This window comes from Coloeus monedula (genome assembly GCF_965178545.1).
Source record: "Coloeus monedula genome assembly, chromosome: 17".
Taxonomy (NCBI): domain Eukaryota; kingdom Metazoa; phylum Chordata; class Aves; order Passeriformes; family Corvidae; genus Coloeus; species Coloeus monedula.
In genome coordinates this window covers 15757978-15818925 of record NC_138797.1, presented here as the reverse complement: position 1 = coordinate 15818925, position 60948 = coordinate 15757978, and the positions used below count along the sequence as shown (strand labels likewise).

General features: G+C 50.2%; 3 protein-coding genes across 3 annotated transcripts; 1 reads left to right on the top strand and 2 right to left on the bottom strand.

Annotated features, from left to right (window-relative positions):
* Positions 1–17751: 17751 nt before the first annotated feature.
* LOC309579346 (ubiquitin-conjugating enzyme E2 variant 1) lies at positions 17752–30448 on the bottom strand. The gene is made up of 4 exons (XM_082292612.1): positions 30412–30448; positions 20915–21063; positions 18719–18844; positions 17752–18428 (listed from the first exon to the last, which is right to left on the bottom strand). The coding sequence occupies exons 1-4, from the start codon at positions 30431–30433 to the stop codon at positions 18282–18284; spliced, it is 444 nt and encodes a 147-aa protein (XP_082148738.1). The 5' UTR covers positions 30434–30448; the 3' UTR covers positions 17752–18281.
* Positions 30449–33165: 2717 nt separating this feature from the next.
* Positions 33166–48141, bottom strand: LOC309579345 (plasmanylethanolamine desaturase 1-like). Its single transcript, XM_082292611.1, has 6 exons — positions 47942–48141; positions 44649–44768; positions 37604–37695; positions 35981–36125; positions 35115–35327; positions 33166–34329 (listed from the first exon to the last, which is right to left on the bottom strand). The coding sequence occupies exons 1-6, from the start codon at positions 48066–48068 to the stop codon at positions 34208–34210; spliced, it is 819 nt and encodes a 272-aa protein (XP_082148737.1). The 5' UTR covers positions 48069–48141; the 3' UTR covers positions 33166–34207.
* Positions 48142–55093: 6952 nt separating this feature from the next.
* Positions 55094–57403, top strand: CEBPB (CCAAT enhancer binding protein beta). The gene has a single exon (XM_082292749.1). It carries the CDS (start codon positions 55363–55365, stop codon positions 56335–56337), a length of 975 nt encoding a protein of 324 aa, XP_082148875.1. The 5' UTR covers positions 55094–55362; the 3' UTR covers positions 56338–57403.
* Positions 57404–60948: the final 3545 nt, after the last annotated feature.

Below are 60948 nucleotides of genomic sequence, written 5' to 3'. Positions count from 1 at the left end.
CCCCTTTTTCTTCCGAGTTTTACAGCAAGATGAATTTTTTTATCTTTTCCATAAACTCCCAAGGAAATTTAGTGCCAAATGGGCATTGTGGGAGCGTGCTGCCTGCACCCCTCACTTTCAGGGCCAAGAGGGAGCCCTGCATCCCAAGGTGCTCTGTGGGTGGCCAGGGTCCATCTGAGGCTGCTGGACCTGGTGCTTTCCTGACACTGCCAATCCACCAGGACTGCTCAGAGCAGGGCCAGCTCCATTCCGTCCAGATGAAAACTGTGGGTGCTCAGAGCCCCAGGGCTGAAAAACCAAATAGCACAGATCCCAGCTTTGGCTTTGCACAGGAGCACGGCCGTGGCAGCTCCAATGGCCCCTGTCCCTCCCTCACCATCACCCCTGCAGCAATGGGACCAGCACTGGCTCACTGGGCACTGCTGCCCAGCCACAGGCAGTGCTCGGGGCAGCCCAGGCAGAGCTCGTGGCATGGAGATGTCTCCGAGCCCAAACGATGGAAAAACCACGGCTGTGCACTGGCAACGAAGGGAGCTGCTTGCACACAGAGAGCTCTTTCACATTTCCCACTCGCCTTCGTGCTAATGTCTCTCCGCAGGCCAAATCTTCCCATACAGGGGATGAAGCTTTGGCCAGAGGTTGTAAACTGGTTGTGGGCGTAAATAAAACAGTTGCATGTGCAGCCCTGCACGCCAAGCCCAGCACATGACCCTGCCTGCATCTGTGCCTCGCCCCACGCACGCCGCGGCCCTGCACGTGCATGGGGCTGAGCTGAGCACACACAGGACTGGGGGGAGGGACAGCGAGATTTCCAAGGGCTCTGCTCACAGGGAGGTTTCACACGGCCAAGGGGACATAGCCCATCATCCCATCTGTGCTCGTGGTGCAGGTCTGTCTCCACCTCCAGCATCCAAAATCCTCAGCAGCATCCCTTCCTCGCTCCATAGCACCAATCTGGCATCACGCATCTTTATTTCCTAAACTCAGGCCAAACCTTAATTGGCCCAGCCCTGTCGCTGTGTGACAGCTGGCTCTGACACCTTTCTTCAGCCTGCCCTGATTCCTTCCTATGGAAGGAATTTGCTCCCGCACACCAACTCCAAGGATTGCATGTCCCCCTCTGCTAATCGCACAATCCCAAAGTAAATCTGTATCAAAGGCCCGCCGTGCTGCAATTTAGCATTTAAGTCCAATTTATTCCATGGCTATTAATGGAGAAGAGGCTCCATCCCATGACCAGCACAAAGCACTGGCAGGCAAAGGACGCTGCTGAAATGCAGCCAGGCAGGGGAAGCAGCTTGGGCACGTGCTGGAGGCTTGGCCAGCATGGCCATCGTGACGTGCTCGAGGTGGGGGATCCCGCTGCAGGAATCAGGGCCGGGTTTGTTACTGTGGCACTGGGTGTGTGCCCAGCGGGGCGGGCGAGTCGGGCCCGGAGCAGGCAGCAGCTCTGGTAAGAAAGCAGGGGATTAGAAAGGCCTCACCCTGTTTCCACCAGCTCCTAAAATGGAAGTTTGGAGCACTGGGCAGTGGGTCTGGACAGTTTTACTCTTGCAGGCAGGTAGGCAGTGAATCTGGAAACCCTCTGCGTGGTGGGAGCGGTGGCAGCAGCGCAGGGACTCACCTCCCCCAGCCCTTTGTTTAGGAATCCCATTTCTGCCATGTCTAAATATGCCCTAATCCTACAAACACTTCCCCTCCAGGAGAAGGAACAGACCTTAGGCTGATTTTTCTCTGCAGCCCTTTGCACACACCTGAAACCTTGGGATAAAAAGGAATGACTTGGCTCTGGCACGGCACCTTTTCCCCTTGGATCTTACCCTCCTTTCCATAGCTTGAAGGTGTTATCAGCCCTGTTTACAGGTGGAAAACTGGAATTGTGTTTCAGTGATGGAGGAAGCCTTGTCTGAGCACTGTCACTGCACGATGCCAAGCACCAGGGTGTTGGGCACAATCATGTGCACTCAAAATGTTTTGACAGGTTAATTTTGTCCAGATGTTTTTTTGCCAGTGAATATATAGAGAGAGGTCCCACTGGTGTCAGCCCAGCTCTTGCCTGGCCTCCACTGCCTGCAGATGGTGGCAAAACCCCCCACAACCCCCAGCCCAGAGCCCTGGAGCCCAGGGAGGTGTGGCTCTGGCTCACCTTGGGCTGCACCTCTGCAGGGCACAGCGTGTTTGCCCCAACAATTCCTTCTCCTGTTGGCACTGACATCCTCCTGGATGCTGACACCCAGAAAGAGCTCTGGCAAATCCTGTATTTTCAGGCACAAGGAAATTTTTTGTATAAAATCATTGGGTTTCTTTGGAGGATTTGGAAGTTCAGTAACCTGACAGGCTACAGCCAGCACTAGAGGAGTTCCAGTTCCAGGAAGAGACTTGCTGTAGATCTTTATCCAGAACAGTGTTGGGTGGAAATTGCATCACTTGGGAAAAAGAAACGGGGGGGATAGGGAAGGGAAAAAAACCACTCTATTGGTAATAGGGACATTGGATAGAAAAGGACCCCAAGGCCATATGAAGCCAGGAGCAGCTCAGGCATCTTCAGCTGCCCGGCAGTGCTGCTCCCACAGTCTGGCATGGGAACAGGGACCAAGGGCCAGCGAGCACCATGGCACTGCTGTGCCCTGGCCCAGAACTGGGTACATCACGTTAATATTTCTGCCTTCAGGAACACTCCCTCCTGGGCCCTGTGCTCCCATGGATATGTCACGCTCCAGAAGAGCAAAGTCTTTAACTTGGCAGTTTCTGGACAGTCTCTCTCCCTGGCATCCACTTTTTATTATCGTCTACGCAGGCAGTTTGTTTCTAAAATTAATGCACTAAAACTGCACACATACGTACTGGGGGATGGGCCTCAAACACCAGCAGACGTGCTTGGAAGTGCCAGGATGGAAAAATGTCTCGGATGCCACGTGAAGATCCTGCTGCGGGAGCGCCAGGAGCAGGGAGGGCTCCTGCCCCTTGGCTGTGCCAGGAGGGCACAGGGGGTGTGAGCTGCCCACAGAACGTGGTCATGCACACGCTGCACACACGGAACCTGCCCCGTGCAGGCCCAGCTGTGCCCGTGACCATGCCCGTGTCCATGTCCGTGTCCATGCCCACGTCCGTGCCCCTGTCCGTGTCCATGCCCATGTCCATGCCCGTGTCTGTGTCCATGCCCGTGTCCGTGCCCGTGTCCATGCCCATGTCTGTGTCCATGCCCATGTCCATGCCCGTGTCTATGCCTGTGTCTGTGCCTGGGTCTGTGCCTGTGTCTGTGCCTGTGTCCATGTCCATGCCCGTGTCCATGCCTGTGTCGGTGTCCATGCCCGTGTCTGTGTCCATGCCCGTGTCCATGCCCGTGTCCATGCCCGTGTCCATGCCCGTGTCCATGCCTGTGTCTGTGCCCACACTCCCACACACCTGACAGCCCGAGCTCTGTTTGTGCACTCACACACACACACACACACACATAGATGCACATGTGTGCATCTCCTGAGCCAGTTCAGCGCCGAGGGAAGGAAACAAAGGCTGGGATCCCTGTGGATAAGCGGGGAGGCAGAGGAAGGGCAGGAGCAGCCCACACACCGAGCCGCCCGTGGGCTGCCCCACCGCCCGGCGTTCCCAGGCTGCTTCCAGAGGAGCAGGCGAGCATCCCGTATTGCCTGCACCTGGCTGCTATTAAGTATTCAATCAAAAAGGGATCACAAGCCAGATATAACTAATTTGGAGGAACTTTTTTGCACAACAAGCCCCTTTCAGTTTGCTTGTTTGGTTTTATATCTAAGGCTAACTCCGGCAGGTTTGAAAATGAGCAGGGCTCTTGGCTGCGGGGGACACACCACATTTCCAGCAGACAGAGGTGGGAGTTCTCCTTTGGTGTTTTAAAAATAGCACTACAAAGAGAGGCGGGCTGGGAGCCTGGCGGTGTGCAGAGGGGGTGACACAGTGGGGCCGTGCCTCAGGCCAGTGCTGGGGACAGAAGCCACAGAGCTGGAGGGTGCCTGTCCCCCAGAGCTGGTCCTCAGGTCCTCTGCACTTGTCTTTCATGGTGGTGAGGGTCTGGGGCTGCCCAGGATGCTAAAGAAGAGACATGCTGGTGCACAAAGTGCCCTCAGCAAGTTTCCCTTTGACCTGCTCTTGGACCCTTCCCAAAATTGCATCTGTGTAGGGCAGACCATGACCGGGGTCTTAGCACTGGGCGCTCCCTGAGGAAGCAGCTGGGACGCAGTCCTGGAGCACATGGCTGGCTTGAGCTACACGGGCATCACCGGAGCCTGCCAAACTTCCCGTGCTGAGCTGATGGGAGCAGGAGAAATCTTGGAGGACACCTGCAGATGAGGCTGTGACCCCCCAGCAGCTCTGTGCCAGACTCAGGCCCCAGAGAACACTGGGCAGGTGGCAGAACCGGCCCCAAATGTCTCCTACACAATGGCTTTGACCCTACTTCAACAAGGAGCTCACAACATCATTAATCCCTAGTGACACTTCTTTCTGCCATGGCAAAAGAGACTCATCTTCTTATTTTTTTCTCAACTATGAAAAATCCACATTAAGAAATTTCTTTTCTTCCACCTTCACAGAGCCCAGCGGCAAACACTGCCAGCTCCTCCACAGCCACCTCTAGATCCCCATCCTAAGGGCAACTACTTTTCTGAAATACAAAAAATGAAGGGAATGACAATAATAATCACACATGTCCTGTAGCCGTGTCCAGCAAAGCCTCTGGGGGTGCAAGCACCTTAACCCTTGCACACCCACACGGGGAGAGCACAGAGGTCCCCGCACCAGCTCCTTGCTGAGTGCCAGGGACGTGTCACTACTGGTCCGTCCTGGTCACCCACGCTAAGAGCAGAGCGCGGTCACGCTGCTCTGGCAGCTGCAGAGCCGGTCCCTCATTTCCACACCATCTCCAGCGCGTGGGTGTCCAGGGATTTACTCACACGGCGGGCAGAAGCCAAAGGCTTCCCGCAGTTTGGAGGCTTCCCATGCCGCCAGCCCCAGGAATTGTGCCCAACACGTGCTTAAAGGGACCGTACACCGGCATTCCCGAAGGCGCCCCTCCGCCCATGGCCACCCTCGGATGTCGCCCGGGACACGCTGGCTTTTAGGGGAAGGCTCCAAGGAGGTTTTCATTTAATGCTGGCGCTTACCCTGGGAAGAATTTCCCAAGTAGGTGGAAATTCATGATCTCCATCAGCCCAGGGAGAAAGGAGGAGCAGGGAAGGCATCGTCCTTGTGCACTAATATTCCTCCTTTTGGGGACGGTTCTGGATGTCTATTCCCCAGACACTGATATCACTCGTTCCCAGGAATAGTAGCTGTTTTAAAACTGTAGCCAGTATTTGCATGTTATTTACACCAGCTTTTGGCTCCCCACCCGCCTGGTTCCCGGTGGTGAGGGGACCCGAAGGACCGCAGGGGCTTTTCAGGCTCGGCTCAGGCTCGGGCTCCGCTCCGGCGGGAGCTCGCTCGCTCGCTCGCTCGCTGGCCAGATGGTTTGTTTTCGCTCAAGATCAAACTCGCTGCTTGTCTCGGTGGCTCCCGACAGCTCATCCTCCCACGGCCGCCTCCGGGAGGGCACAGGCGGTGCCTCGGCTGGGGGCGTCCCCAGGAGCCCAAGGTCGCTGTGGCCGCGGCTGAGGGACCCCGGCCCCACCACAGCCCTTGTTCCGCGGCCCCACGGGGGAACGCGGCTTCCCGGCTCCTCGGGAGGATGCCGGCAGAATCCCTCTCGCTGGCCCCAGCCCCTGATGGAGGGAATTAAGGAGCGGATTTGGCTGGGAACAGCCCCCAGGTTCTCTCACAGGGAAAGGGGGAAGGCAGATGTACAGTTTTGTCCTAGGAAGGACATTAAAGACCTTGCCCTAGAGAAGCACCGCCGTGTTGGGTTATGGCCAACGTGACTAAGTCTCCTCTTCCTCTCTGCTCACCCTTCTCTCTGCCGTGTCAGACTTTGTAAAAAGCACCTTTAGTTTTGCAACGCTCTTGCTCAGAGCCTCATTACTCAGGCTGAGCTGGCCCCGTTTCCTCGGGAGCGCTGCATCCCTGCCTGATAAGATAAGCTCCCAAAAGAAAGGTTTTGGGATCCTGACTCACTGGAGAAACTTTCTGCAGTGCATTCATACAGCCCCTAACACACTCAACTATTTGATGGGCTTATCAGTGAAATTCAAATGTTCATCTATGGTCACTGGAGGACAGCCTTGATCCAGGAGCAAGGTCATCCCAATCAGGTGCTAAGCCTGGAGACTCATCCTATCTGCACCTCCCTACATATTCACAGCCCTTTCTCTGTCCTGTCCCCAAAACCCTCTTGCCCTGGGCTCCCGCAGGGACTCAGAGACCCACTGGTGCTGGAGCCCTATTCAGCTGGGGCTCTGGATGGAGGGTGACATCCCCGCTGGCAGGAGCCCTGTGCCCCCTGCCAGCTCCCAGCCCTCCCGGGCAGTGCTGGGGGTCTGTGCTCAGTGCCCACAAGCTGCAGCCAGGGCAGCTCCAGGCCGTGGTTCCCCATTACCAGCAGGATCTGGCTCCAGGTTATCGCTCGGGCTGCTTCTGGCAGCCCATGTCTGGTTTTACAGACGGGCAATAAATCCCCAAGGAGAAGCAGCTACAAGGTCTCCATCCATGGACCCCCCAAGAGAAAGCAGACCCAGACCCCAAATGTTTGCCCTGGTCAGCCCCCTTGTGAAGGCACCCATGGCTTTCTTTTCCAGGTACAGTGAACTCTCAGCCCAAAGGATGCCACTCCTGATTGCATCAGCAGGCCTGCAGATGCAGCTGATACTGGGTGGGGGGAGAAATCCTCTTCTGGGGCAATAAACCCAGGACAACTTTGGGAGCAGTTGCTTGGTTCTCGGTGAGTCCATTCAGGGCACGCTGCTAAGATAGAAGGGGCTCCATGGATGCCTTCCACCAGCATCCATATCCAACACCCTGGGCTTCCCCTGGGCTGGCCCCAAAGCACCCCATCCCTGGGGGAGGCTGCCTTGGCACCGGCCCCACTGGGGCGATGAGTGTGTCAGGGCTCTGTGTGCCCAGCTGTGCCCAGCTGTGCCTCTGGCAGCAGGACCCAGCAGGTTATCGGGCGGCTCTGGAAGCCCCCAACAACTGCAAATGATCAACCCCGGGGGAATTTTTTTCCTCCCTTCGGCTCTGGAGTCAATTGTCAGCCCTGCTTTTAAAGACACCCTTGTCGGCAGCCCGGCTATGCTTTTCTGCTTCGGAGGAATTCCTCTAAAACAATAATAGTGACATTGTTCCTCACTTTGCTGGCGGTTTTATAGGGCTCACGTTGGAGAAAGGTGACCATGGCTGCCTTTTGGCCACATGTGTTTACACAAGGAAATGCATGTGGGTTTTGGGGTGGCGCCTGGAGTCAGCAGCCGCTCTCTGTACTCCTGACCCTTACAGAGCTGCTTTCTTGCTTCTGGGTACGTTTACTGCACTCCAGATGTGAGCTGGCTCCAGCAAGGCTGCGGAGCGCCAGGGATCTGGCATCCCCAGACTCATCAGTCCGTGGGGTAGAATGCCATGGTGGTTGTTTTAAAAGCTGTAATGCGTCTTGGTAACACATCATGATTTATTCAGCCCTTGTTTGACAGGGCGCCTTTATCAAAAGCCGATGCGAGCCTGGGCTCGGCGGCGCTGCTGAGGGTGGCTGGGAGCCGCTCCTTCCCCAGGGATGGGCTTTTGCCTGGGTCCCCACCGTGCCACCCACCCTAAGGGACTGCATTTGGGGACACCTGTGCTGTGGGTGCACCTCCACCCCCGGGGTGGATTGAGCCACAGAACAGACGAGCCCTGAGGAGTTTCGAGCAGTGGAATGTCCCTGCTGCTGGCACCAGGAGCCCCGGGGCTGCAGGACCATGGGGCAGCCCGGGGTGACACTGCCACAGTCTCTCCTGGCAGAAGCCAGGCTCACTTTGGCCTCACTCTCAGGCAAACCAGAGTTGATGGAAGGAGAGAAAAGAAGTGAAAATGGAGCTTGGGGAAAACCAGCCAAAACCAGAGCAGAGTGTGGGCAGTGAGGGAGCCCTGGGAAGGCAGAGCAGTGGCAGGGCTGGGGAGTCCCTGCCCACAGCTCCCAACGCCCCACCAAGTGCCCTTCTGCTGAAACCCCTGCTCTGTTCCACTTTTCTGCCCTCTCACCAGATAAACCACAAAACACAGTTTCAGGGAAAAGGGGAGGGTCAGGGGGTTCACAACCTGAGAACAGCTTCCTGCTGGCCTGGGCTGGAGGCAGAGAGGAGAGCAAGCCCTTCCCTGGGCCAGGGCTGACAGGCACTGGGAGAGCTTTGGGGGAGCAGCCCAGAGTAGGGGGTCGGCCCCAGCCCTGTATCCCTGCTCCAGCCTCCTCACTTGGTGCCTCTGAGGTGCCATTCCCATGGGCACAGATGGATGCAGGACACTATAGCCCTGGATTAGCAATGAGCCTCTGGTTTAGAGATATTTATTTGCTTTCTATCATAATGGGAAAAAAATGCAACAGCAGATAGAAGAGGAAGGAAAAAACCCCAATCTGGGTCAGGATCTCACACTGGCTAGTTCACTTCACAGTTTAAGTAAATAGTTCTCATCCCAAAACCCTTCAGGGTCATATAAATGTGCCTCTTCACATGGAAGAGACTATTTTGATAGTAGCTGGGTGCCTGATGAATTTGCAACTTTCCCAAACTGTCGGTGTCTAGAATGTGACTCAGTTTTTCACAGTGAGATATAAAATCCTATCAATTAATCTAACTTTTATTGCACCTCTGGGGCATGAACGTGATGTTATTTAAACAAATGGTTCCCATTACCTTCAATTATTTTATAAATGTTTTTCAGTGATTTATAGGCTTCTATTAAATGGACAATATACTTCTGTGCTCCTCGAGGGGGTAAACAGTAATGTAACGGCTTGGGTTTGCTGATCCTTTTTTCTTTCTCTCCTTCCTTTTCCACATGCATCGGACGCTGCCGTTTAATTACCGGGGAGGTGGGGAAGAGCTCGGCCAGACGCGCCCCTGACGGCGGCCCCGCTCCGGCACCCACAGCCCGCTCGCACCGCACCCGAGGGTGCTGCTGCCCTCGCTGGGGCCCCTCCACCCTCCGGGGGCATCTCCCGCCCGAAACCCCCGTGCTGTGACAGCGATGGTTATCCGGGATTCTTTCTGCAGTGTCTGTGCCCACCAGCTGTGCTCGTGCTGACTCCAGCAGCGTGTGAACGGGCTGGAGCTGGCTCCGGCAGGGCTGGGATTTGCCTGGGGGGTCAGGATTGTTCGCAAGGCAGAGGGACACAGCAAGGCACGAGGGTTACAGCAAAGCACGAGGGTTACAGCTCTGCTGCTGCTCAGGAGGGGACAGGGAATGCATCTCTTGCTCCTCTCATGTATGACTGAAGGACGGAGATATCCCTGCAGTGCTCCATGCTTTGGGGACACATGACTCTGCCACCAGCAGACACCACTCCCCTGTTCTCCTCTCAATCCGTGGAGACCAGCAGCCCTGAGCCCCAGAAAGGCTGGCACAAAGCCTGGACAACAGATCATTTTTGCCAGCCCAGGCCCTTCTCCCACTGCTTTCATTCCAGGCTGGATTTTGGGGAAGGCCAGGGAAGGGTCAGAGCAGCAGGACTCGGTGATGGGTACGGCACAGAGCCCGCTTATCTGAGCGGGGTCACGCCGGGACGTGGTTCCTGGAGCAGTGACCCCGGCTGCCACCCCGGCGCAGGACCCCATCCATCTCCCTGCCACGGCCTCCCCTGCTAACCCTCAGCGCCGCACGCTGACAGACAGGACAGCAATTAAGTCCTTGCTGAACTAATTCACTTGAGCCTGTCTACATTTCAAACAGCTCTGGAGATAGGCTCTGTTTACAGAGCTTGCCGCCGTTTATTATTTTTTGGGGGGGTGTTGCATGGAGTGGGGAGGGGAGATGACATTTGGGGAAGATAAATAGGGCAGAAGACCCCGTAAAGACAAAGGGCTGAGCACGGCCCACTCGGACAGGGCTGCAGAGGGGCAGGGAGAGCACCTCCCGGCTCTGACTGAGGACGGGCACAGCTCGGTGCACGCCCCAGGGCTGCTCCGGGCCTCGGCAGGGCCTGCTCCAGCACAGGGCTTCTTGGACGGGCTCCATCTCTGCTAATGAGGACTGTGATCATTTACAGGCAATCCCCAGCACAGCAGGGCCCCGTCCCACGGGCACCCCTTTCCTCCCCATCCCGTGGCACACCAGACACACAGGGAGGGAGCCGCAGATGCCTCACACTCCCCTCCCTGCTGGGACCTGGCATCTCTGCCAGGGAAACCTGGCAGCCCCGAGCGAGCAGGAGAGCTCTGGCTGTCCCCTGCACAGGGAGGGAAGCACAGCATGTGCCCTGTGGACATGGGAGAGGGAGACGGGACAGGCTGCTGGGGCTGGGGCTCACAGAACGGGCCTGTCCCCGCTCCCCAGGGCTCCTGGCATGACCCTCAGCCCCTCAGAGCCCTGCCAGGGTCCCCAGGGGCAGCGTTTCCATCCTGTGCTCTCCAGAATCAAGTCCTTGTCTTCCCGAAAGGCTGATCCCTGCCTCCCAGCCTGGGCAGCGTTTTTCCAGCAGCCATCCCTGACTTCTGCCGGGCACCGGAGGCACGCGCAGCCCCTCGGCCGCCGGCACACCCACCCGGGTATTTTTGTTGGCAAACAACGACTCCCTCAAAGTTGTTACACCATTGAAAATAGCTAATGAGGTTTTACTTAATTAAACAGCACGAGGCCTCACAATGCTGATCGTCACTTTTTCCCTTTGCCTTGTGCTGCTGCCACATCCCAGATGGGAATTACCCGGCCCTGCTCCGGATAGGCCGTGTGCCGAGGGGGGCTGCAGAGGCGCCGATAAATAATAACAATAAAAATATATCTGTACCTACCCCCTTGTCTTTCCTTTGCCTAAATCAGGCCATGTCTGGAAGACAAAAACACTGCTTGGGAGTCAGGGTTTGGAGCGACACAAAGGGGAGTGTTGTCTGGAAGGCCTGGCCGGGAGTCAGAGCGGCGCGGCGGTCGCTGTCCGCTGTTTGCACAGCAGCCACCCCGAAATCGGATTTCACTGCAGCAGCAGTCTTCATCAGGTTTCTCCAGATCTGGGCTCGGGTCTATTTCTCGCTGCAAGCTTATTAAAAACACTTGAACCTGAAACAGACTCATTGTGTCCACACGTTTGCTGTTTATTATTATAAACAAGGGTGTCAGGGCCATTAAAAATAAATCAAAATGGGTAAAAAATGAGCAAGAAATACAAGGAAATGGAATGATTGAAAACACCCATCCCATCATCCAGGGCTGACAATTCCTGCTCGCAGGAATGCCTCTGTGCCAGGGAGAGGGGAAAATAGCTTCTCATTTTTCTATTCAAAAAACTGCATCCCTTTCTCAGCTGGGGATGCCAAGCTGTGGGGAATGGAAAGAGGAACAGATCCAACACACAGCCTTGGGTTTGATGGCTCCTGGATCCTGACTGGGATCTGTGCTGGCACATAGTCACTCCCACCAAGGGATGTGAGTTCTTGGTTATGACTGAACTGTGGGAGCTGCAAACACGGACAGGGCCCAGCCAGGGGCACACCCAAGGGCTGAATGGCTTGGAAAAGCCACTTCACCCCACCACCCCCTTCAGAGCATCTCAACTACTTGACATTCTTAAAAATCATTGAAAGGCAATCAGAGAAGCTGCATCCTGCTCTCATTCACACCAGGACACATCAAGAACATAGGTGTTACTGTACACAACACTAAAAGCTGTCCTTGTGGAATTACAATTGTTCCCCGAAGTCAGACCTCTGGGCTCTGCCATGGGAAGACACCAGTCAAGTGCCAGTCCAGGGCCTTGCTGATGGCGGGACAGCTGAGACTCTCAGGCAAGAAATGGCACGAGCCAAGGCACATGTCAGCACAGCTGCTGTCCCAGCTGATCCCATTATCTCATTAAAAACATCCCTGGGAGATTTCCCTCTCCACACCCCTGGCAGTTCCCACAGCCAGGTCTGGCGGAACCAAGGCACTAAAATCTGATGAAAATGATGGGAAGTGTTAGAAGGGTCTTGTTCCATGGCATTGGGAGACCACAGGGGGTCATTTCTTGTCACTCTTATTTGAACACCAAAGCTCATGGGTGGTATTAGGGATATTTTAGGAGAAGAACCACACACCAAAAACCAACTGGTTTTTTTTAATGCATGTAATAATTTCAAGCATGGCTCTGCATGTTGGAGTTAATGAAATCGTCTCCTGCTAGGCTTGCACAGACCAAAACCAAGCCTAAAACAAGTGGGCAGTGACCCTGCACAAGAAGAGACATTGAAAGGGTTTTTGTGTTACTTTTGGGGCAAGGGGAGGGGAAGGGACACAGGACCCGGGACTGTGTTTCACTGGGAAGCATGACGACATCCAGGGAAGGAAGGGAACACTCTCAGCCTTCTGGCCTAAATTATCTGCTAACACAAATAATCAAATTCCAGGGACCACACTGCTCTGGCGCCACTAAAACAAGGGGGAGGCCCGGCCCCGGTGCTGCGCGAGCAGGTGGCAGCCGAGCCTGACCCGCTCGGGAGACTCAAGTGCGAGATACAAAATTCTGATGCTCTCCAAGGAAGCAGCATTGCTCACAGGATCGTGGGAAGTTTTTAATGGCTCACTCAAGGCAAGGCCTCTAAAATGTTTATATTAATACGTACATGTTGGATAGCCACTCATTTGGTCTCAGCTGGAAACCAGTCCAAACAGCTGAGAAACATCTGGCCGCTAACCTTGGACAGCATCTAATCTGGTAGCCCAGGGATTTAAGAGGTCTCTTTGGAGGGACAGAAGTTTGGCAGATCCTTGCTGAGATCTTGTCCTGCTGCGGCTGTTCCTCACTCCCACTCCCTGCTCCAGGCAGACACGTACAGACCCTACCTACAGCATCCAGAATGACTGCACACAGCTGCAATTAGGCACTACCACTCATTTTCAGTAACACTCCTGAAGCTGTGGGACTGTTTGTGCTCCCCTGTCTCAAGGGGACACACAGCAGCTCGTTGCCAGCACACCAAACCAGGCACTTCTCCCTCTCTGCCCCAGCCCATGTGCACAGGATTGGGGCAGCCTCCAGCCTCCCCTCGGCTTCTCTTCCCTCTGCCTCACTTACAGCAAATCACTCCCAGAAAGCCTCCAGCACCAGGCAAACAAAAATCCTCTTCTCTACAGATCTGCAGACCATGATCAAGGCAATTAGGAACAGGTGATTTTAAAGCAGAGCGAGCAGGAGGGAAAACAGCCCCATCATTTCTGATGAAGATGGCTCAAAAGTTTGCATCACTTTTCTTTCCAAAACTCCTGCTTGGTTGGTTTTTTCCTCCCAAAGAATCTTCAGCTTTGGCTATCCTGAAACATCCTTTGGCAAGTGGAAATAAAAAAGTAAGACAACATAAAAGAATAGATGCTGAGCAGTAGAGAGGGGAAGAGACTTTTAGACCATTTGGCATTTACTCTCCCCTCCTATCACCCATCAAGGTTCTGCAGGGCTTTCTAGACGTGTCAGGGCAAAGCCACCAACAACCTGGCTCAAGAGGCAGAAAATTAGGACAGGACCCACATTTCTGAAAATCCTTTTTAGGCTTTATTTAAAAGGAGATAAGGATGAAAAAAGGTGACAAGATGCTTGACAGATAAAAATGATGAGCATCCAGCTTATCTCCCTATCCTCCACATCATCTTCTGCTCTTTACTTTTTTGTGACAGCAAATATGGGAGACATCAGGGAAAATGTAAAGGCACAAGCACCAGGGATGTAGCACCAAGAAGGGAGGACAAGGAAGAAGATGCTCAACAAAGGCTAAAAAAGCCTCTTTCCTGGCAGAGGCTGAACATGCTGGCTCTGGTCCAACAAAGCACTTAAGCATGTGCCTAAATTAAATTTGCCTTTACTGGGGCTCTTCGCAGGCTTCAGCACACTCTCCAGCAATCTGCTACAGCACAACCAGGGAAAATGAGGAGCTATTAAGGGACCCGAATTTCAGTCAGCAGCCAGGTTAGCGAGCATTGGGAGAGCAGGTTAGGCAAGATTAATGCAACATGGCAATTCCACCGACAGGAAAACCCTTAGCCGTCAGAAAAACCTTCTTAAATATAAAATAGTAAGTAAAAATAGTAAGCAAAAAAGTTTAGATATTAAGATTATCAGTATCAATTTCTCTTCAGCTTCTTTCAGCTCAGGGTAGGTAAAGCTTGATGCACACATATTTACAGGTACCTGCAGAACTGGAACTCCCCTGTTGCAGGGCATGTTGGTGCCAGCTTGAAAAAAACACATTGAACCCCCCGTGCCGTTCCTTGGTGTAGCAAAGACTGTCCTGTAGGCAAAGCACTGACCTCAGATGCTGAACGGCCAATTCCCACAAACACCAAGGTAAGCACAAACAGCTCCCACAGCCCTGGCAATGCTCTGCAAAGCACCTGGCAAAGGAGCACATCCCCTGCACATCCCTGCGGGGTTTGGTTCCACAGCTCAGCGCTGTTCCTCTGCTTGCACCCACCCCGCAGGGATATAGGGTCAGGGCTCTGGGACAGAGCCCCCGGAGCAGCCCTCGGTCAGGGTCTGCCCAGGGCTGAGGGGCACGGCTGCTCCTCCTGCTCCATCCTTGTCCCACGCCGGGATGAGCCACAGACAACACCATGTCTCACAGAACGGCTGATGACATGCTCTGGCTTCAGAATTGTTACTATGATAGTGGGAGAAAAATTTTAAACACAAAGCACTGCATGGGGTTGTAAGAGAGCAGAGAGGGCACATTTAAGCACATACGCCCTACGTACACACACAGAGCTTAATTCCAACACACCAAGAAGCAAACAACCATTAGTCTTTATTAACAATTAAGGTCTCACTGCGGGGCTGGTGTTCCCCCAGCAAGTTAATGCCTGTACAGTGGGACAGTCACGATACACAGGCTTTTCAAATTGAAACCGATTCCGGATAAATACGAAAAGTGGTTCCCACACGAGGACGGACCATTTAACTCGAGCAGCAGCTGAGGCCCGGCCGGCACAGCCTTGGGAAGCTTTCTGGCTCCCTCTGCCGTCCCCGTGGCCGAGGCGAGGCAGATGCTGCTCCACATCCCCGGGAAGCACGGGCAGGTGGGGCTTTGCTGGGAGAGTCCAGCACATGGGGCACAGGGATGGCTCAGGGACCCTCTGCGGGCACAGCGCAGGGTGAGGTCCGGCTCAGAGCAACCTCCTCCGAGTGCTGCTCAGCCACCTCCAGCAGCACCTGCTCCAAGCACACCATTTATTTAATGGCCAATCCCCTTATTTTATTTATTATCCCTTCACAGCTTTCTCTAGAGATACTAGTTCGGGACACAGACAGAAGGCTGGCAGGCATCACCTGAGCTGCCAGAGTTTGGATAAGCACAGGTGTGACACAGCTTCGTTTCCACACCTCATTTCCGAAGCATCAAGCACCAGCCTGGGGGTGAATTGTCCCTTCCCCTGCACAGGTGACACACACTGATAGAGCCACCATGCAGCTCCACCGGCAGCTGACTCCCAAGGTGTTATTTTTCCACACCGCTCTTACTCGGTTGTGGGAACAGCAATGGAGCACTGAGGTGTCCAGAGAGTGCAGCTCCTGGGGGAGAACAGTCACAGTGAACCCTTTTGTTCAAAGCAGCATCCAACTTTGGCAGATGCTGTGAACAGGTGGCTCCTGCCAGCACAGCTCCCAGCCAGGGTGGGATACTCTCACCTGTACAATTTGCAAAGCAAACCAGACGCTTTCACGGTTTTAAAATCATTACTCGAAGTAGGAAGGTTCAGGGAAGTCCCAAACATGCACCAACCATAACCTCCTAAACAGGGCAAGGGCACTCTGAAAAAGAGACAATCAAGCAGCCCACTGTAATTATCACCTTGTTCCAATGCCCATTTACCATCTTTGACACGAAGCTCTTTTAAATAAACACACACACACACACAGAGTATTAGTCCCATTGTCTTCACAGACACCCTCGGGGCTGCCCCAGGAGCGAGTGAGCAGTATTCATTCCAGGCCAGAAACCAACAGCAAGTTTCACAAAGCTTCACAAGGTCATTCCCTTTCTCATTCCCAACTCAGGAAGAACCTTGTTGCAGCCCATCACTGCAGTGAATGCATCAGGACCTTCCAGCAATCCTCTGGAGACACTTTACACTAGGAAAAACCCAAAATTTCACAGCCTTGTTTTTACCCAGATCTGAAGAAAAGCTCAGCTTGTTACTCTTCACTATCTGAGGAAAACACTTAAAATTTCAGGTTGTGAAATAGTCCTTGACTTGACAGACAGTGTAACATGCAGCTGTACAGGGATTCCATTTTCTCGCTACTCCAGCACAGCAAGGCCACGGCACTGACTGCACAGGGATCCAGGAACCCTTTGGCAGCTCCTGGGCCTCACCCGATGCTACCAACAGCCAAGTCTGGGGCAGCCTGAGGCTTAAACCAAAACTACAGATGCTCCTTGGCACAGCAGCAGCAGCTGGATAGAGACAATTGCCAGTTTACATTCTGTCAGCTAAATGTGATCTGTAGGAAGATATTTCCAACAAATCAAGAATTCCTTAAGGGATCAAAATTCTAAACATAAATACAATTAAAGCCTTCTAATATTAATGCACACTTTTTATTATATTAAAATCAGGCAATGGTCTGATACAATAAAAAGGCTGCTTATGGAATACTGTTATGTTAAACTTTCAGTACAGAGGATGTTAAATCCTTACAACTAATATTTTCCTCAGAAGTTAATGGAAACATCAATTGTTCATTGACTTGACAGCTGCTGCTTTAAAATGTGTTTATTTTTACTCTTTTCTTTTTTTTCCTTTTTTTTTTCCTTTTTTTTTTACACAAACACTGAATTTTTCATAAAACTTAGGACACACTAGGTTGGTTTCCTGTAAGCTTGCATCCACATTGCAGCAGTTAGTGGTCCGGAACAGTAAACCAGAAAAGGCAGTGATTTGCCAGGATGCAAAGCCAATCAAGGTCCTTAATCTGCTGTGCCACCGCTTCCCCAAAATCTTCACTGAAGAGATTTCTAAGACTTACAGAACCCTAATAAAATCTACCACCCAGATTTGATTTGTCTGTGGTTGTCACATCTTTAGAAGGGGCAAATGCAAGTGCAACATTTTGTTAATTAACATTCTTGGGTCAATCCAAAGCACCAAAACACAACGATTTGAGTGTACCTGGAGTGCGTTCAGCATCTCTGCGTGCAGAGTCTCCCCCACTGAAGTTTGGCAGCAGAAGGTTTGGGCAATCCTGGTAAATTACTGCTCTTTTCCCCACGTCAAAGCCTATCTAAGAGCACAGCCGTGGCCAGCTTGGCGGTGTGGCAGCAGTGCTGGAGGGAAGGGAAAACCCACGTTTGCCAGCAGAACAGATAACTCTTGTTTCCCAGGCTGGTGAAGACTAAATTTGTTGCAAAACCAAAACGATAAGCAGGAGGGAATAGGTCAAGTTGTTGCCCCGACGCTCACCCCTGGGCCAGGGGTGAGAAGAGTCACCAAAAGGGGCAAAAAGAAAGCAGCACCCCCACTAAAAAGAGGGGAAGAGGGAAGAGATTAAAAGAACCCTGAATCCCTCACCCAAAGCTCACGTCACTGGTGGGGGGGACCAGGAAGAGAAATACAATCTATGCCTTGGCCAAAGGAAAGAAGGAAAGCTTGCCCCAGATTATCAGGGCATTTAAAAAAATAATAAAAACCCAAAAACGACCACAGTCACATTCAGCCTTTACTAGAGCGAGCACAAAGGGAGGGATGACTGAGGTTAGCACACATCCCCAGTAGTAGTCCATACAGCCCAGTGTAGTACTGGAAGCAAAAACCTTTGTGTCTACTCTAATAAATAGCCCTGAGCTTCGACTCTATTGCAAAAGACAGAGAAAGAAAAAAAATAACCCAGGCCAGACACACAGCAAGGTGATTGTGGGATGGATCCTTTCACAGTTAAGTTGGATGTGCCACACTGGTCTTGACAGTAATAAATTTAAATAGACTTTTCCTGATACCAGAAGTTCAGCTATGTGGACAGTGGTTACACGACAGGATTATTTGTTATAGCACAACTTATATTTCAAATGAAAAAAAAAAATTAGTATCATTTACAGTATCTCAAGAAAAACTTCCTTTGAATGGGAACTTCCTTTCCAGTATTTTGAGGTCTACAAGATGCATCTAGAAAATTTACTACTGTGGAAAATGAAGACAGCTTAAATTGAATAAGGGGGGCATGTTGGTTTTTTTTTTAATTAATTGCTGTAACATTGTCCTTCAGGTGGCTGAGGAAGTTTCATATTTTCTTTAGACATCATTAGACGCCGAAGCTCTTGCAGAACAACTTTGATACTATAAGAATTCTGCCATTTTGCTAGGACTGATATGGCTCTGGGGTCCACCTAAAATAGACAAAAAGACCATTCCTGTCAGAATTGGTGCACTGGTTACACTTGACTCCCTCCCACCCCCAACTAAAGATCCCACATGAAATCTGAGTGGGAGAAATCAAAAGCAAGTATATTCCTAAAAGCATAATAAATCTCCACTTGTCCACTTCCCTTCTACCCCCTTTCCTTCTCCAACAAACAGCACCACAAGCAATGAGTAGCTAAGCAAGCTACAAGTACAAGCAAAGCACTGAAGCTGCACGAAAAAACAACATTAAAATGAATAAAAGGAGAAAACTTACCACTCCATTAGAACTATTTACTCCATTCATATTAATTTTTGTTACAAATCTTACAAATGGAGGTGCTTCTGGATACTTAGGCCCACATTCTATTTTAAGGCTGTATATTCTGTTTTCATAAATTGTCTGAGGGGAAAAGAAAGGGGGAAAACAATTACATCAGGCAGTTCAATAAGCATTTGGTCAAAGCAGTGGCTACTTTAGGAACATGGGAACTACCAAAAGTGTGGGCAGCCATGTAGATACTATGCTGGCTACTGGATTTTAGTTCATTTTGTAATCAAAATATCAAATTCTGCTGGTCTCTGTGCATGGAGCAGGGAACAGCCCCGAGGTCCGTGCAGGGCTTCGGGGTCTCTGGAACACCTGCCCCACACGGGGAGCAGGCAGTGGGAAGCCCTGGCTGTGCACAGCCAGTACAGAACGTGTGCAGATAAAGCTGAGGCTCTGACAGTGGCACTGTTTTGGAACAGTCTGTGTCAACAAGGTGACTCCCTGACTGTGGGACATCGCCCAGCCTGGGAATGACACACCCGTGCACGGACACTCGGGGCAGCAGCACACAGGCAACTCCAGCTTTGCACAGCTGGTCACTTTTCCCACTGGAATCCAGCAAAAGATCCTTCTACCTCCTACAAGTGTGACTGCTTTCCACCCAGAGGGAAATAGGACTCAGCTTTATTCTTCAGCCAGTACTCCCACATCCTACTAAGAACCAAAATGGTAATCACTGAATATGAACAGCGTTAAAAGGAGAACAGCAAACAAGAATGGCTGCAAGTCCTCAGAATCTCTGACAGTACAGTCTGCTGCCTTCAAGCAAGAAGCTCAAAAGAAGTCACAACACTCCTGGCAAGAAGATCTACATTCCTAAATGTGTCAGAAAAACGGGAGAGGCAGAGCTGACTCCTCTGCTGTGATGGCCCTGTAGCCTTGGTTTGCAGCTCGACAAGAACTGCAAACTTCCATCACTGCTGGCAAGGCTGCACGCTCCTGTTTGCACATTTCAATTCCTATTTAATTTTCTAAATTAGATTTCAAGGTTGTTTAAATTTTCCATAAAGCCCATGCACACAGCGAGCTTTCTTCACAGCCTTAATGCAGGCTCATTAGCACTCTCCTAATGCTCTAAAATCAAATGCTGTTCTAGAAAACAATTTGGGTAGATCATAATAAACAAATGAAATGCTCGTGACTGGGGAGAGATTAACAAAGGCAGACAACAAGTAAACAACACTTCTGGATGAGACAGAAAACACTGCATGTATAATGCCTTTATAATGCACGTTCTTGTACAACCTCACTGTATGTCAAAAAAGGCAACTGACAGAATGGGAACAGAGAGCAGTAAGATGATTAAAGACATGTAAAGATTTTCATATAATGACCCCTGTAATTACTGAGAAATGATACTGAGGCCAGATGTAGAAGACATGTGCTATTGCAGGAAGGAGAATTGGCTACTTGCACTCCATCAAAGGATATTAAGGAAACAGAACAGTGAAACTGGAGACGACAGACAAGTTCTGGTTTTAGAACACATGCACACATTCAACACACAATTAAGTCCTCAAGTTCACTACTAGAGTGTAAACCCACAGTTTAGTAGGGCTGGGGGGAGAAGAGACAACACAACAATACTCCCACAAAGACCAGCTGCATTATAAGATGCTGCTTTGGGAGAGGACATTCAGAGAAGAGACTGAAATCACTAAAATTTCCTCAGTCAGCTAAAACTCTCACCCCTCAGTCCTGCTGCAATTAACAGCACCCCAAAAACTGAACAGGAGCAGCAGAAAGACCAGCAGTGCTGCACAGAGCATCCCCTGGCACCTGCAGCAGCTCCATTTGTAACCTCACTAGCTGAAGGATTTTAAACCTTGCTGGATTCAAAGGTACAGGAGGTTAGAATTCTGGGATCTCAAAAGTTATGTCTTACTGAATCTGCAAATGTAAAGCAGACGTGTAACCAAACTGACCAGAGAAAGGCACTAAAATGTTCCAAATTATAAGCAAAAAGCCATATAGATACATGAAACCCATTATTATACAGAACTTGAACTTCAACATAAATCACTTCCTGAAGTTTTTTCAGTCATTTGTCTTTTGTTAAGTGTCTACTTCAGTGGTTAGGTTAGGACGAGGGGGAAGAAAAAATGTTAACAGTACAATTTTAGTATTTAAGTGGATACTTACTCTTGGAGGCCCAATAATCATTCCTGTCCATCTTGTAAGTGTCATATCTTCATCATCTTCAAGGCCCCAGCTAACTGTTCCATCCCCTACTCCTTTCTGACCTTCTTCAAGTTCTTCCAAAAGACGAAAATTACGAGGAACTTTTACTCCTGAAACAATCAGAAAAATATTTTCATTTAAGAAATCCAGTAAAGAAAAAAACCCTAGAATAACTTCCCTGATACTTTTGGTCATTCTACAGATCACATTTTGGGCAAAACCATAAAAATAGCACTACTTTTTGAATGACAGTATTTCAACATTACAAAAAAGCTATTCCCATATTTACCTTGGATTTTACAAGCAAAATAAAGGTATCCCCAAATAAAAATTTTAGAAGGCTGACAGGCCACATATTACAGCAGGCAGTAAAACGAAAGGAAATCTCTGTTCCCTCAAAGGTAGACCCAGTACTATGGAGTTCTAATTAGCACTTGTCTATATGATTTATAGTATAAAAATTTAGAAGTTTCTACAAAATGACACCCTGAGAGGCTTGACAGCAGTCAACTCAGAGCTTTAAAAATACCTTTCAAAACAAATAAAACTCTTTCATAACATTAGTAGGTTAATCTGAAGTTAATTGAAGTGGGCTTTGTCAGCAGCAATAGCATCCTTTGAACTTGTGACCTCCACCACCAAGGAATTTCAGCACTTCATAATTGCTGGCACATTTCTCCTCAAAATAGACAGCAAAACAGGGAGATTTCCTTCTCCCCATTACATCAAGGGAAAACAATGGCACAGAGAGCTTAGGTGACACAGCCAAGGTCACACACTGAGTCCGTGGTGAAGGAGGATCCTGAAGCCAGGCCACAGTGGGCTTCTCTGCTCTTCGAGGTATCTGCACCCCAGGCATCACGGAGCAGAACCGCACACTCCCGACCACTGCTGCTCCTTTGCCTTGGGTCTGAGGGCCTGGTTTTGGTGGGGCGGAGCTACAGGGCTGGTTCCCGTGAGAAGCTGCTGGAAGCTCCCCCCTCGTGTGTTGGAGCCAATCCTGGGCAGCTCCAGGACAGACCCACTGCTGGCCAAGGCCCAGCCCATCAGCACTGATGGGATAAAGTGTTTGGGAAGGGACAAAGTTACTGCACAGGAGCAGCTGCAGCTGGAGAGAGGAGTGAGATTATGCCAGGGAACAGCTCTGCAGACACCAAGGTCAGTGAAGGAGAGGCAGAGACGCCCCTGCAGCCCGTGGAGGTCCCTGGGGAAGCAGTGATCCACCTGCAGCCCATGGAGCATTCCTTGGCCATGTGCAAAATACAGAGGATCCAGTAGTTTTAAACTCTCTTTTAAATATAGTAATGACCTAAGGACACTAAATGGCAGAGATGATTTTGCTGCACAATCAGAGGTGTCCATATTTCATTCACTACAAAGCATGCATAAAAGAAACTAAATCAGCAAATGACTAAAGAAAGTAGTTTGTTGGCCAGTTGGATACACATCTAACGTGATCACATCCAAGAACATCCTGGGCAGCAGAACTCAGTCACAGCTGCAGCAGCAGCACAGGAACCCAGATCCAGCAGAGCGGTGCCAGAAAACACCAGACCTGCACTGGCAGAACCAAACCTCCCATCCGGGGTCTGCTGAGCACAGCTCTCTGCCAAATGCCAAATTGCATCCCAGCCAGACTGTGCTTCTACCATAGCTGCTGAGCAAAACAAACCTTTGGCTGTGAAAGGAAAGGAGTCAGTTGGGGCTGGTAAAGCCATCGCCATGAGACTGCCTGAGCACCAGACCCTAGGTGGCAACAGGACCTCCTGGGCACCACTGTCACATCCCCTGCATGACAAACACAGCATTTACTCTCCCACAAAATCTTTACATTATGAAGTGTGTATCCTGTGTATCTCAGACACGAGGGTTCAAGTCTGCAAGTCACACCTGAGCCATGACAGACGAGCCACCACAAGTTTAATTCTGTTCCCAACGCTGTCCATGCTGCAGTTTGGGGAGGCAGAGCAGCCCAGCTCCAACACCCAGGGTAAGAGAGCTGGGGGACACGAGACACAGATGGAGCACGAGTTGAAGGACAAGGTGAAACCTTTGTTTGCACACACCCCACCTATTTCCCTGTTTTTGCTGCACTGGATGCACAGGAGAGCCGCTGATGGGGAATGACTCACAGCTAAACCACTGTCTGGGCTGCAGCCCTGCCTGCTGGTGCCCCAGGAAACACAGGGCCAGGGGAGAAGGGCAAACAGAACATCCTTCTGGAGGAGGCCCAGCAGCTCTTTTCTGAGGGCAGGGGACGCCACAGAGAAAACCCTGTGGCTGTTATCAGAACCCCAGCCCGAGCAGCCATTAGCCAGAGGCAGTAGAAGACCCACCTTGAATGAGTCACAGTGCCAAAAAATGCTCTCATTTCCACACCACAATGCTTAACAAGCATCATCTGTGTGTCTGTGCCTTGCTCCTTGATAACATCCCTTCATAGTTATCAGTGGTGCAAAGACAATTTACTGGTATTTACTTAGGCCAAACTAAATAACCCAGGAGGAATCAGCTTTATGGTAGACACAGGCCACACACCAAAGAAGAAAACCAAAAATGCTGCCTTGTCCACCCTTCCTCTGAGCATCAGCTCTGAGTGATCCCTCTGAGCATGACACCCTGTTCACTGAGCCAGGCAGGAATCTTTAAGTGAGCATGTAATTAAAAATGACATCATCATGTACACATTCGAGCAGGCCACAACCAAGACTGAAAGGCAGCCTTAGATCTGACATTTGCTACCCAGAGCTGGGCTTGGCTTTACAACCTTCTGGGAAGAGAAGGCAACTTAATTGCTGAGCTCTCCCCAGATACAGCTGCTCTGATTCAGCATGAATCCAGCATGAATCAGAGCCATAAAAGAGTCACACAGATTTCAGAGTTCTTTGGCAACTTCGAGGTCTCCAGAGAGCTGGCGAGTCATATTGTGCACTGACTCCTGTCACACGGAAATCGTTACCAGGAATGAGTGTTCACTGCACAGAAACTGCTCCTTGTGAGCACTGCAGGGACATCGTGGCAAAGGGGGTGCCCAAAGCGAAGAACACAGATTTGAGTTTTATGCACTTCATGGAAAATAAAGTGATCATGGGAGAGAATTGGTAATTTTACAACAGATGACCCTGCCCAACAGCATTGCTGCTTTCTGAACATGTTTTACTCCCTATTCTAAAGCTCAGGGTGTAACATGAAGGACCATCGCTTCAGCTACCACAGAAGGTGGCAATTCAGCTCCCTCCTTGACACATTCTCAGGAAATTCATTCAATAGAAAGAGAATCACACAGATTAATAAAAAAGATTATGCCCATATGACCATAAATGCTTTATATAAATAAACCTCCCTTAAGCAAGGCAGAATAAATACCAGATTTGTCCTTCTGGTCAGTCTGGAAAGATGCACAAGGCCATTTAGCCAACCCCATCTCCTCCTGATTTGCAATGGCCTGGAGCGCTCGTGGTCTGCTACCATGTCCTGCTGTGACCCAAACCTCAGAAGCCATACGACCTTTATCACTTGTGATCATACACAAACACATAACCATCATGTTTGCTGTCCACCAAGATTCCTAAAAAGTGGTCAGATCTGTCCTATGCATACACAGTATCTGCCAAATAATGTCCATGGCTGAAGCATGGCAGCTGCAGAGACAGGTGATGCCCTGTGCCCCCTGACAGCAGCAGGAGTCCCTGGTGTTTCCTCCTCCCACCCCCCAATAAATACCTTGCATAACCCTCTTAGTGTAGCATGGATATTTCCAGGGCAGTAACCAAACCAACCCGTTTTTTCTGAGAGCCCTTCATTTAACACAAGAAAGGCTAAAGAAAGTGAGAGGCAATTAAAAAGTCATCCGCTTGTCTAAAGTACTTTCAGTTATGCATTTTAATTCAGCCTTCACTGTGGTTGAAGACAACTCTCAAATAGCAGCTTCATTTGAAACATATAGTAATATCTCAGTAATTGCTTCACTTGCAGCTTGCCTAACCTCACAGAAATACTCCCAGAAATGGAACTGAAAACATATTTTAGAGCAAAAGGAGATATTCACTATTAATCACAATAGCAAACCTGTTAAAGTTAAATCATAACTGTATTGACTTGGTGAGATCTCCAGCGACAGATTTGAACAATCCTTCTCAAAGCACACCTTTTAACAACGTGCATTTGGGAAGCCTCAAACCCACACACAAGTTCACCAGCTACAAAACGTTAATGAAATAATTTTATGGCAACCAGAGAGGAGAACCAAACCACAGACTGTACTTCACGGAGCTCAGAGTTGCAGTTAAGAAGCTGGGTGACCTCGTGACATCCTGTTCAGCCTTCAAGTGTATCAGGACCTTCTGTTTTCCTTGTCAGAAATTTCCCTGGCACCTCACGACCCAGCTGTTTGTAAACCAGTAAGCTGCAGGACAGAGCCAGCATGCTGAAAGTGTGAAAAAAGGAAACTGACCTGGTCAGAATCTCACTAGAGGAAGAACAGAATTACCCTGAATGACAGTTAAATGTCAGCTTGGACTTTTAAAGATCTTAAAGCACTCTCAGATTTACCTTTTAATGCAGCACTACTAAAGACAGATAAACGACTGAATGTGTCTTGCAACAACTTCAAGAGGGATCTTATCAGGCTGAGATTTTTCTCATCTTACTCACAGACTACACCTTCCCATCTCCCATTTTCCTCAGTTATGCAGCTGAAGCAATTTCACACCCAGAGACCTTATGGAGCTGAGAACAGCACTGTGAAACCAGGCAGGCCATGTGCCCTTGGGGGTAGATCTTCTCCTCCAATCTTTTTGGATCAGTGGCAGTAGAACAAAACATACATTTAAAAAATTTCAACAACACATTTCCCTCTCCTTTCTAAAGTGAGATCCAGTTACAAGCATTTCTCTTCAGGACTAAAGCACAGACACAGGGCACAGCACACCTCAGCAAAGCACCCAGAAAATGGGGCTCCAAGGAGAGGAACTGTCTTTTGCTGAAGGCTTTTCCACATGTTCACTGGTAACAAGGAACTTACCAAACTGGCCTTTCTGGACAATTTAAACTCCGCTTTCTCTACTAGTTCCTGATTTACAGTAACTTGAGCTGAAATCCAACAACTTTAAACATCTCTGTTGCTCAATACATTAAAGTGCTTTCTGTTACTTGTTTCTGTGTATTTGATATTCAGCCTTAATTTCCAGTCTAAGTTTCGTGTCTTTGTAGTGACTGCAGACAATGAATTGGACAGCTTATCCTTGCAGCACTGGGACTGTAAAAAATACACAAGCCATTCCTTGTCACAATGGTATATAAAGTTTCTGAAGTGATGGAATAATTAAAACCAAATAGAAGGCTTTCAGCAATTGTCACAAAAGCTTTCAGGAGACAGAACTTTGGATTTCCTGCATCATCTTTACAGTCACAATTTCCACTCTGATGATGCAGACAGGTACTGAAATATTTTGCAGACAAAAATAACTTCCTGTGCACTTCAACAATTTGAAGTGTTCTCTGTTCTGTGCAAGCTTCAGTGCTGGTTCTACCTTTCAATATTTCAGGCAGGTTCCTTGGAAAGAGGTCACTACTAAAACATTAGTCTGAGGCAGCCTGAGGCCAAGCACAGCTTTCCAGCAGCTGCAGAGTTAAAATCAGACGATTTCTGCGCTTGTATCACAACTGAAAAGCAAAACATTTCCAGCTGAGGTACAAGTTATTCTAGAGAAAATGTCACCCTGAACTGGCGTCCTGGGCCACACCTTTACACCAAACCTCATGAGGGAAACCCCCACCATTTCCTTTAGTACTGTGAAAAGTTTGTGACTGAGCAAAACCTGCTCTCCTCTGTGCCCCTCCTCCCCACCCAGGAGCACTGGGTTTTCCTACACCCACCCCCCAGAGGTGAAGGCACAGGCAGGCTCAGACACAGGCCCCGGGGAGCAGAGCCCACCCCGACACACACACGGTGAGCCCAGCTCACACCCGGGGGACGGGGCACAAACCATCAGTAACTGCAGCTCCGCTTGCAGAAGCTGAACAGCACCCTCAACCTGAAAATCCCAACCTTCACACCCTCACCAATCTGTCAGTGTTACACCTGCCAGGATCCTTACCTGCCGACGTATTTAATACACTAATTAGTACTGTTCTCAGACAGAATGCTGCTTTTCAAACATATTATGTCATTTATGTCATTGAAGATGAAAATACTCAATTCAGTAGCATCTCGTAGGAGTGTTGAACTATTTACCTTTCTATTCAATCTACTGCATCCTTCTACTACAGTACACAAAGCTCTGCAATCAACTCCTCTAGCACTATTTCATGTGCTCTCACAGTACATCTTATTTAAGAAGGCACAGTTTATCCTCCATTTTCTCAATTATTTTTCCCCTATCTTTGAGTCTTTTACTTACAGTCCCAGAGAGCACTTGGTGCTGGCATGTTTCCTTTGAGATAAGGATGCCTGTTGTCACTCCACGGAGCCATCGTGGGGCACTTGCAAGGCAGGTGCACCTGTATTGTACAATACCCACATTGTGCCTCTCCTGTGCTTTTCACAAGCATCACTTTGAGTTTACAGGGATGTTACAGGTCCCCCAACAGTTAGAAATAGATACTTTTAATACACTGTACTAACCCCAATGTGTGCTCTTCTCTGTAAGGAGCATTAAGCCACATGTACCAGCACTATCACAGCCATACACCCAATGAATGGTTCTTCTGTAGTTCTTCACATTCCTCACACTTGGAAAAACTTAAATCTGGGCAAACCATTTTACTATTCAGTATTTCCAGGCTGTTGGAAAACACAGTGCCTCACAGCGCTGCGACAGACCCACTAAACTGAACTGTGAGAGAAAAGCGGGTTAAGTGAGGTCATTAAACCTTTCCCAGGGTGAAAGTTAGGGAAACACAATCCCCCAGGCCAGCACGGCTGGGTTTTGGCTCATTATAAAACCTGAATCTGCAGGACAGCAACGTGGAGCAAGGTCTATAGTGTAACTGCAGCCCAGCAAGTGCAGGATCCTCTGAGGAACCCTTGGACCCCTGCTAGATCACCTCTGGTAGCTGAGCATTCCTGCAGGACACCTCAGTCTGAAGGATGCACACACAGAGTGGGGTCTCCTAGGAACAGCCTTATTAAAATGATTAAAGTCAATCCTTTCTTTTTATTCATACAGTAATGGGGTGTGTGGGAAACCCCCATCATCAGCAACACAGGATTCTCCACTCTCAATGGTACAGATGGACCTCACATCCTAACATTCCTTCCAGGCCAAGGATTGGGTTTTTCCCCTTGTTAATTACTCCTACCCGTTTAATAGATACAAATATCTAATCTATCTGCTTGTCTAATTGCCAGGACCAGCCCTATGACCTTTTTAGGTTACAGGGACATTTGTTACCACTTCTTCCTCTGGGTCAGTAGCTGCTTTTGAAGACAGATGAGCATTTTTCATCTTCAATGTGTTTAAGCTCCACTGCTAAACTACCATGAACTCAAGATATCACAAATACTGCAGTGTTTTACAGACAAGTATGAACACATGGATTCCATGAAACAAGTCTCTGCAAACTGTGTTTCCCAGATGAGTGAAGGCAGTACTGAGGCACTTCCCCAAGCCCCCCAGCGAGGAGGTGTCACCTCCAGCCCGTGTCAGGCCATGCCTTCACTGCAGGGCAGCAGGGACCCACACAGCCTGCACTGCAGCGCCACTGCCAGCACCTGGGCACCGGGCTGCCCTTGCCACAGCAGAGGAGAATCCTTTCCTAACACAACAGAACGCTGCGAGGGCAGCCCTTGAGTTACAGCTGAAGCTCCCATCCACAGAGCCTCCCAGCCTGAAGTTTGGGTTTACTGCACAAACGCAGTGCTCCCGCAGCACAGGTTTGTAAGTCACCCCTGGAGCAGCTGAAGAGCCGTGTGCCCACACTGCACACAGGACACTGAGGGCCCTGCTCCCAGCACTGGGGACACGAGACAGCTGTCACAAACCCAGGGGACAACAGGCAGAATCCATCAGACACATCGCGGCCAGCAGATGCTGGGTAACAACAGCCTGTCCCAAAGGCTGTGCTGGGACTGTCGCTGCAGCCCAGCCCCTTCCCACACGTGCCCCTCCATGACCACCTAACAACTCGCTCACAGAGCTGCACAGGCTTGAAAAGAAAAGTATTTGCCTTGTTCTTCCAGCCAAACACAAAATGCAAAGTCAGCAGCTTGAAAGGTTCACTGAGAACGCAGAGCAGGCAGGAGAGTGTGACATAACAGGGGAAGAAGGGTTCCTTCTTCCGAGCTACAGCTTTTGTGTCTTTAGTCAATGCCTCGACACGTTCAAACACAGAGCTGTAACACAATTCTAACGACAGCAACCACTGCACTTCAAAAGTGTTTTTATTAACTTGATTAACATGAATTATGTGCATTATGATGGTTATCCCTAAGATCTGAGAGTAGTCATTGATAGAGAACTACCTGTGAAAAAAGAACTCTGAAATACTTCTACTACATCCCCACCAGTCACGTTCTGGTGAGCACACAGTCAAACTTCAGAGCGTGCAATTTGAAAACAAGCACGACAGGGGCACATGTGAAACCCTCCATCCACTGAGGAAAACAGGAAAATGAAACTGGCTCAGCAGAAGTGACTCTGATTTACTCGATCTGTTGAAGTTCATAAAAGGATGTCAACAGAAAAAAAACCCACTCCAAATCTAGTTGCAGCATTTTTGTTTAATGTGTAATGATAAAGGCAAAGGAAGAGTGTGTGTAACTACTCAAAGCTGGTGTGGAGCAGCTTTGAAGGGAATAAAAAATTCACTCCCTTCTTGGAGCACACACGTCCTGACTCGGGAGTTACACACTTCTCACGGAACAGAAAGAGGTTATTAGGGCAAAAGGCTTTTAAAGCGGCTGATTTCACTCACGTAGCTCCAGCCCTGGCTTGGGGACTACCGAGAGGAGAGCACCGAGGTCAGCCCTGGCCACACGGAGCTGGCCAGGAGAGGAGCACGGCAGGAAAAGCGCCTGAACGGCGGCGCCGGCCTCGCCGCGCTGCGGGCGCTGTCAGGGCCTCAGCCCCGCCGAGGGCCGCGGGCCCGCCCGGCGCCCCGACCCAGCGCCCGGCCCGGTTCCGGCGCGCCGGGACACGCGTCCCGCAGGGCCCGAGCGGCCCCTCTCGCCCTCCGGACCCGCAGCGGGGCCGCTCCCACCGCGAGGCCCCGGAAGCGCCCGGGCAGGCGCGAACGGGCCCGCCGGGACCCGCGGACAGGAGCGGGGACGGCTCCGGCTCCACCCCCGCCCCACCGGGCCCCGCTCGGGACGCGCCGCCGCCCCGTCCCCCCGGTCGCGGCCACCCCCCCGCCGGGCGCCTCCAGCCCCGCCGTCCCCGGCCGCGGCCCCGCGGGTGCCCCGGGGCGAGGCGGCCCCAGCGCGGCCCCGCCGCCCGGCCCGGCCCGGCCCCGCTCACCCGCGCCCGTGGTCGCCGCCATCTTGCGCCGCCGCCGCCAGCCCCGCCCCCGCCTGACGTCACCGCAACGCGGGAACTGCGGCCGCGGCGCGGGGCGGGCGGGCGCGCTAAGGGGAGCTCGCGGTGGGCGGGGCGGGGCGTCCGCGCGGGGAGCTCTGCGGTGCACGCGCGGCGCTCCCACAGCTCCGCGGCGCGGGCGGGCGTTATCGCTGCTCGGTGCAGTCCCGAACACCGGCCCGGGGGCTCCGGGACACCGGCGCCATGTCGGGCGTGTAACACCCCGTACTCTCCGGCCCAGTTTGTCCCCCCATCTCCGCTTCGTGCATAATATATAAAAAAAAAAAGTTAAAAGAAATAGGAAGGAAATTAGTTCGCTTCGCCTTACAACACATGTTCCAAAAAGTGAGCCCCAAAACACGCTATGAAAATATCCAGAAAAAATTACGAAGCAAAACGTTTTGGAGACTCATGGCAGCTTAAGCCCCGTTCTGCAGTGAGCCCTCCCAGACTCAGCTCTGAGCAGCGACGGGCGCCGCGGTGCTGCGCCCATCAATTGTTCTTGGAAGCTGCTTTAAAACAGCAACGCTGGTCTCACTGGTCGGCTTTTATTTCACGCAGTAACACTTCATTTCAGCCGCGGCTGAGCACGGACTGGCTGAAGGCAGCAGGGAAAGGCAGCAGGAAGAAAGGAGAAAAAGGCAGCAGGACAAGGCAGCAGGACAAGGCAGCAAAAAGAAAAAAGGCAGCAGGACAAGGCAGCTAGATGGCACGAGAGCCCAGCTCAGCCGGCTGGGGCCATGGCCAGGGTGTGCAGCACAGCAGGAGAGCCGGGGCTGGTGCCGAGCAGCCAGAGCCCAGCTCATCCAGCAGGATTGTTCTCCCAATGGCTTTGGGGTGGGTGGCTCATTTCACACCCTTCCAACCAGCGTTCCCCTCCACCTCTTAGGCTGCTAAGTCAAGTCCCGGGAGGATCACAGAGACAGGCACCACATCTGAGCCAAGACCTCCAAGTGGGATTTCGAGATACTTTACAGTAATTCTCCTCACTTTACTAGCGCAACACTTCCCTGACAGCTCTGTCTGGGGGGGCTTCTGCAGTTCCACCGCTGCACATAAGGAATCGCTCCTGCTCCTGGGATGTACACAAGGAATCAGTCCTGCTCCTAGGATGCATATAAGGGATCACTTCTGTTCCTCCAAGGCCCTTGTGACCACGAGAATCCGCTTACGGAGGGCAACCGCAGCCCTGGCAATAGTTGGAGGCCTGAGAGTCCTTCTGAGGGTCCAGAGAGCAGCAGCCTGACCAGAGTTCTCTGTGGAGCTGAGACTGAAATCAGAGAGCTTTTAGAAGCATTTAAAAGCATTGAACTGAAATGCAGGCCATCCATCCCTGTGGAGTTTAACAGGAGTGCATTATTCTGATTCAGCTCTAATCTGTTCCTAATCAACTTAAGATAAATTTATCTTAAGCCAGATTTACAGCTGGTAAGGAGGATCCACACAGCCTTTTGCTCCAGAATTGCCATCTTCATTTTGTGTGAGCATCCATGTCTTTAAACAGGTGGAACAGAGACCTTGGGAGCTGCAGCCACGTCGGGTGTGGGGAGCCACGGAGCCACCTCTGCCTCAGGAGCCCGGCACAGCATCCACGTGGAAAATGCATCCGGAGATTAACTCTGTCCCAGTTTCTCATAATTAAGCAAGATTAACAGATAAATAGTCCCAGCAGCCACCAGTATGAGTAGCTCAGATTTGTTTCCAGTAAGGCAACAGCAGCCAAGAGAGGTTTGGGCAGCAGCAATGCCTTGAGCAGCACTTTGGAAGTACAAATTCTGGTGATTTGTGTCCCAAACCCATTCATTCCATCCACTGCTACTCACCTGGCTGTTAAACACGCAGAGAAAAGAGCTCAGAGGACCGAGTGCTTCGGGCTGATTTACACAGGTGCCCTGAGCATCCACCCAGTTCTCTCTAGGGCTCTCCAGTATCAACTGAAAGCATTTTGGGACTCCTACTGAAGTGGAAGAATTCTTTAATGTCAAAGCTGCATGGAGACCCGATACTGACTGAGGCAGTGGGAACAGACAGCAGTTTCATGTGATGGCATAAAGTTCTCCAATGGTCTGAACACTTAAATGAAATATTTTGTGACCAAGGTACCAACTGTGACTTTAATCTGCAGAACCCAGCTCAGAGGCATCTGCATTCAGTACTTCCCACTGAAGGAGAGTTACCAGGTCCCAACTCTTTCAGAAGCCATCCACCATATCTGAAGAAGTGGAGATCAAGGTCCGTCTAAACCTATGACTCAATATCATCATACCCTGCTCTTCAGGAAGAGGCAGTTTGAATTTAACACAATTTACAACTAGAGGAGGGAAAATACCTTACATTTGACCATCAGTAAGTTTTCAGTCAGGCAAGAACTAAACAAGATCCAAATCACATTATCTTGATAAAGTGCCTGTTGGATGTTTTTGAGAAACTTCTTCACCCTAAGTCAGTTGGGGTTACTCCTTTGCATCCAGAGCAGAATTAATTATTTACACTTCTTGAAAGGTGTAGAAGTTGGTGAAACATAGTGCCAGGCTCCTAAAATGCTGGCAGATGATCACTCCAAGCCAAACAAGCTGTGACAGGCTGCCAGGTGCCTCAGGTGTGGGACTGCACAGGGTGTTATGCAACCAACCACTGATCAAGCCCTTGCACTTAGTGCTGCCAGTGCAGCAATGAAGAACAGCAACAAGACTTGAACATGATTAGTATTATCCAACTGCTTTGTTATAAATATATTATATACATTCAAACATCACATTAAAATATTATTCCATTACACCAGAAGAGATTAAGGCTTTATATTATTTACAGAAACAAGCAAGCACCTTAAAAAAAAAAAACAAAACAAAACACCAGTCATTGACATTTCTGTTCTAACATTATGAGTTTGATACCTTGAGCTCTTGAATACAGCTATTTGCAGTGTGCCCAATGCTAGAACTATTTCAAACATTTATTGTCAGGGTAGGAAACACTTAATAGAAGACTCAGCAGTGAGCACTCCACACAAACAGACACGTGTGTTGTGGGGTGCCCTCCCTCTTCTCAGAGGCTCCTGAAGTTGAAGGCTTATGCAGAAACTGCTCAATTCCACGTGGAGAGTCGAAAGAGATTTGTTTTAAGGGAAACTGAAGACACTTGAGGATTGGTGGCCCCCCGGAGGAGCGGGATTCTCAAAGTCTGTTCCACGTGACGTCAATCAGGCTGAACATGATAGTGAAGACAGAGCTGTACGTTGATCAATCACTGAGTGCACTGAACAGTCATGATTTTATAGGCTTCCATTGCCCCCCCACTGTTCTCATGCAGTGCCCTTGCACTCCAACACCAAGTGACAAACTTGTCACCATTCTCCCTGTAGGTCTTAGGCAACAAGCTGTTTTGGAAGTGTTCAATAATGTTGATACAACACATGTTTCCTACGCCCCCACGTCCCCCTGGCATGCCCGTGCTGCCTCTGGCGTGCCCGGTACCTCACGGATACAGTGATGAAGCATGTTCTAAGGTGAAAGCAGACATGGCTAAACAAAAAGGTGCTCAGTGAGAGTAATCATCTTCATTTCAAGTATTGTTTTAAGAATTAGTTCTTTTCATTGTAGTCTGTGTTAACACTTTTTAGTTTGTGCTTTAGAGTCTGTTATTTCTTTGCAGGTCTTGAATTTGGCTGATGGCTTTATTTTTTTTTTTTTTTTAAAACAACATTGGCAACAAGTTATGGATTGCAGAAGGCTGGCAAAAGTTACTTGATTTTCTGAGCCCATTTCATGTCATCTGCTCTTGGCTTCTCCCCAGTAAGTCCTTGGATGATGTTCTCCAAACATCTCCAAAATCTTATCTTCTCTAACGGATAATTCAGCCAACCTAAGGGATTGCAAAGGAAAAAGAGGATTAGTTTGTGATAGTGTCCAAAGTTCAATGAGAAAAAAAAACCAACCAGCCCAATACTGCTAATAATGGTCAGGCTTAAACTTTCAGGACATAGTAGGACTGAAAGAATAGCTCTTTGGGAGGCAAGATTTTTGCCACCATCTGTCAAGTCAGGCTTCTTAACTGTACCATGTTTCTACATGACATTCTGCTAATGAGAATTAGATTTGTTTCTTGGCAGAGGTTTCAAAACCCACATGAACTGTTTGTGGAAGCCAATGACAGAACGAAGAACCAGAGTGGTTTATTTCCAGCTGTCCAATTAACTTGATAACTTATTTAGGATCGTGCAACACTGGTGACTGAGCATTTCCACCTGGACAGATATAATAGGAAGCTAACGTTTTCTGCCAACCTGTCCACTCCTCTGAGTCAGAATGAGTGGATGCTGAAAATCCAGAAGCCTGGCTTTAGAATTGAGCATTCCAGACCAGCTGCAGACATTCTGCTCTTCTGAAGGAAGAGCAGCTTTAATGAACAAACCTCATTAGTGGCCTGAGCTCACCAAGACCCCACACAATCGAATCTCAGCACCACTGACTGCTCCCTCAGGCTCCAAGTTCCCTGCAGCTGATCACAAACCTTCCCCCCCACTTTTGATGCAAAAACCCAGCTGCAGTTTTCCCAAAAGCTTGTGCAGCCAGAGCACAGTTAACTGCATGACTCTGCAGGTGTCTCGCAGCTGTCCTGGGCAGGGTGGCCCTGCAGGGTGGCAGTACCTGTGGTGATGCAGAAGTAGGTCTCGTGCGGGGACACGTGGTGGATCCTGTGGTGCTTCCGGGGCAGGATGATGTGCCAGTCCTGGAGGAATACCACCCAGCCTGGAAGGCCAAAGTACGTGTGGGACCACTTGTGGATCTGGTTCGTCATGGTAATGAAGATGATGAGGGCAAAGACGTAACACTCCCAGGGACAGGTCTCACACAGTGCCTCTGCAAAACACCACAGGCAGCTGAGAACACCAGTTATGGAACAGCACATTTCTACCAGGACAATGTCCTGCCCAGCCAGAGCTGCCTGCTGCTGCAGGAACTGACAAAGGCCTCACCAAAGCTGCTTTAGCAGAAGTGTCACAGGAGCCAGCGAGCCATAAGCAATTCCCAAATGTAACAAGACAGGCTGGGAAGTGCCAGAGTCTGTCAACACACCATAAACAGGAAGTCAAGCTGAGTTTACTATCTATAAAATTAATTTGATCCTTTAATTCTTGACTTTTAGTTTGCACATGAAGTATTTGTGCACAGAGATGAAGCACTGTTTTGTGTTACACACTTTGGAACAACGAGTTTCCCTAGATGTTCACAGCTTGGTCCCTCTTACAAAGAGTATTTAGCATAACTTCTAATCTTCTTTGCACAACTCTCCAGCCCCAGATTCTCTGATGAGCTAGAGAACCTCGCTGTGCCACCTTCTGCCACCACACCTGAAAGGGAAGTTTCTCTCCTTCCTTCCAGGAACACCATGCTTCCAACAGCTATTCCTTGTCATATCACATCCATGGATTTCTCCAAACTTCACACAGACAAATGTTCATTTCAATAGGAACAAGAACGCTAAACCACAGCAGTCAGAAGTAACAGCTTACCTGGGGAAAAAGAAACAAATTTGTATGCCATGTTTGCCAAGGGGACCAGTGTCATGAAGCAGTTGTCTCCATTGGTCTCTATGAAGTCATGCCTGGTGATTGCTGTGGGGTCAATATGATGTTCCCTAAAGGGTCTGATGAAAGCCTGGGAAAAGAATTGGATAAACACAATACCGCACTCAATAATGGTCTTGGAAAGAAAAATATTACAAAAAAGTAGCCCCAACAAACCCCCAAAACCCTCTCATAAATTCAGACCTGATGACTGAGTTGAAGAGAATTCCATAGTACAAAGCATGTAAGCAGGATTCAAACTTTTGTCATGACAACACTTCAGATCATTTGATTTACATTTGCAAAACAATTCAGTTCCCACACCCAAATCCAGGGTTTTTTTTGCTTTTCATTTTTATTATTCTTAATTTTCACTTAGAACCTTTAGTACGTAATCTTAAAAACAAAGCATCAGCACCTAAATTTCACAGGCAAAACAAGCCTGTGAAATTCACTTGCTAAGCAGAATCAACCAAGGGGAAAAAAAAACCACTAAAAAAATTAGAATTCAGCCTACCATATTTATGGGTGACAGATGCCAGCACTAACACACTAAATGCAAATTAAGTGACTGGACAAAGCAGTGGAAGACAAACAGACTATAGAGAAGTCACCTCTAGGAGCAGAAATCACATCTGAACACACAGAGCAATTGTTTTATTGTGTGGGACAGTCAAACCACTGATTTGCCCTTAACACTTCCAGCATGTCCAGCCTGTGCAAAGGTGTTCTGAGCAGTCTCAACTCATGGTTATTTAGTGCAGAGTCTCTGGCAGGGATTTTTAAAAATTATTTAATCTGTGCTCCAGAGAAACAGGGATTGAAAAGACTATGAAGTCTATCGGAGGTGAACAAAAATTAGCCAAACCAAACAGTTTTACTTCTGCTGTTGTAGTTCATGTAACTCTGGATAATAACAAGGAACAGCCCACAATTTTTTTTTTAAATAATGATCTTTCTAATATTGCACTGTGAGGAGTAATTAATGGTAGCTATTAAGAAATTTAATTAAGAAAACAGATTGTTGCTTACTACAGAAGCCAGTGAACCTTCCACCAAGCAACTGGCATTTGTAGCTGCAGGTGTATAATACATCTCAAATTAAATCTTCAGTCACCACCATTCTAATATTACTGTGTTACAACAGGGGCCCATAGAAGAGGGAATTGGGAAGATTCTTCCTGGAGCATCCTCCTGTTTCACAAGTTTTTAGGAGTTCAGCTGCAGGGACAACACTCCAAATCTGTGTTCCTGACCTTTTAAACATCCACAATGCCCAGCCAGGTTCCAACACTTGTGGTGTCACAGGCGATCCCCACAGAGCCTGGGGAGGTCTGCAAACACCGGTATTGCAGCTCTGCCAGCCTCAAGGCAGGTGACCAAATGGAGCAGTGCCACCTCGCAGTGTCCCCCAGGCCAGGTGCAAACCTGGGGCTGCTCCCTGGGCTGGGTGTGGAGCTGCTCACACTGGCAGGGCTGAGCTCAGAGCCCAGCTCAGCTGGGAGCACTGGCAGTGCTGCAGAAAGGGACTTCAGAACTTTTTCAAGCTGAAGAATGAAAATCCCAAACCTTTCCAACGATGGGTAGCTCCACAGATCCCCAGGTGTCTGCTCCCCAGTGGAACAGTCCTGAGAGGAAGTCGGCTGTAATAACTCCTGCAACTTCAATGAGAGAGAGAGAGAGTCAAACACAGCATTTTTACTGACTCAGTCACATCTTACACTTGTTTTACAAGTTTATTTGTTTATCTGTCTCTAACTTAGATACTTACAACCACATGAGATCTACCCAGTCTGAATACACATACAGTCAGGCAATTAGCAAAAAGAGGTTAGCAAGACACCATTTGGACAGTAACAATCTTCATTAAATCTATATTTGTGTTTATCCCATCTCCTACAGAAGAGGAATACCTCCCCTAGTGGGTACATTTTGCTCGGCTTACCCCTCACCTCTGCAGTCCTTCCCCTCACCTTTCATTTTCAAAAAGGGAGAAGAAATAAAAAAGCTCTTTTCATATTATAAATCACCCCCCACCATTGAATCCATTATCCAGTTGGCCCAAACTCTTGAATGCAGCAGGAGACACTTCAATCTTTATGTACCCCCTTATTATACTGAAGACAGCTTATTTTATAAGCAGTAAATCCTGTACATTTGTTTTTGTTCCAGACCACACATGCAGGCTACAGCAAGACTGGGTGGGACACAATAGCGTTTAGATCTGCTCCTAGCAGCTGAAAGGGCAAGCAGCCTGGGTTCAGGGGAAGATATCCAAACAACACTTCTCTTTGCAACAACTCAAATGCCATTCTCGCTGAGGTAATGCCCCCATTAGCCCGCCTCGCCTCCAGCTGCTGCATCATCCAAGTGAAATAACTGCAGGAACAGCAACACAAATTGAGGCAAAATACTGACAGCTCAATAGATGTTCCTCGTGTTTTTTGATGTCAGCTGGTAAAGGGAAGAATGGAGGGTGCCTGAAGCAGTGCATTATACTCAAGCAATTGGGAAAAAAATCTAACTACCAGCAATCTTGTTCCAGTTGTATGGCAGCAGGGTGTGCTCACTCCTCTGCAGCTGTGGAGGATGAGTTGCAATAAAGAGCAAGAGCTGTGCTGAGGTTTCACATGACCAGCACAGTAACACTTGGGGGGGGGGTGTGTGTCCTGTCCCCGGGCTCAGAGGGCACAGCCCAGTGCTGAACTGAGCTCAGCACCCTCACACAGAGTAAAGCACTGGCTTTACTGAAAATGGCAAGGCCAAGGCACAGGAGTTCAGCCGACGCTCAAAGGTGGTAAAAAATCTTGATGCTCTGTCATCGAGGCTGTGAGGGTGAGAGGAGATCAACAGCCCTGAGCATGAGTTAAGTGCCAACCACACAGTCAGAAAAAGCAAGGTAACCCCAGCTGAGGTACAGAACTGCAAACGGTGGATTCAACACTCACCAGAAGGCAGCTCAGTGCAGCATTAGGGAAGTCCTGACCCACACACATTAGCTTTCCTCCAGCTCACTGAGAGAGGGGTGGAGGATCGGCCCATCCAGGGGTTATTCCCGAGGAGAAGGAGATGCTTGGAGCATGCAGGAGGAGGGCAGAGGGCAACGAGCTGCAGGACTTGCTCAGAACAGTGGGATTCTTTGGTTTGCAAGCAGACTGCAGAATAAGGAGGAAGGAAGGCAGCCCAGCACACAGCGAGCCCAAAGGTGCACAAATGCACTCCAACCAGTATCCAAGTGAACACTCGACTGCCACACACATTTCCTCGAACTGCTGCTCTGTCCCATTTCCCCACACCTGTGATCCTCTGGCGTGGGCACCTCCCAGGCACAGTGGGGCCCTCAAACACCAGGTGCCTCTCCCCAGAGCCTGGACACGCCGGAGCGGGACATGGGGCTGGACATGCCCCAAAGACACCATGGACACAGGGCAGCTCTGTCCCGCTTGTGTCCTGCTCAGAAACCAGGGAATGTGTAGGGTTTGTGACCCCAGAAAGGCTCCACTCCACCTCTTCACTGCTTCAGAGTCAAACTGAGAGATAACCTGCAACCTCTGCTCTTGTGGGTGACTCTCAAACCACTTCCCGTGGCCAAGGCTGCTCCTGGGGCCTGCAGAAGGAGGAGGCCCCATGAGAGCTTTGAGAGAGAAAACTGCTGTGCATATTTACAATTAAAAGTTGTACCTCACCAAAATTTTACGAGCCAAGCTTAAGCTTGGCTTTGCATAGATAGAACGATCAAATTGTAACCTGGAAGTCTTACATCAAAATATACAAAGTTTCATATTTACTGTAAAAATTCAGTTAGAGTCTCTGAAGAGGACAAAACCAAGATAAGATGTTATTAAATAATTTGACGCTATTGTGTAACATCACTGAGAAGTACTCATGTTTAATCAGCGACTGTATTAACTGGTTGAACAGCACTAAAGGGTCGGCATGGCTAATTCCACACAGAAAAAAATCTTGTCTAAATATTGATATGCCAAAGCACCCGTTGTTTGTCACTTCTATGCTTATGAAAATAAAATGCCTTAGTCACCTGCAGTCCCCACATAATGACTCTCAGTACAGAGAAGGCAGGGGTTTGATACTATGGCAAGTTATGAGGCTAAAGTAATAATCCCTGGACATTTCAACAAGTGTAACAGCTTGGAAACAAAACAAAAGAGTTCATAATTTTGGCTAATAAAGCTGAGAAACTTTCACTCAGAACTCGACCTCAGAGTGCACACGAGAGGGTCTGGGAGAGCAAATGTGTTCCTGTGAATAGGAGTTACATCACACTGTAACCAGGGCTTCCAACAAGTCCTGTCTGCAGTGTCCGCACTCCAGGGACAGGAAAAGCCTGGGCTCCGTCACAGGAGCTCCCCTGGCAAGTCACTCACGGAGCAGACATCTCTCCTTGGGGCTACTCCCTGCCCGGGAATGCCTTGTGACCAATGTCCTGCCTCCAGCGATGCCTCCCGAGCACGGGCACACCTCGCCCCCCACCTCTCACCGGCACACCCCAAACAGCCTCGGGGAACAGCCACCGCAGCTTGGACACTGCAGCGAAAGGCAGATTCCCCAAAGAATCGGGGTCCTGTCTCCCCCAGGGCTGAACAGCAGCAGATCTTAAAGCAAACAGTCATCTACAAAAGCACAGCTTGGCTCAGAACCACCACCTGATAAACTAAATCCTCCGGCCAAACTCCCCTGTGACTTTAAGAGAGCCCCTGACAGCTGGGCAGGCACACAGAGCTGTCTTTGTCCCCTGTGCACACCCGTGGGGACACAGATGGGGCCGTGCCACCAGCGTCCCTGCAGTGCCAGGGCAGGAACCCCGGCAGACCCTGCCCAACAGCAGCTGCCAGCACGCCCAGGAGCCCATCCCCAATCCCACTGACACGAAGAACAGATAATGGTGGCAGCACCGCCTGCCGAGTGCCAACCAGCACTAGTAGCAGGTCACTCCACTTCCAAGAGCAACACCCTCCTCCTCCTCCTCCTCGTGCCGGGGCTCCATGGGAAAACACCGCAGTTCTGCCCACGGGATCCACAGCAGACACCGCACAAACCCTGCTACTGCAACACAAAGGTATCTGTGAAACGCTTACAGAATCAAAGCTCGGCCACCCAATCGCAACTGGCAGAGTTTCCCTCTTTAAGAGATGTCGCACCAGAGACGGAAACACAAAGTTACCCGCAGCTACCAAGTAACCGATGGTAACTTCATGTAGGGTAAGACAGCAGGTGACAAAGAACCAAATTATTTGGACCAGCACTGAAGTAAAGGATCATTTTCCTTTGCTAACTGAGGATTCTGGTGTAATTTCAAGAGCCTTTAAAAACAAAATTTCAAGTGGAAACTCATTTTAATGCACATAGTAAATCCAAGATGAAGTGACATCCTTGGAGCTGTGAGGCAGCAGGATGTGGATGCCTGACCCACATGCCCAGCAGTCACTTCAGTCAGCACTGACGTCTCTGGAGTGTTTTTTCTCCAACGTGTGCCACAGCTTTCGTGTGTTACACACGCATTGTCTGGCTCTGCAATGCAGCTCACCAAGGGCAACCCTGCAGAGCTCCTGGAGCTTGAAACAAAGAGGTTCTGGGCCTTGATGAGATCCAGTTTCTATTTTGAAACTGCACTAAGTGATTTCTTCCTGTGTGCTCTCTCTGTCTAACCCACAACCTCTGCAATAATGAAACGTACTTCAGATGGGTTAAAAAAATCAGTTGCCCATCTTTCAAGAGAGCAGTAATTAATTGTAACTTGCATCATGTCACAAGATGTTCCTAAAGATATCTGTCCTATGTGGGGCAGTTCTTACAAATATAAACAGGTTACAACACAAAGTTAACTCTTCATTTTTTTGTAAGACTGCAATGAACAGTCCCTGTCACAAACAAATGTGGCTGCAGATAAAAGCCAAGTGTCTGAAACAAGTCAACCAACTTGGAAAAATGGGGTTTAAAACCCTAGACAAAATAGAAGGAAGGAGAGGAAAATGAAAACCAAGATTCATGCTGTAACTTGCCAAACTTTTTATCTAGATACTACTAATATATGAACTATATACTCCACTCGTGTACATTGGATAATATGCTGGACACCACAAGCTCACCTGAAGGTATAAGGGCTTTCAAGCCTGATACTACATGTTTTGGTGAGGCTTTTCTGCTTACCACACAATAATCCCTTTGCCAGCCTTGTCCCTGGCACTACCAACCTTCGATTACAGTGGCAGAGGCTGCTCTGGTTCTGTGGCACTGCTGGGATTGTGTCCTGCTGCAGTGGGAAAAGTCGGGGTGTTCAGGCTCCCTCACAGCCCCGTTCCCAGCCAGGGCTGCCTGAGTTAACTGGGTGCTTGTGTGCATGCAAATAAAACACCAAACTCAAATGTGTGCTACTCTCAGCTTGCAGAAAGAGGAACAGTTCTATGGCTGCCCAGCAGTTGAGGATATCCAGAACAGGGCATGAGTGCAGTTAGCACAAACCACAACAGAAATCCATCCTCTGCCTGCTCTTCTTTTTTTTTTTTTGACAGTGAGGAGGGGAAGGAAATTGTCTCATCTCTGCTAAACCAGCCTGGAAGACGAGAGAGTCCCGTGGCTCTTCCTGTCCAGCAAGCTCATCCTCAGTGAGCAGGACACAGCCCAGTGCAAGAGCCACTGAGCCAAGGCCACGGAGGTGTCCCCTCAGTGCTGCGCTCCCTTGCAGACAGTGAGTGACTCAGCACGGCCACGGCACCTGCCTCCCACACCCCCACAGCACACAGGGAGGGACGTGCTGCCTGACTGCCAGCCACAGGAGCAGATCTCTTCTGTCCCAAGAATCGCCAGGTTAAGGTATTTACAGTATTACTCATGTTACAATTCCATGTGCCCTTAAAGGCACAAAGAAAGAAGCTATGACACGGCTTTTAATTGCAGACACAGGGTTTAGGCTCAGTGACATGATGCAGAACGTTCAAACCACTTCATTTCCTAAAAGAATATATGCGTTTACGTGAGAGTACACAGGAGTCCTGATCCACTGAACAGGTCTGTGCAGCAGAACAGATCCAGCCCACTGGATCAGTGACCCCTTTCAGATTCCCAAAGACCTGGCAGGAACTTGATCTAAAGCTCCGTCTTCATTAGCAGAATGTTTATTTTGTGACTTCAGCTCGAAGGTCAATATTCCAAGCCAAGCCTGAGGGAAGCTGTGAATGGAACACACCTCACCCTGCAGGTGACTCAGGATTCCCAACTGTGCCCGTGGAGCTGCTCACGTATTTAGGAATCAGGACTTTTATGGATATGACTTTCACAATATGCAATAAAACCTAATAATCACTGTTAATTAGATATCATTCATGCTTCACCTGGAGAAATAATGTATTGAAGGCAGCAAAACAAGATAGTGTGTACAAAAATGAGTGCCATAAAGTAGTAAGTGCTTCAGGCTATCTATCAGTTATTTCCACACCACTTTATTTACACAGAATCCAGATTCTGCTATTTTAATCATTCACTACTATTTAAATAATACTATCAGTGAATTGGCAGCTTTATCAGTTAAACTGGTAACCAGGATATCAGAGAACTCAAGCTTTTATCAATATTAACTTTGAGATGAAAGCCAGCTGCGAACAGATTGCACCACAGGTTAACCATCATTGCTGATTCTCTTGTCTGGCTCTGCCCTCATTCCTAAGGAGCAGTTCCCATGCCATGTTCTTCTCCATTCCTCCCAACACCTCCACCTAATCAGATGAGAGCAGGCAAGACTGAATAAGGCCAGGAGAGCTGGTGTGACTCACAGTGGAGGACACTGCTCCCCCCCAGCCCCAACACAGCCAATAACCTCTACACAGACATCAGGAATTACCACATACCAGATTTGGCAGAAATTCAGAGCTTCTATCATGTACCACTGCTTGAACCTGGTGCAGTACTTTGGGTGGGCTTTGTTTGTTTGTTTGAACTCATTAGCAATGCACAGCACTGATTATGAACAAGTACCATTCTCTTCTAAAACAGACATCTCACACAGTTTACAGGGAAGCTATTTTTTTCTAAAGCACAGGGGCTGAACATTCTTCCTCTCCTCCACAGAAGAGGTGGAATCAGCTTTTCTTATATTCCTGGAAAAAGTCATCATTCAGGATAAAGGCCAAACATCACATCCTGACATGAAAGCACAATTCTCCAAAATTCTCGTGTTCAGTCTGCAGTCCCCAGAAATGAAGCCAGTTTGATGCCTGAAGTGCCTTTTATAACATTTCTCTTGAGCTTTTGCATTTTGAAAAGTTCTTGTGAATATTTTTGTCGATCAATGTATTTTGTTTCCAACTCTGACCATTCTGACAGCTCTTTTCCTTCTCAATAGTCCTTACACTTGCGGTGACTACCCAAGAACACCAAACTTACCCAGCTACATCAAAACTTCCCCTCTGAGATACTGAGAAGCCACTGAAATGTAAAGACGAAGCAATAACACAGTTTGCAGATGGTCTCAGTTTCAGAGGCTCACACACAAATGTCCCTCTCCCTTTCCAATAGCAAGTCAAGCCTTAAGGATCCCACATTTGCTTCCCACACCACAACAGTCTTCCCTTGAGCAGGGCAGCAAATAGTTCCTACTTACATATCCCAACGAGAACTGAGGGTGTGTGTTCCAGTCGCAAGTAGAAGAGGAGATTGTAAAAATTGAAACAGATCAGAGAGAAGCATAAGATGACAGAGATCCATTCTTGTAGTCTTTTTCCTGTTGGTAAAAAAAGGAAAAAGGCATGTTTTACTTTTATCTGAGAGGACATTTTGAAGCCTAAAATAACAGAGACAGACCATTCTACTGCCTGGATGACTTGCTCCATTTGTCCGACAGGGAACTGAAACAGAAACTTATTTATCCATGGGAGGCGCACACATTTTGTTTAATGACATTCCCCTTCCCCAAGCCACTACTAACCTCTTCCCTCTGCCCTTGTCCAAATAATGGGGCCAAATCAGGCATCATCTCACACTGTCCTAGTTTCCCTCTCCCTGAGATTGCTGGCATAAAGTTCCTCCATGTCACATCTTTTCTCAATTTGCATTCATCCAATATTCAGTGTTACTGGAAGGGCTGAATCTGGGAACAAATTTCTGGCCTTGAACATATTTAAATCACCTTGTGATCCGTAATATTTACAAGCTCTGAGATTTTAAATAAAGCTGTTGTACTAACAGGAAAAAGCACCATTCTCACCATTCTGCATTTTGGTGGCCCTGGAATGGCTTGTCTAACGTCACAAGCATTCCCCCGAAGCTTCTCCCTGAACTGTTGTCTTGTCTGCGCCCTCCATCTCCCAGGCAAAGGCTGTGAACTCTCAGCCCTTCTGAGATGACAAGGGACAGAACAAGAAAAGAGAAAGAACTGGCATAAATTCTCTCCTGCACCTTGCTGTACCACTTTGTACCTCAATAAAAAAATCATTTACTGCCTATAAAAAGGGAACAGGCACATCAGAATACAGTAACACTTTGAGCATCACACTAGCAGCAGAAAGCTGCTCCCTGTTCTTCACTGCTGGATCCCCACAAGGCACCGAGGCAGAGTGCAGGGAACACTCAGGCTGAGACCTGCATGGATTAGGGCACAGAACAGACCTTTAATAGCCAAGGCCAAGAAGATCTGAGCTGCCACCATGGCCAGAAGGGCCAGGGCTGCAGGCAGCTCTTAATGCTCTCTGGAGCTGCCAGGTCAGTCCCTGCCTGTGTGAGGGGTCAGCCAGCACAGCCTCCTCTTGCCCAGGGCTCCCCGGAGCAGCTACCCCGCAGCCCCTTCCCCAGTCCCTCTGGCAAAGCAGAGCACAAGGAGGGCTCAGCGAGGACTCCAGTGAGGTGCATGTGCTCTCCCACGAGCAGAGGCACACTCAGGCCTGGCATGTGTCCAGGACAAGAGCTTCTGCCCTACTCCTCCTCTCTGCTGACCTAATGCCTGATCAAATTTCTCCTCCTAAATGCTAAATCAAGTCCTCCTTCTCAACTGTACCATGCAATGAGCAGGGAAAGTAGGAACATAAATGGAGGGAGGATCAGTCTTATCTCCAATGTGCCTACAAGGCAATATTTGAAAGTATGAACAAAGACTTTGACAGGTCAATTTTAGAAGTTCTAGAAGGGCCATGGGTATGTAAATTAACATCCTCTGCAGTACCAGAGGAGAGAATAATAAAATTAAATTAAGACACAAGAACAGCCATATTTGACAGCAGCATCAGGTCACAATGTGGGTGATTCTATAGAGATCCCTGGAGTAATGAAAATAAGAGTTAATTAACACTCATTTCCTGCATAAGAAAACCACACCCTGATTAGAGGAGCTAAGTGGGTAGATCCTCATGGAACAATTAGCTTACTGCTGGAAAGGAGGCTGGCAAGTCCCCCGAGTTCAGTGTGTGCAAACACCTCTGTACTCCGAACACAGGGATCCAGGATGGCTCTCAAGATATCCAGGTTCAAATACGCAGCCTCAGGTCTGCACTGGGAAGGCAAATCAGTCAAGGAACTGAGTCAGCGCTGATAACGTATGTTTAAAGGGCACTCAAATCCCAAAGTGTGTCCTGTGTGAAGGAATGAAGTGCCAAAGCCACAAAGTACGTGCTTAAAGAAATCAGGGGAATATTCCAGTCATGTTCACTCTGCACAATTCAATGTAATCCCCGTTCTTATGAATTCAGAATTTGAACATGATATGCTACCACCACAAAACATATTCTGGCATTGCTTATGTAAATTTTTTATGGAATGCCAGAAGAAACCTGCATATCTAATACACCCTCAGCTCTCTGACATATCACTGTACATGTGTACAGCCAGCGAGAAGGACAGCAAGCTCTTTGGGGAGGAAAATCTTTTCCTTATGAGCCAGACCAGTGGTAAAGTCAGTGACCACTTTTATGTGCAGCACAGGCATCAGTCCTGGATGGACCAGAGCAACTGAAAGGTGTCACACAGGACCTTCTCAAAGGCAAGCAGCAGGTGAGCAAAAGAAACTGAAATGGGCAGACTTGCCCCAGTCACACAAACCACCAAAGGCCTTGGATTTCCTATCATCACATGGCTCTCTGCGAGTAAGAACACCCACTCGTGCAGGAATTGCCTTGGATGTGCAAGCTGGGCTCAGCTGATCTGCTGGAAACCACAAGATGCTGAAAACACATCTTCCCTTCCCTAATTCTTCACCAGAGAATAGATTCACTAGGAATAGCAGGAATACCCAGCACTGCTCACACCATGAGCTAAAAACAAATCATGGTTTTTTTTACAAGGACTTCGCAATTATTTCCACACCATAGTCAAACAGTCATTTACTGAGCACTCCAATGAAAAACTGAAGCTTGTTTGACAAGTTCCAAGCTTCAGGAAGAGCGAAACAGGAATTCAAGCATCCCTCTGCCCCTTTCTGAGGTGCCAGGCCTGGAGATCACAGGGTAGCCCACTGAACAGATGTTCTGAAGGCAAAGCTTCTGTTGTTACCTCGTGTTGCGACCACATCTGCCCACCTGCGTCTAGAGCGAAAGGTTCGCTCTACGCTGGTCGGCTTTGGAGAGCAGAACGTCCATTCTGGGCAGTTTCTGCTGGAAACGCTCCCGCCCGCAGCCCGGCCCGTGCCGCAGCCCCGCTCGGAGCCCCGCGCTGCCCCCGCCGGGCCGAGGGACGGCAGCCCCGGGCCCTGCCCGCTCTTCCGGGGGAACGGAGCCGCGCGGGAGCGGCCGGGGCCCGGAGCGGCGGGGAAGCCGGGCCGGGGGAGCCGGGCCCGACAGGAACCGGGCACAGCAGAACCGGGCCCGGGGAGAACCGGGCTCGAGGGGAACCGGGCTCGAGGGGAACGAGTCCTGCGGGAGCCACCTCGAGCACCCGGCCCGAGGGCCCCGCCCGTCCGCGCCGCCTCACCTGGCGAGTAGAGCTCGGCCAGCTCGCGGGCCCCGGCGTGCTGAGCGCCCCAGCGCCGCCCGCCGCCCTCGGGCTCCTCCGCGGCCTCGTCCCGCGGCGCCGCCGACCCCGGGCCGCTCTCGGCCATGGCGCGGCCGCTCTCGGCCACGGCCCGGCCGGGGATGGGCGCGCAGAACCCGCGGGCGCGCCCGGCAGCGACGGGAACGGGCCGCGCTGCGGCGGGGGGGGCGGGCGAGCCGGGCCCCGCCCCCGCCGCCTCCCGCCAATCGCCGGCGCCGCCGCGCGCCCGCCGGACCAATGGGCAGCGCCGCCCGGCGCGCAGCAGCCAATGGCGGGGCGGCACGGCCGGCGGCGCAGCGCGGGGCGGGGCCGGGCGGCGGCCGGGTCGGGCGCGGGGCCGGGTCGGGACCGGGCGGGGCGGGGCCGGGGCGGGGCCGGGGCGGGGCCGGGCAGGGTGGGGCGGTGGGCGCCGTCCGGTCCGGTTCGGGTCGGGGGCGGAAGCGCGGCCGGGGCGGGGCCGGGGCGGTTCCGGGCGTTCCCGTTCGCACCGCCCCCTCCGCCCCGTGCCTCGCGCGCCCTCTGCCGGCGCGGGGCGCTGTTCCCGCGGTACCGCCCGCGCGTGCCCGCGACCCGCCGCAACGGCGACAGGGAAGTCGCCGTCGGTGCCTTCGGTGACCCCGCCGCGGCCCTGAGCAGCTGCGGGGAAAGGCACGCGCCGTGCTCTCGGTTCGGGAGAGGTTAAATTATAACAGCTCGCTGCTCACACAGACGTTGTTAACCGGCGGTGCCGGGACACTCCCGGTGGGTCTGAGACAGGCGGCCACGCGTGCCCGTTACGAACGTGTAAGTTAGAGGAGGATGTAACTGGTTCTGGTTGAAGCACGTTCCCGGGAGCGGTTCCCAAGTGTGTGTTGGTGATCCCGGTTTGTCAAGGCCAGAGGGCGGTCGGGAGGAAGAAACGCCGGCAAATTGCTACCAAAGCTTGGCTTGGCATGGGCTATCAAGCTTCCTTGGAAAACGGCTTAGGATCGGCGGGACCAAAGCCGCATCTGTCCGTACAACGGCACGGCCCGAGCGGCGGCGCGGCCCCGGCCCCGGTAACGCCCGGCCCACGGCAAGGCACGGCCCGCCCGCTAGGTGGCGCTCCAAGCCCGCTGCCGGGCCGGGCGCGGGGCGGGGAAAGGGATCGGGATCGGGATCGGGATCGGGATCGGGATCGGGACCGGGATCGGGATCGGGATCGGGATCAGGATCGGGATCGGGATCGGGGTCGGGATCGGGGTCGGGACCGGGATAGGGATCGGGATCGGGATCGGGGTCGGGACCGGGATAGGGATCGGGGTCGGGATCGGGGTCGGGATCGGGGTCGGGACCGGGATAGGGATCGGGATCGGGATCGGGATCGGGATCGGGGTCGGGACCGGGATCGGGATCGGGATCGGGATCGGGGTCGGGATCGGGATCTGGCCCAGGGCGGGGCTCGGGGGTCTCCTTGCCGGAGCAGCCTCGCCGGGTCCCCGCGCCCTCGACACGGCCCTGCTGCGCCTCAGCCCCGCCGGGACCGGACGGACCCGGACGGGACACGGGGAAACCTCCCCCTGCTGAGGAGCCCGTTTGCCCGGAGCCCTCCCCGAACAGCGACTCTTGGCGCCTTCCACACTGAACTCCTCCCCTGACCCCGCACCGGAGCGGCGGGAGCTGACATTGGTTCTGCTGGTGCACCTGGCGCTGTCCCGGCTCCGGTCGCATCCCCCCGGCTGAGCGCAGCCCCCGCGGGCGCTCGGCCCCGCACCTGCCCGCTCCCCGCTGCCGCTCCGTCCGCCCGAGGCATGGGGGGAGCAGGAACTGGCTGAGGTTCCTCGCTGGACTCTCTCTGGCATGGGAAAATGTCAGTGGGTGGCAGAGCTGGAACAGCCAGCTCCCGTCCAAAGCCGTAAATGCAAAGGTGGGGAGATGACAAGAACCGAGGAGCGCGGCGTGTGGAGGACAGAACAAACACCCTGGTTACCCCCACCTGGCAGCCCGTCCATTCAGCCAGCTGCCAGGTGACACAAACAGCCCCGGCGTGGTTCCGAGTGCCAGGACTCGCGAACAACAAGTCCAAACCGATTCCCTGGCAGCCCAGCTTTCCCTGTGGTGCTGAACACAGGATGAGAGCAGATGAAAAACAAGTATTTGTATAGTCTAGAGCACAGACTTTTAATACTTTTAATAAAGAAAAAATCTTCTAATTCTTCACCTAAGCCCATTCTCCTGTTACCCCCTCTCAGACTTCCCTTGTTTTATATTCCCCCTGTCCATACACCCCGTGGAGTTCAAGCTACCTGTCCCACAGCCTCAGGACCTCAGAAGAGTTCTCCTCTTTTAGAAATTTCCTAAATGATCTACCAGGTGCTGTTACTAGGAACTTCTGACACTTTGCAGGGTACCCTGGAATGGTAGAAATCTTTTTCCTTTGGTGGATCTTTTGAAAGCTTGGATACACTAGAGATCACTAATACATGATCTGTAACAAATTCATCAAAGCAGGAGGCTGCAAATACCCAGGAAATGTCAGGCAACTACAGAGAACTTCTGGAAAGTTAGTGGACAGCAACTTCTCTGCCATTTTTATTGGAGCACAAGGAAATGGGCTACTCATAAAACACAAAGTCACTTCTCACTGTCCCTGTTCAGACTGACAGCCCACATCCTTCCAGCCAGACAGCTCCAGCAGGGACTTTCTCTGCCGTGCAGGATGGAGATTGAGGCTTATGCTTTGTCACTGCTCCCTTCCATGGGCCTTTGTGTGCTCTGACTCTTCCTCCTTCCTTTGTTTCTCAGAGCCATAGAGTGCGTGCTCCGACCTCAAATTTGCTCTGGAAAATTTTCTGTCTGGCCAGGGAAGGTATTTCACTGATGTTGTCCCACCAGTGTCAATCTCCAGGTGTCGTCTCCGCGCGCCCGGTAGGGCAAAGAGTAACGTGGAGATAAAGGGGGATTGAGCAATGCAGGGCTGCAAAGGCCAAGCCTGCTGGGTCAGAGGTGAGCAGAAAATCAGCAGAAGACCAACAAAAACCATGTCACAGCCCATCACCATGTCACACGGGAACAGGGTGAGGGAGCGCTCTCAGGGAAGGACTCTGGTCTGTAACAAAAGAAGCGAAGGAGGCCAGGAGACACAGCCTGCGACCGCCCGGGGAGCTCCCTGCCCCTGGGACTGCCAGCACAGCATCCAGCTGCGAGGGCAGGAGGGGGAAAGCATGTGGCAATCACTTTCTGTGTTAAAATGAAGCAAAGTCTCGAGCCTGGTCTAAGAGTTGGGGCAGACAGAAGGAGAGCCAGCCTCTCTGTGAGTTGAGACATTGCCCGTCTGACATTTCGTAAGTGCTGTTTTTACAGCAGAGAACAGCAAGTGGAGAGCAATAGTTTCAAACCTGTGCTCTGCCAGGTACAGCTCGTGAGTTGTTGTTGGCATATGGTGTGCGGCTGAATAAAGACAGACCTGGGGCTAGGGAGAAGGGAAAAAAAGTGCTCAACACTCTCAGAAATAAATTTCAATGTTACTTCTCTATTTTATAGCCTTTATTGCAACATTGCTCTACTTAAGTCAGTCTTTTAGGCAAGGTCCCCTCCTACCCCCCAGAGACCTTCCCACACCAGCTCCGTGCTCTTCCCCTGCTTGCTTGCAGGGACACTGTTCTGGGATCCCTCATGTTCTCCTCTAGCTCACCTCCAGCACACTGCCCACAGCATCTCAGGCACTGCTGCAGCTGCCAGCTGCTGGCATCACCTTCCTACCCCACTGCCCCTGCTCTGCCCCTCTGCTGGTCCAGACCACAGCTCTGGAGGGGTGGGCGAGCAGCTCCGGTGTGATGCAGCTCTGATCTTACTGACCTGCTAAGAGTTATTGCCAGGGAAATAATAAATGGGACAAAACTGCAGCAAGAATCATCAGAAATGTCAGCCAGCCTCTTTCTAGGGTATGACCTTCAGTCCAGAGACCTTCTGATAAACACTTCATTGTTTGAGCCATCACCACTAAACTAACAGCATCTCCCCAAAGCTCGTGTCATTCCAGAGACAACTCCTGTAGACCTGGAGCACATGAACTGGAAAGCTTGTAAGAAATCCTGGAAAAGAAGACAATTTCCAGGAAGAAAATTCCTCTGCAATGCTTTACTGTAGGTCTGAGCCCAGAGCTGCAAAGCTGTGGCTCCAAAGTGCAAAGAGAGAGCAGAGTTTAATTCATGACGGAGATGAACAGTGAGGATGAGATTTTTCCCTCCACCTTTCCACGACGCTGGTCTCCTCCTGTTCCCCTCCCCATGTCTCTATTGTTTCACACATGAATGTAGAGGAATCTGGATGTTATTGCATCAGATTTTTTTTTCCCAAAATGTTATGCTCTTACTAAGTAATTTGGGACTTTTGCTGTCTCCTCCCTCAGCTGAATAATTCTGAAAAAAAAAGAAATCATGAAATCACTAGAAGGAAGGTGCGTCTCACAGAAGCGCTGCTTTTCTAACGAATATTGCTCTGTTGGGAGACAAGCTGAAGAAGGTCTGCTGCCAGTGCCTGCATCCCTTTACCAGGAATGTCTGCATCTCCCTGCCTGAAACATCTCTGAGGAGCTTTTCCAGGACAATTACTAGCAGCCTCTGCACATCTGGCAAGGCCAAGCCAGGCACTCTCGGGGACAGAGCTCTGTGTGCCCAGACCTCGGCTCAATCCTGTGATGTGAGCCTCATTCTGCACCTGTTCCCATTTCAAAACCCCCACTTCTGGCCATGCATTTGTTGTGACAAGTGCAGAAATAACTTAAAAGAGACCAGAGTTAGCTCAAAACCTGCTTGCCGAATGCTGGGGTTTTGGATAAGTGGTTAGTCCCGCCAACAAGGTTCCCATGAGAAGCTGAGAATGGATGTTGGCTCTATGAGAGTGGATGTTGGGATTTGAGGTGAGCTGGAGGAAGTTGAAAGAGATCCAGGTAGAGCAGGGAGGTGAGGGGGAGAAGGGAAGGAGGGGACAAGCTGGGCATCCAACCTGAATTACCACCCCAGCTGACGTGATCGGGGTGACTGCGGGATTACTCAGCACTGGCCGGGAGAGCAGGTGTGGGCCACGCCAGCCCTGATAGAATCTGTTTCACATGACAGTTGCACAGACATTTTATTTTGTTAGGGAAGATTAACCCCAGGCAGGAATACAACTTTCTGCTGCAGAGCAGCAGAGAATAGGGCAGAAATTTGAAGAGGGCAAACTTAGATCTCCAAAACCATCTTGAAAATCTGTTCAGGAATTTTACCAGGCAGCTTTAGCATTTGACTTTAGCTGAGGAGCACGGCAAGCTGGAGACCTGTCACAGTGATGCCAAGGCAGACCAGCCGTGCCTGTAGCAGGTCACCATGCAGGAGACCTCCTGCCTCTGGGGCCCTGAGATGGTTCGGGGTAGGAAACACGAGACAGATTTTTAAGAGTTCGGTTGGAAGGGCCAGTTAGGGCAGCCGCTGCATGTATTCTGCCAGATCAGAATGCAGGATAAAGGCACAGGATGAGGGAGTAAACAGCCAGAAGAACAAGCCCTGGCTCACTGCAACTTGCCAGTATTTGCACCCAATACAGATGTTTGTATTTATGAAGGTATGGGCTCCAACTACAATCTCCAGACCCACCTCTCTGGCCAGGCCCAGCTCCAATTTAATCTCTAGTGCATTCACCAAAGATTAACTTGGTAGATAAAGATGGAACTAGAAATATTTGAAGCCTGAAAACCTGTTAGGGAGCTTTTGTTATGGAAACAAACAAAAAAATCCTATTAAAATGTGAAAAGAAAGATAAAACAGAAAAAGAAAAAAAGAAAAAGTCTGATGATCCACTGACTGATTCTTGAATTCTTCCTCTTTTCCGAGTTCTGAGGTTTGAACATTAAGAACAGTTGACTGTTTGAATCATATAATGCAATACCTGTTCCTCTGGCTTAACGTTACAATATTTCCCACACCGCAGGATTGCTTCACATTATTCTAAGAGGCAGTGTCATTTTCCCTGCAGTGCTAGGTCTTCTTTACTGAGGGAGGACACTCCTACTTCCTTTAATTATATGTTTTGTTTTAAATTAATGTCCTTTATTCTGGGGATGAATCATCAGCTTGTAGACAGGTAAATGTGGGAGTAAGAGAGTGAAAATATAAGTTTGATTCCCAAGGTGGGTGTCTTTAATTAAAACGGACATCAGGATTCAGTCTGCCATCCCAAACTTACCCCGCAAATCTAAAAAGCTTTTGGATTCCACGTTCCTATGCACAAATCTCACTCTCCTCTGACCCCGTTCCGTACGCTCGGTCCCCTTCGGCTCCAGCCCCGATTCCCTGTCCCTTGTGTGCTCTGACAGTTGCCCCATATCATGCAAAGCAAATATGCCAAGACAAACTTTAAGGCCCCCGTCGGTGCTTGAAGCGCTGGGGAGGGAGCGCCGGCTTTGCTGGGCTCTGGCTGCTCGCAGCGGCCAGGAGGAAGCTGGGGCAGTGCCGTGCCCTGCTCCAACTCCTCCTTGCTCGGAGCTGGACTCGCCACTGGAAAGTGGCTCTAGGCACGTCCCTGTGGACACTTCTACTTGCCAGTGGGATTCACCAAAGCAACCACGGGATGGAGAGTAACGGGAATCCGTCTTTGGTGCGCAGATTTCCCCCTGCTTTGCCAAAAGAACTTTGAAAAATCTCTCCTGCCTTGATTTCCCCAAGGGTGAAACCGGACCCAGGGCGATCTGTGCCCAGCCCCGTGCGGCGCTGCCAGCCGCGGGCACTGCCTCGCTCTCCGGTGCCAAAGCAGAGCCCAGGCGGGCACGGGGCAGCAGCAGCAGCGCCCCAGCACACGCGTGTCCCCGAGGCCCCGGGGCCGAGCGCTGCCCGCTGCCGTCCTGGCCGGCCGTGGCCGCGGCCAGCCCCGACCTCCCGCACCTGCGGGCCCGCAGCCCGGCCGCTCCCTCCGTCCCTGTCCGGGTTTGTTGTGGGCGGCCCGGCGGGCACCGCACCGCACCGGCGCACCCGCCCCGGGAGCCTCCTCCGGGGCCGGGACCAGCAGTTGCCGAGCGTGCGGAGTGGCAGGCGGCCAGGCGGTGACGCGCCTGTTGCTATGGGATCCACCGCCCCTATAAATAACTGAGGAAAGGAACTTTCCTAAGTCAGAGACTTTGGGACACGGGACCCAGAACCAGATGGTCCGGAGGAGACGCGCCAGCCCCCGCCGCAGCTGCCGGAGCGGTGAAGCCCCGCCGCGCCGCAGGGACTGATCCAGCCCGGGTGGGCAGCGCCGCGGGGCCGTGCCCAGGCCAGAGACTGCGGCAGGGTCTGGAGCCCCCCACCCCGACGGCGGCAGCTTGACCCTCTGCCGGGGGGGGCCCCCTGCGTCGTTTCCTCCTCCCCGCATCCCCCTTTGCTTTCATGCAACGCCTGGTGGCCTGGGACGCAGCATGCCTCCCCATCCAGCCGCCCGCCTTTAAATCCATGGAAGTGGCTAATTTCTATTACGAGGCGGACTGTCTGGCTGCTCTCAACAAGCTGCACCCGCGGGCGGCCGGGGGCCGCTCCATGACCGAGCTCACCGTCGGGGACCACGAGCGAGCCATCGACTTCAGCCCGTACCTGGAGCCTTTGGCATCGCAGCCGCCGCCTCCCGCGGCAGCAGCAGGGGGCAACTTTGAGCCTCCGTGCAGCAGCGGCGCCGGCCAAGATTTCCTTTCCGATCTCTTCGCCGAGGACTATAAAGGCAGCGGCGGCAGCAAGAAGCCCGACTACACCTACATCAGCCTCGCCCGGCACAGCCACCCCTGCGCCAGCCAGAGCCACAAGCCGGGGGGGCTGCCGGGCTGCTTCCCGCCCCAGATCGTGGAAACCAAAGTGGAGCCGGTCTTCGAGACCCTGGACTCTTGCAAAGGGCCCCGTAAGGAAGAAGGGGGCGCGGGGCCGGGACCGGGGGGCATGTCCTCGCCCTACGGCAGCACCGTGCGCTCCTACCTGGGTTACCAGTCGGTGCCGAGCGGCAGCAGCGGGAACCTGTCCACCTCATCCTCCTCCAGCCCCCCCGGCACCCCCAACCCCTCTGAGTCCTCCAAGTCTGCCGCCGCCGGCGGGGGCTACTCCACCGCTCCGGCGGGCAAGAACAAGCCCAAGAAGTGCGTGGACAAGCACAGCGACGAGTACAAGCTCCGCCGGGAGAGGAACAACATCGCGGTGCGCAAGAGCCGCGACAAAGCCAAAATGCGCAACCTGGAGACGCAGCATAAAGTCTTGGAACTGACGGCCGAGAACGAGCGGCTGCAGAAGAAGGTGGAGCAGCTCTCCCGGGAGCTGAGCACCCTCAGGAACTTGTTCAAACAGCTGCCCGAGCCCCTGCTCGCCTCCTCGCCGCGCTGCTGACCCCCGGCCGGGCGGCGGGGCGAGCGGAGCCGCCGGCTCCCGGCCCCGCTCCGCGCTCCTGGGGCCGGGGCGAGGGGGGCGAGAGCCCGCGGAGGGCGGGCGGGTTTGGTTTCAATTTGTGTTGTTGTTGTTTTTGTTGGATTTTTTTTTTTCCTTGTCTTTATCGACATGATGGCGGAAGGCTCCGCCGCCGCGCGGGGGTCTGAGCGGGGCCGGGGGCTGCAGCGGGGCGGGCGGCGCGGAGGGGGCGCGGAGGGACCCCGGCCCCGGCCCGGGCGGGCTCTGCTGGGCGCTGGGTTATTTAAAAGAGCGAGAGGAGAGCAAGGGCAAAGTGATGCAATCCTTTAAGCATGGCTGGGAATGCTGTGTACATGATGCAATCTCGTGTAACTGTCAGTCATGGATTGAGTAATCTGTTAAAGATGTTCCTACAGTTTTTTTATTATAAAGAATAATCTATTTCTATAAGAAAATACATATGTATATTTTGGGATCTATGCATTCTTGCTACATTTGAAGCATTAATGAACAATTTTAATAAACTTTATGACTAGGTTAAAAAAAAGTAGCTTGTTTTATTTTGAAGGCATGTTTAAAGTTAGATTAAACACAGGGTTGAAATTCCAGCTGATTCTGGCTCAATGCTGTGATCAGGGATAGGGATTTTTGTTGGTCTTTTAGCTTTCTCTGACTCAGAGAAAGGGAAAAAAACCCAGAAACCAAAACCAAACCCCAAAACCCCCAGGAGAAACTCAGCAAAGAGCAGAGCTGGAAGCCTTAGCCAGTTCTTGTTGCCTCATTTATTTCCTCTAATCACCTGCTTTAGCTGCTGCTTGGGTGTTGTTTGGGGAGGAGGTGTTTGTGTTGGGGTTTTTTCTGCACTTCATGCTGTTTTGAACGTGTAGAGCAAGATGTGCTATCCAAACCATGACCAATGCTTGGCAAATAACGCCAAGTCTGAAGTGGGAGGGAAGAAGAAAAAGTAAGGGAGGAAGCCTAAAATGAGGTTTTGTTTGTGTTTGTTTTTTCTTTTTTTTTTTCTTTACAGAGTTTCTATTCTCTATGATTCAGCATTTCTTACGTTTGTAGTTTACAGGAATAAACATGAGAAAGTAGCATTTCTGTTGGATGTCGGTAATTTCAGGCATTGCTCGGGAAGCTCCCATGAGACCCAGCCAGGTGAGAGGCTCATGAACCACCCCCTTCCCTTTGCTCCGGAGACATTTTTCTAAAAACTGCCGATAGAATTCTCTGATGAGAGGTGTTTGTTGGGGGCAAGTGACAGATGAGTGGGGGTGGCAGAGGAGGAGGAGGTTTGTAGCAGGCCAGAACTTTGTTTTGGGGAGATCCAAGGCTGTGCCCGCTGCTGGGACAGGCCAGCCTTGCCAGAGCTCCCGGCTGTGTTATCCCTGCTGCGCCGAGGTCTGTAAGGAGTGAACAGTCTCAGGCTGGTTACGTGGAGGGAGTTGGGCAAAAGATCAGGTCTTAGTCAGCATTTTCCATTTTCCTGCTAGGCCAAATTTAAGCATGAAGTTTTTAGATCCAGATTCTCAGTGCCCCGGGAAAGAAACTCCTTTACTGCCTGTGCTCTGACAGTTGAGCACAAAAGGGGGTTTCAGCATAGACACAGTGGCCTTGGATTTGTTCCTATACATTCCACACAAACAGCCATGGGCTGCAGGACAAATCTGAAGTTTGTTGCTTATTTCTAGTGTCTCTTTAAGAAAAACATGTTTTCTACTGAAAGAGCTGTTCTGCTGTATTTGAGTGTTAAGATCCGAGCCTCCTGCGGGTCCATCAGCTGGAGCCCTCTGTGACATTCCCTGCACATTCCCTGCTCTCCCCAGAGCTGTGCAGTAGCGAGCAGGGCAGGGTTAGCCCTGATACAGATTTCCCCCTTTGCTTTTTCATATGTACAGTGCAGTTCAGTTGTTTTTACGAGCCCCTAAAATAGATTTCTTGGGTGAGCTAGCTCCTGCACTAGCATGACTCAAGTTCTTGCAGGCAGGATAGACGTTAGATCTTGTCTTGGCTGTCCCTCGTGACGATGATTACTCCAGCCTCCTGTGGCTGTTTATTCTACTATTTGTATCATTACGAAACTTATCCACATCATTAGATCCTATTTTTTTGTTGTGCTGGAGGCCACACAATGTCACCCAAACTCACAAGCAGTGCTCCCAGTCAGTGCCGAGTGCTGCCGAGGGTGGAATTGCTGGAGGACTGGAGACGTCCTCAGATACGTTTTTTGTTTCTTTCTAAATAACAAAGCTTCCAACAAGAGTTCAGTTTGTGGGGGCTGGAAGGCAGGGTAGATTGAAAGATAAGATGTACTGGAGGTATTTATATCTGTTTAAATAATAGTCCAGTTTTGGAGATAGAGCTCTACCAGGCATGAAGGAGCTAATCCCCATCCTTAAACCCTGCCTGCCCCAGTGCAGGAGAGCCAGGGCGGCGTTGCTGCAATTTAAAGAATGATGTTTAAATTACTGCTGTATTCCAAGGTATCTGACAGAACTCTAGTTCAGGAGAAACCTTGTGCAGCAATGATTTTTTGTACAGATGGGAAAATTGAGGCCATAAATGCACCAATTTTACGCCAACCTCAGAAGAAATCCGTGAAAGACTTGGAAAGAGAATTCCCCAATCCTTCATTCTTAATCTTCTATTACCCTCATAATTTACATTGTAAAAGCTTTGTAGTGCCATTAAATGCATGCAGGTTATGAAATACTCTGCCTTCTAAAACAGCATATGAAAAAGCCCCTGTAATTAAAACATTTCCTAGAAAATAATAGTCTGGAAAAAGTAGTCTGTAAATGTATCTGAGAAAATTCCAAGCACTAAAGTAGACAAAAGATTCCAAATACCTTTTCTAATTGCAGTGGGAGGATTGGAAAATCCCTGTCCAAACAGTATCTCAGCTCCAAATATTGATTTAGTTTCCCATGACAAATAAGATTCTGCTGGCTGAGAACAGGACTTGGAATGTCTCAACTGGCCTCGGACAGGGCTTCCCGAGCTTCTCTTCCTGAAGCTACTCAGGACAACTCCTGGTAGGCAAACCATGCGGAGAGCTCTAGGCACCAGAGAGCTGTTCTCAATTTTACAGAAGTTTATAAGCAGAATTTCATTTGGGCTTTTTATTTTTATCTTTTTTTTTTTTTTTCAAATGATGTATTACACTGGTTCATTTCTACAGGTCTTTCTTATTGCTGCTAAAATAACAGAGGTTTTTCCTCTGTAGAAGTCAGTCTGTAAATCCTTGGCACTGACATCCCCTTTCCAAAGCACCTAGCACTGGTTTATAAGGTTTGAATTCAGTAGTGCTTAGTTCTGCAAAACAAATTATATGTAGCAGTTTAAAAATATATTTAAAAATACAATTATACTTTTGTGAGCAGTTCTTCATTTATCACTCTCTGTTATCTGCCCAAAGCATGAGTAACCCAGGGTAGCTCTGATCTGACACTGTGGTGTTGCTTTTCCACTTTTCCCACTGCCTTCCATTGGTGACTCTTGGAAGATGCAGGAAAATTTATGCATCTTTCTGTACTAATTGTTCCTCCTCTGTCAAATAAAAATCACCCAAATTGCACACGTGTACCCAGGGGCTGTTGGATGGGAGACTCCACCACATTTGGTAACAGTTCTGTTTTTCCTCCCTGAAATCCTGCAGTAGCCTTTGAATACATAAATTAGAGCCTGGAAAAAGCTTTGTGCACAATGTTTACCTTTGCAGTTTAATTGTGTGAACAACTATCATTGGTGTGGATGGGTGTAAAAACATGACGTGACTCTCACACAAGTTTCCAAGCAATGTTTCATTAGCTGTGACCAGAATAAAAGTCAAAGCAACTCCATATCTGCTCTCATAAAGAGAAGAGCTGTACATGAGGCCAAATCACACACGTTCTTCCGTTACTTGTAGTGATAATGCTCAATAGCCATCATCTTGTCTCGCATTTGTCCAGTGACACAACGTGAGTCCAAAGCAGACCTCTGCATTCAATTTGGTCTGGTTAGAGATGGTTATAGGGTAGAAGGGGGGAATGAATTTGGAATAGAATTTGTTTCTAATTCTTTTTGCTCCTGATAGCTAATTTAAAACAAATTATTACTACTCTTGTGAGTGTTTGACTTTTGCTCTTTATGTCTGCACAGATGCTTAACAGTCAGAATTTTAGGCCAAACCTCGAATACTAACATGAAGTGTGAAGAAAAATTTAAACCTATGCATAGATGTTGAAAGGGTCCTAATATGTCAAATAAGAAATCCAAGCAAAACTAGGGATATACTTGCCACTGCCAAGGAAACAGTTACATTCAAACTCTGAACACGTTTTTTCAATCAATCAATAAAGCAAAAATAAAACCATGTGGCTAAACCAATACATTAAATCTGTGGGGAATTAGGTCACTTTTGAGAGACACTTGCTGAACAGACAAGTGAAATCATTAAAAGAACTAAGTTCCTATTTAACACTTCACTGGGACCCAAAACATAGTCTGAAAGTTTATTCTTCACAAAACAAAGCTAACCTTTGGTAGAAACTCTACACTTGGACAATATCCTGAGGTTTTTCTGAAGTTCCTGATTCTTTCATGTGA

Excerpts from the sequence above, each read along its gene's own strand:
- LOC309579345 (XM_082292611.1), bottom strand. The coding sequence starts at position 48,068 with ATGGCCGAGAGCGGCCCGGGGTCGGCGGCGCCGCGGGACGAGGCCGCG. Across the intron at positions 44,769-47,941 it reads GGCCGAGCTCTACTCGCCAG|GAAAAAGACTACAAGAATGG; the intron begins GTGAGGCGGCGC and ends TTTTACCAACAG. Across the intron at positions 35,328-35,980 it reads ATTTGTTTCTTTTTCCCCAG|AGGCACTGTGTGAGACCTGT; the intron begins GTAAGCTGTTAC and ends GGTGTTTTGCAG.
- CEBPB (XM_082292749.1), top strand. The coding sequence starts at position 55,363 with ATGCAACGCCTGGTGGCCTGGGACGCAGCATGCCTCCCCATCCAGCCG.
- LOC309579346 (XM_082292612.1), bottom strand. The coding sequence starts at position 30,433 with ATGGCGGCGACCACGGGCGCGG. Across the intron at positions 18,845-20,914 it reads TGATTATTGGGCCTCCAAGA|ACAATTTATGAAAACAGAAT; the intron begins GTAAGTATCCAC and ends TTTTCCCCTCAG. Across the intron at positions 18,429-18,718 it reads TAAATAGTTCTAATGGAGTG|GTGGACCCCAGAGCCATATC; the intron begins GTAAGTTTTCTC and ends TGTCTATTTTAG.